At 33.1% G+C, this 60,948-nt stretch overlaps 2 protein-coding genes across 3 annotated transcripts; both read left to right on the forward strand.

The window, feature by feature from the left end:
* Nucleotides 1-8,114: 8,114 nt before the first annotated feature.
* LOC137396893 (uncharacterized) lies at nucleotides 8,115-20,001 on the forward strand. Its single transcript, XM_068083196.1, has 4 exons — nucleotides 8,115-8,206; nucleotides 14,144-14,326; nucleotides 15,134-15,205; nucleotides 19,568-20,001. The coding sequence occupies exons 2-4, from the start codon at nucleotides 14,156-14,158 to the stop codon at nucleotides 19,634-19,636; spliced, it is 312 nt and encodes a 103-aa protein (XP_067939297.1). The 5' UTR covers nucleotides 8,115-8,206; nucleotides 14,144-14,155; the 3' UTR covers nucleotides 19,637-20,001.
* A 10,385-nt stretch (nucleotides 20,002-30,386) lies between these two features.
* On the forward strand, nucleotides 30,387-58,798 carry LOC137396768 (uncharacterized). Of its 2 annotated transcripts, none has more exons than XM_068083079.1 (4): nucleotides 30,387-30,482; nucleotides 49,697-49,879; nucleotides 51,412-51,483; nucleotides 58,423-58,798. In XM_068083079.1, the coding sequence occupies exons 2-4, from the start codon at nucleotides 49,709-49,711 to the stop codon at nucleotides 58,507-58,509; spliced, it is 330 nt and encodes a 109-aa protein (XP_067939180.1). In that variant the 5' UTR covers nucleotides 30,387-30,482; nucleotides 49,697-49,708; the 3' UTR covers nucleotides 58,510-58,798. The 2 variants fall into 2 exon arrangements, with proteins under 2 accessions (XP_067939180.1, XP_067939181.1); XM_068083080.1 differs by lacking the exon at nucleotides 58,423-58,798 and adding an exon at nucleotides 54,834-55,290.
* Nucleotides 58,799-60,948: the final 2,150 nt, after the last annotated feature.

Consider the following 60,948-nt stretch of genomic DNA (forward strand, 5'->3'; position numbering starts at 1 on the left):
GCTGAAATGATGATCCATGTCGGATAAAGTCTCAGATCCAAAGCATATCGCTTATCCCTGTAAGCCAGAAGGTTGTTGTGCGCAGAGATGTTGTTTTTGATGGACCAAAACTGGGCCTTCCACAGAAATACATTGATTGTGTGAGAGCACTCAACTCCAGTAATCAAGTCAAGATCAAACCAGCAGATAACTAAAGTCACGATCACCGACCTGATTTAGCATCGCGTTAAAGTGCTCTCAATTCTACCAAGCCCAGGAGGTATGGTATAGATGATTACACAGGTAAGGGACATGCCGCCAACTATGTAACTGATCTGATTGAACCAAAATCCTTCAAGGAAGCCCAGTCTAGCCCTCAGTCTGGTGAGTGGTTGAAATCAGCCCAGAGAGGGTACGAGATTCAAGTGGAGAATAAAATGTGGACTCTGGTAGAGTTACCACCAAATCGACAAGCCATTGATTGCAAGTGGGTCTTTAAAGCAAAGTGCGAGACTGATGGCAATGCTTCAAAATACAAAGCTAGACTTGTTGCAAAGGGCTTCGCTCAACAGCACGGAGTAGATTACAATGAGAATTTTGCTGGAGTCGTTCAGGGATCATCTCTTCGTTCCCTGCTCTCATATGGAGTAAGCCGTGGCATGATTGTTCACCAAATGAACGTTGTTATGGCCTTTCTCAACGGTGATCGATCAGAGAAAATTTATATGGGACAACCTGAAGGATTTGTTCTTGCTGATAAAGAAAACCTTGTGTGTAAGTTGCAACGGTTTCTATACGGACTCAAACAAGCTTCCCACTGCTGGAACCAAGTGTTGGACCAGTTTCTTAAATCCACAGGCTTCACCCAGTCAAGCGCAGATCAATTTGTGCATATACGCCACTATGATAATATCCAGGCCATTATAGCAGTGTGTGTAGATGACTTAGTTTTAACCTGTGACAATCAGTTAGCCTTAGATGAGATTAAATTGGCCCACAGCACTCAATTTCAAATGAAAGACTTGGGAAAGCTTAAGTTCTGTTTGGGCATTCAAGCAGAATTTACTCTGAGTTCTCTGAAATTGCGCCAAAGGCAATACATTCAACAAATTCTGCTAAAATACAATATGGCGGACTGCAAAACTGTCGCTACCCCCATGGCTGCAGACTTCAAGCTAGTGAGGAATGATGGAAGTAAATTTGTAGACTAAGCTTTGTATCAATCCATAATCGGTAGTCTCCTTTATGCTGCTACTGTCAACGGGCTAGACATACGCAGTGGGAGTGTTGTCTAAACTTAACACTGCTCCAACTGAAATGCACTTTACAGCAGTGAAAAGAGTTCTACGCTACCTCAAGGCAATGCCAGATTTTGGCATCTGTTACAAGAAAGCAGATCAGCAGCCAATCACCTACTCTGATACTAGTTAGGGAGAAAATGAGGGTCGGCACTCTACTTCAGGTGTACTGTTTATGCATTGGGGTGGCCCCATTAGCTGGATCAGCAAACAGCAAAGTTTTGTTGCTTTATCAACAGCAGAGACCGAGTACATTGTGGCTCATGAAGCAGCAAAAGAAGCTGCCTGGCTATGCCATCTTTACCTGTGCATCGACAGCACACCAATGCAACCAATCGAGCTCAACATCAACAATCTGTCTGCTATAAACATTGCAAACAAAACCGAATTAAGCAAACGCTCCAAACACATAGACATTAAGTATCATTACATACGCCAGAAAATCATGAACAACCACATTCGAACCAAGCACTGTTACACCAATCATATGGTGGATGACATTTTCACATAACCACTTTGTCGTGATCGGTTTTGAGAAACTCAGAGACATGCTAGGTGTAGCGTAGGTCGTTAGACGTTTGGCCGGTTAGCTAGGTTAGTTAGCAGTATCTTACATTGTTGTTAATTTGTATTCCCTGATTAAAATTCTACAACTAATAATAATAGTTTTTTAAATTTTGTTTATACATGGCTTTGTTTGTTTTGTTTTGGAATTGCCTTACCTTATTTTGTCATCGATATTTTCCCATAATTCCCTTATAATGTTCGCTTCCCTTCACCGTGCTAACGGCTTTTGTGTAATAAAAGTATTGTCGCTTTCAATTCAGTATTACAATACAACCGATTTAAACCATCAGGCAGGCTAATTTTATAAACTAAAGTCACAGAGACAGTATTTGATAAGTAAAGCCATTAAGGGAATTGAGTAAAAGCTTGCATGGCACAGAAATCGAATAATAACTTCCAGCATATCAGTGCAGCAAAGTTCCATCTGCACGAATTTAGCCATAGCTTCGGTAGAATGATTGTAAATATAGATCGAACAGCTATGGTACTAATTATATTATCCATATGATATAATGTATAATAGTAATATTATATATATACATATACTAGTTATATTATCCATATAATGTATAACAGTAATATCATTTAAATACATGTAGGCCCCTGTTAGTTATATTATATACATGGATATATATAGGTTCTTACCAATATTTTTACAAATACTACCACAGCATACAATGAGCAACCTTTCTAATTTAGATCTCTTATCTAAAAAAAGTTAAAAAAGTAACAACAAAACTTCCAACTAATTTAGTCACATGTTTGTTACAGTAGCGCGAGATGTTGCAAGTCTTATCAACCGATTTAAACCATCAGACGTGCTGATTTTATAAAGTAAAGTCACAGAGACATCAAGGAAGTGACAAAAAATCAGGAAAGTGAGTCGAAGCAATAATGACAATTTTATGCCAAAAAAGTGTTATTAATGTTTCATGACAATCATATATTGATTAGTAAAAAATAGGTTCCCATGTCTATTTGATAGAGAACTTATTACCATTCATTAATAATGTCAAAATAAACTCTTTTTTAGACGCAAAACAATAATATATTTATAGTTGTTTGAAAACATAAAAAATGTGGCATGTGAGTGTTTTATGTTTGCATTGAAGCAGAATGCTAAGCTGTATGCTAAATATGTGAATATGGTATGGAAATCCTGCATGCATAAACATAGGGGGCCAAAAATCTGTGTTGCTATAACTAAATTTAAGAAAAATGTTGTATGTTAATCGTAAAAAAACAGCCAAGCACAAAAACAATTCAAGTTAAAGGCATATGTATATATATATATATATATATATATATATATATATATATATATATATATATATATATATATATATATATATATATGTATATATATATATATATATATATATATATATATACATGTACATATATATAAGTATATATATATATTAATTAGTTATATTCCCACGACCAAACACGAGTGATAAATGCATATGTGCACATAACTCCCAAAATTAATCATCAACGGGCGTACCCAAACCCTTGTACCAAATTCCCATAAAAAATTTAACCATTTTTGTGTAGAGTCGTTTAAGTATAATAATGATACAAAACACATATAAACCTATTTAAATATGTTACCAAGTCTGTGAAAAGTGTCGATAATATCCTAAAACTTACCCATCTGATCGGATTATACATAACTAGAAAAAGTAATTTGGCCTAAAATCGCCATTAAAACCTGAAAAGTCATTTTTAATCAAAATTAATACCGGCCAACAAAACACCGATAAAGCCGTGTGACAGATACTCAAACTATTAAGCAGTGCGCATTTCCCGAGAAAAACGTGCACATTTCACCAGTCTATGGCATTGTCCAATTGCCGAAGGTTTCTGTAATTAACGTAGAAGTGCTAAAAAGTAATTGTTTCTTTTTTGCCAATTTTAAAGATAACTCTGACATTTTGGACACTTATAATGAGTACTTTGGTATTCAAACTGATGCCCAAAGCAGTAAAAGTAAAAAAAATGACAATGAAATTTTTCTATTGATTCTTATAAGATTATTACAATATTTAATTACAAGAATAATTATTTGATGTTATAAGATTTAATTATAAGAATAATCATTTGAATTTACAAGATCGAAGTATATAGTGACCGATGGTATGCAATATGTTACTGTTATTATTTTTCTAAAGATTTTGTTGATGATACTACGGCTGTGTGCAATATCGCGGTACTACCAAGCCGTTTTTAGTATTTGCAAAATTAAGTATTAGGCCTACATTTTCTTATAGATATACAGCTATTTCTATGACAACCAACTAAAATCTGTTTAGATTTTTAAATTCAGCATAATATTTTAGATTTAAATACAAAAATCTAATAAATATCACATCACAACTTTTTGATATTGGTTGCTATGACGTTTTGAAATGTAAACAAAATTGTGCATTGGTTTTCGTTTCTCAAACTTTAACACCAGTTTTTTCAGAACTATGTTTTTGCACTAATCGTAAACATGCATTCAGTTTATTGACCATAAAATCGGCTGTAATTAAGCTGGAATCAAATCTTTTTTTTGCAAAATAACTGAGAGTTTTCTCCTTTGGCTAGTGTAGATAACTCTAAATCTCACCCACCCGACTTAACCATGGTTTCTGTGATCATGACCCTTTTTTTAATTTTGCTCTAGTTTGCAAAATTCCAGACACACGTGAGTGCTAATGCTTGCTTTTCTGTTACAGATCGCTGTTAAAACCATTCTACATTCAACACAACCAACTTTCAAACTGTGCATATTACACAGCAGCTTGCCATTTTACTTCAAATATTGCATTTTTCTTATTGAAGGGGAGAGATATAATTATAACATTTTTCTTTCATTATTGCTGTTTGTAGTACATAATAACACCCAGTACATTACAGCTACCATTGCAGCTACTATTGCAGCTACTATTGCAGTTCTCCTATTGCAGTTCTCCTATTGCACTGCAGTGCCATTTGACCGCTAATATTGCATTTCTCAACCAGCAGTACCCTTTCTTTTTCCATTATCACTTTGGTCATAGGCTGTATGACAGAGAAATTTCTTGCTTTGTCTGAAAACTGTTGCAAACATATCAATGAGTGGGATGAGCTTTTATGCAACATTGTTAAATATAGTCGTACAATGAAAATATACCCTCAAGTTTAGAAGGAAATAAAAAATTGAAAGCACCAACAAATTGCAACAAATTGCAAAATATAGGTGACATCATTTCGTTCGCAGAAGGGCCAAATTTATCTTCTCAAAATTCTGACAAGCTATTTGAAACTTACCATTCTAGCTTCTATTTGAACCCTACTTCTATTTGACTGGCACTATAGGGAAAGGGTTAAAAACAAAGTGCCATGACATTGGATGATGATTTTATGGAATTGTTGTTTTACTGCACTTTATTTTTTGTTCTTTTCTGTTCTATGGTCTAATTAGTTTCAAACAGTAATAATAAAGTTAATATCTAATTACGGGTCAGATATAGGTCAAACTCTTAGGTTTCTAGTGCAACTTTTTTATGCATAACTAGAGATGCCTATAGATCTCTTTACAACATACATAATGCGTTCCGAGAGCGTTGACATAAAATGGATTTAACGTTATAAAGAAACAGTAAAATACATGCAATTTGCTTAACCCGTTCCAATACCTTTCTAAACTGACCATTTTGGTCCTCCAAAAAGGAAAACTGAACTTAACTTTATAATTTAATGAGTGTACAGCTACTGTGGTATTATTGGTTTGTGTTGGCAAGTTTTCTCTTTTTTATTATTTTTCATTGCAAACTGTTGGAAACATATCACTGATATGTTTCCAACAGTTTTCAGACAAAGCTAGAAATTACCCTGTCATACAGCCCTCGACCAAAGTGATATTGGAAAAAAGAAAGGGTACTGCTGGTTGAGAAATGCAATATTAGCAGTCAAATGGCACTACAGTGCAATAGGAGAACTGTAATGGTAGCTGCAATGGTAGCCGTAATGTACTGGGTGTGGGTGTTATTATATACAACAAACAGCAATAATAAAAGGAAAAGTTTATATGTTTATATCTCTCCCCTGCAATAGGAGAAATGCAATATTAGAAGTAAAATGGCAAGCTGTTGTGTAATATACACAGTTTGAAAGTTGGTTGTGTTGAATGCAGAATGGTTTTGACAGCGATGCGTAACAGAATGCAAGCATTAGCATTCACGTGTGTCTGGAAGTTTTTTGCAAACTGGAGCAAAGTGAAGAAATGGGTCATGATCACAGAAACCATGGTTAAGTTGGGTGTGTGAGATTTAGAGTTATTTACATTAGCAAATGGAGAAAATTCTCAGTTATTTTGCAAAAAAATTTGATTCCAACTTAATTACAGCAGATTTTATGGTCAATAAACTGAATGCGTGTTTACCATTAGATTTTTATAATGTAAAATCCACTTAACGTAAAAGTTCTCAGAACGAATTATGTATGTTGTAAAGAGATCTATAGGCATCTCTAGTTATGCATGGAAAAGTTGCACTAGAAATCTAAGAGTTTGACCTTTATTTGACCTGTAAATAGATATGAAGTTTATTATTACTGTTTGAAACTAATTAGACCATAAAACAAAAAAGAACAAAATAGTAAAAAGCAGTAAAACAACAATTCCATAAAATCATCATCTAATGTCATGGCACTTTGTTTTTAACACTTTCCCTATAGTGGCAGTCAAATAGAAGTAGCGTTCAAATAGAGGCTGGAATGGTAATTTTCAAATAGCTTGTCAGAATTTTGAGGAGATAAATTTAGCCCTTCTGCGAACGAAATGATGTCACCTATATTTTGCAATTTGTTGGTGCTTTCAATTTTTTTATTTCCTTCTAAACTTGAGGGTATGTTTTCATTGTATAACTATATTTAACAATGTTGCATAAAATTTAGTTGTATTCATTAACTCCTCTTCTATCGCATATAAAAAGCTGGCTTTTTATATGCAATAGAGAAGTTATGAGCATCAATCCAATTTAAGTCATGTAAAAGTAACCGCAATGATGCTATCAAATAACATGCTATAAAACTGCAAATTTATAAGTTATAAGATCAAATGCTAAAAATTTATAAAAAATCCACTTTTGTAAAAAAAATTTAGTATTCATCCTATGCTACAAAGTTTTAACAAAAGAAAAAAAAGCTTCGAAGCTGGAAAACAAACTTTGATACAAACAGAAAAACAAAAGAATTTATTGTTATTGATGTAACCGAGTCATTATTAGTACAATTGTGAAGACACTTTTCTACTGATTACTTGCTACTTGGGTTCATTAAAATCAAAGAAGGCCAAAGTGGCAATCAAATGAAGGGGGTGTTTAAATAGGGGTGACAGTCAATTAGAGGTTTTTGCGGTAATCAATATTATTGATTACTTCCTTGTTTTTATTAAATTTCTAACAGCTAGCAACTAAAGCATTGAAATGATAGTCTCTGTCAGACATCCAATGCATAAAGCAATAAGCTTTTTAACCAAACCTTGACAACCTTGACACGTAGCAGCCAAGTCTTGGTCAGCCAAGTCAACCTTTTTCCTTTTTATCATTTTAAATCATTGCAGCTCAAACAACTGTAGGTCTTTTTTTAACAAGAGTAATCTTCTCGTGGAGCAGTTTAAAATTGGTCAGCGCACTCTTGCATTAGGTAAATCTATAATTGAAAAGCATTCAAGCGTAAACCCAAGCATGAAGAAGTTAATACTTTACACCAGTGTTAAAATTCTCAAGTTACATCTTTCACAATCAGCTCCAATAATAGGTTTTGACAAAAAGCTTGGAAAAAAGTCTCCTGCTGAAGAAATTGACTCGTGCATATTTTTTATTTAAGCTATTATTGACTTTCAGATACTGTTATTCATTCAATAGATACTGTCTCTATTTATACCTGGCTAGCAGTCTGAATCCAGCATGTTGTCAGCGGTGAGTAGGAAAGAGCAAACAAATATCAATGTATCTGTAATAATTTAATGGTTGATGGCTATGATAAATTAACACTATCCTTGTCACAAACAATTTTGATGTTCGGTAAAAATTTTGCATCGGACTTTCTCGCCAGCCATTGATAGAGAAATACTACCGCAGACACCATGTAGAACAGCCAACGACAAAAGGATGGTGACAAGCGTTTACATACTTAAGGTTAAATGAAAAACATGCCAGTCTGAGCGATGACTCAATATACCAATGCCTTCGCATGATTGCATTAGCGATTTAAATAACTGGGTGTTGCGAGTACAGCTATCACAAACAGTTCACTGGTAGTCGGAAAACAAGCACCACCGTTAGTTTCTAGTCATAACAGACTACTGACAGCAGGCAGCACATTAACTGTTGGTAAGGTCTTAATTGATAGCTGTTTACAGTAGTTTGTATACAAACCATGTATGAGTTGATTTTTCTGAAGACGGGGCTGTTTATATTTCTATTTTTCATCTGGTTGGAGCTTATTAGTAAATATGGTGGAGAATATTGTTTATTATTGGTATTATAGGATATTGGTTACAAGGTTTGATCCGAAACTTTCAACAACTTTGTACAGTAATGACTTCATGCTTGGGTTTATCGTTGTTAATTATAGATTGGCCTCCCACGGCAGCGCTTATGTATATATAAAGAAGCTGTTAGAAATTCATAATAAAACACAAAAGTAGTGAATTATATTAATTAAATTAATTTTTACTATATCTATTGTAAGTTGATTTTGCATGTCTATCACTCAGTCACTGAACTTACGTATTGCCTAGCATACAGTTTTGTAAACGTTTTTTTAGGGTGAATTAACAATAAAAAAGTCTATATAATTTACTAATTTTAACTTCAACGACTCTGTTTTTGTACAAAAAGTAAGGTTTTAGTATTCAACTTGTTATGCAGTTTTTTATCACAAACTATTTTTCATTGTTATTTTGGCTTTGAAATGAATTAAACAGACAAAAATGCTTTCTTATGAAAAAATTTTTTTGGAATGTTGTTGACGCATGAAGTAAATATCAGGATATGCTAGCTTTCTAGGGTATTCTAGATTTTACCATGTAAATGATGGCTACATAGGATGAAAAATATTTCTTTTGCATTGCTAACAAGTTTTAGGCTTTGTTGATGTATTAGTTCAAAACGAGCTTATTGGTCTATATTGGTGGAGAGGGAACTACTGCATCTGTGATTGGCTAAAATAGCCAATTATAACAATCTACATTCAGTTTTTTATTGATTTCTAAGCTAAAACAAATCCACAAATGGCTTTTGAAAGATGATAAAAACATGGCTTCACACAAATGATTACAGTAGACACTCCTAAAACATAAATAATTCAATCCGGGGGCATTTACAATTAATGGACTTTACATTGTGCAAACAGTAAAACTCTTGTGGTTTGCCTAATCCCTTCTATAATCTTCTCAAACTTACCCCTTTGGTCCTTCAAAATGGAAAAAGACCAGACTTGACTTTTTTAATTTCATGACTGTACAGAAACTGGTATTATTGGTTTGAATCGACAACTCTTCCTTTCTTTCGTATAATTTTTTTCTCGGCTTAGGATCTATGACTCTAGTAATTTTACGTTTAGTTCACGGAGGTTAAGTTTAGTTAACATCCTTCGATGTCATATTAGCTCAATTTTTTTACTCTTTTCTTTACAGTAAGGTCTATGCTGCAATAAAGAAAATTGAATATGTCTAAAATAAAGTGAAACAAGTATATATATTTACTATGATAAGATCTGTGTCTGTCCATTGGTCAGCCTGAAGCTAAGATTAAAGTTATGATAAAACATCGCTTTCAATGAGACTCCAACTCAGGGTATTCAGCTAGGTAGACAGACACTATAACACCTGCACCAATCAACCGCCTTTTGGGATTTATGAATAATTGTGCTGCTATTTGTTATCTGTGATTGATCGACATGCCTGATAATTTCTCACAGCACACATAAACCACCAGGATAGTCGTATGTATTAAAGAAAAAAGATGGCTGAGATTCTCATTATTCAAATTGAGTGTGGGAACTTGTACCGACTTTACGTTGTACATTATATGGGTTTTTATACATGATACAAAGTAAATACTTTACAGAAACTGTTTAGTTTAAATGGAATTCATGTTGAAGGAGATATATGTTATAGGGCCGTGTAAGTAAATAACTATATTTGAACAAAAATTTCTCATTAATACCATGTAAATAAAAGCTAATACCGGTAGTATAAATTGGAATAAAAATAAAATGGGAATGATGGAACATTTCAGATATTTCTTCCGGTACTATCTCTTTCTAGTTTAATATATACATTAATTAATATAATATTTTAATATAATCAATTAATATATATTTATGCCGTTAACTTAAATTTTTTGCATTATTCTGTTTTCCCTGTTAACATAAAACATTTCTCTTGAAATAAAATATAGCAATACAGATTTTTTGACACCATATGTTTATGCTTGCAAGATTTCTATACGATGTTCACACATTTAGCATACAGCTTAGCATTCTAATTCAATACAAGTATAAAAACGAGTAAATGTCACAATTTTTATGTTTTCATAAAACTCTAAATATATTATTGTGTTCCCATCGAAATAAAGACTTTATTTTGGCAAAAATAATAAATAACTATTTTTTACTTATCAATATATAGTTGCCATGAGACATTAATAACACTTTTCTGACATAAAACTGTTGTTATTGCTCCGGCACTTCCTTGACATCTCTGTGACTTTAGTTAATAAAATTAGCATGTCTGATGATTTAAGTAGATCGGTAAAGCTTTAAGACCTCCTGCAACATCTTGCGCTACTGTAACAAACATCTGGCTAAATTATTTGAAAGTACTGACATTATCTTTTCAACTTTTGTTTAGATAAGAGATCTAAATCAGAAAGGCTGCTAATTTTATACCATGGCAGTATTAGTACAAATACTGGCAATAGCCTATATATATATCCATGTATATAATATAACTAGTACATGTATATATATATATATATATATATATATATATATATATTATAGTACTATTATACATTATATTATATGGATAATATATCACTAGTACATGTATATATATATATATATATTATAGTACTATTATACATTATATTATTATACGTATAATATAACTAGCACCATGGCAGTTGGATCTATAATTACAATCAGTCTACTGGCTAAATTCGTGCAGATGGAAGTTTGAAGTTTAAGTTTTTAAGTTATAATTTGAATTCCGTGCCATGCAAGCTTTTACTCAACCCTCAATGGCATCATACGGAGGAATGGATGAACACGTCTCTTATTATAGTAAAGACTAGCAGATGAAAAAGTTGGCTGACTAGCGACATGACTCTGACACCTGACACGTCATTTGCATTATTGCTACAGTTATTATTTAGATGTTGTTTAATAAACCAGCTAAAGATGTCGGATTAGACTAAAAAAGGCCACTGACATTGCACAGTGTCGTAGACTTACATTTTACCAAGATCAATCTAATAGATGATTGGTTAAATTTTAGTCATGGACAGCGGTGAAACGTGTTCAATGTTATTATTCTCATCAGGTAGTTTTTATTCATAAGCCACACTTTCTTTTAAACAGGATAGCTGGGCAGACGGAGAGACAAAACAATATAAATATTGGTGATTTTACCTTGGAAATGTTTCCTTTTATTACACATTTTACATTGCTTGTAAAATACAAGGCTTTTGTTGGTTGACCATACAGACTTGTGCAAGTTCTGTCATGCTGCAGCTATGAAACATGGTTTTGGTTTCAGATGTCTTTAAATGACTTGTATAACATGATCCTTTCTCACTTGAATAAAATCTGTTTCATTTTAGCGCCACAAAGAGTACGAGTTAATTATTTCTATATTCGCTCTTTTGCGTGGAACATCACAGTTTACAGAATATATTTTGAAGCTGTTTTCTGTTAATAATAATTTCAGCCAAAGTTGAACCATTTTTCAATTCTGCAATGTGGTCAACAAATTTGCAAATTTATGTAGTTTTTTTAAACTTCAACCAATTTCCGGTTTGTGATAGATAAAAAACTTATTTCGGATATGATATTATTGTGAAATATTTAAGGTGTAGCACTTATAGCAGAAAACTAATTATGTATTCTATACAAAGACATTATATATAAATTTATTATATGTAAATTTATTATATATATTGTATATTCTATAAATGTATATGTATATATACATGTATATATATATTGTACATATTATATTTTTGTATATTATATATATATTTATGTGTATATAGATATGTGGTTTATGTTTAGATAGATGTATAGATATGTTTATATATATAAACATATACATATATGTTTATATATATAAGCATATATGTATAGTTATATGTATGTATATGTATACATATATTTATATGTATGTCTATATGTTTCTTTTACATATATATATATATCTATATATATATATATATATATATATATATATATATATATATATATACATATGTATATATATATATATACATATGTATATATATGTTTCATTAACTTGAATTATTTTGTTGCTTGATGGTTTTAATCGTTAACATGTATTGTTTTTTCATGAACTAAAATATAGCAACACAGTTTTTTCGGCACCCTCTGTTTATGCATGCAAGATTTTTATACCATATTCACATATTTAGCATACAGCTTAGCATTTCGCTTCAATGCAAATATAAAACACTCAAATGTCACATTCTTTATGTTTCCACACAACTAAAAATACATTGTTTTTTTGCATCTAGAATAAGACTTTATTTTGACATCCTTAATAAATGGTAATTAATTCTCTTTCAAATACTCATGGGAAACTATTTTTACATATCAATACATAATTTGCATGAAACATTAATAACACTTTTCTGACATAAAATTGTCATTATTGCACCAAATCGTTTTCCTGATTTTTGTCACTTCCTTGACTTCTCTGTGACTTTAGGTTATAAAATTAGCATGTCTGATAGTTTAAATAGGTTGGTACAGCTTTAAGACTTGCAAAATTTTGCACTATGGTAACCAAATGTTTGGCTAAATTATCTAGAAGTTATGATGTTACATTTTTTAACCTTAATATAAATAAGAGATCGAAAATAGAAAGATTGCTAATTTTTTGCTGCAGTAGTGAGATGAGGAGTAATTAAAAACGAGTAGGTTCACTGATCTTGTCGCTGACCTTGACACCCCATTTACATCATTACCACAATTATTACTTACATGTAGATGCTGATCAATGCACAGGTGAAAGTCATTATATTGGACTTAAAGAAGTTGATATTGTGAAGTTTCATAGGCTTCCAGACAAACATTACATCTTTAAATTTTACCTAGATCAATCTATTAGGTGATTGAACAAAAATTTGGGTCATGGACGGCGCTGAAATGTGTCCATGATTTACACTCTCATCAAGCAGTTTCTATTCATAAGCATTACTCTTTCTTAAACAGAATGGCTGCGCAGGCAAAAGAACTAAATAATATAAATAAGGGTGATTTTCAACTTTTCAAAAGTTTTCCTATAATGCACATTGTACGTTGCTTGCTCTACAAAGGTGTTTTGGTTCAACATACAAACTTTTGCAATTTCTATCACGTTGTAGCTGCTAAACATGGTTTAACTGTTGTTTAACATGGTTTAAAAGCTGTTAAACATTGTTTAACAATTTTTTGCCAGCTGTTAAACATTGTTTAACAGCTGTTAAACGTGGTTTAATAGCTGTTAAACATGGTTTACACATGGTTAAGCATGGTTTAACAGCTGTTTAACATGGTTTAACAGCTGTTTAACATGGTTTAACAGCTGTTTAACATGGTTTAACAGCTGTTAAACATGGTTTAACAGCTGTTAAACATGGTTTAACAGCTGTTAAACATGGATTAAACATGGTTAAGCATGGTTTAACAGCAATCACCACAACAGCCATCTATTAATGACTATCCATTATATTTAACAGCCATATTTAAATGACTCGTATAACCTGGTCCTTTTTCATTTAAAAAATTCTGCGTCAGTTTAGAGCCAGAAAAAGTACGAGTTGATTATTACTATATTCCATAATTGCTCTTTTTAATAGAACACCACAGTTCTTTTGCGTAATTCAAAGATGTATGCAGTCAGGGTTAATGATATTTTCAGCCAAAGCTAAATTATTTCCAAGCTTGCGATGCAATCAACAAATCTGTCATTCTTTTTGGGAACTTGTACCAGTTTCTGATTTCTGATAAATAAAAAGCTTATTTCAGATATGATATTATTGTAGAATCGGTAAACCATGATGAAGTCAGCTGATAACTTCGTAAATGTTAAACCACGTGGCAAGTCACCATTTATGTGGATTTGTTTAGCTCTGGCTGTCCTGCTTATTCTTCAAACAGGTTTTCTCACATGGTTGTGGTGCACCAACAGAATCCATCTGAATGCAGAAAACCCCTGCCAGCTCAAGGTTTGAATCATTTTTTATTGTAGAAAATAGCGTTCAACTTTAAATTTTGTAAAATGATATAGTTTTTTTAGCATTTTAATAAAAAACTTTAAAAATAAAATGCAAATTAAATGCTCTCATAAACGTGAAATAGTTTAAATGTTTCTGTGACCAACTGTTAAATTCTGGTGTAGTCAGTGTTTTAATTTAAACCTAGAAAAACATTATTATAATATCTCAAAGCTTTGTGTAAAGCTTGAGCTTTTTAAGATGCTCTTCTGTGTATCGTATTTATTAAATACTAAATGAATGCCCCGCATTGCACAAATAAAAAAATTTGCAAATTTTTTTTTTTATCAATATATGAAACATTTACCATTCTGAATTTTAAATCAAAGTGTTTGTTTATTTCTGTGTGTCGGTCCAATGCATAATTCAAATATTTGAAAGCTCGAAACATAGCTAAAGCAGATTGTTGAAAAACATTTTTTGCTTCTTTTGGTTCACATTTGTTTAAGATTTTAAACAGCATATAAACAGTGGCTGGTGTAATGTAGCTGCCAGTGGCTAAGTTTCATTCCCAATGAATTTGAGCAAGTTCAAGATGGATTTACACAAAATCTTTAGTGGATTCTAACAGAAAGTATCAGTATTTTTCTACCATTTTCAATTATGTTTAATGATTGAGGTGATCTGATTGTCGATAAAACTTAATTGCCGCTAAAAAAGTTAAAAAAAAACATGTCAAAGACGAGGGACTTGTTGATTATTTTATAAAAGCGTGACAATAATTGTGTTTTGCATATGGTGTTTTGCTTCATTTTATAGGCAGGAGATCTGAGTGCAAGCTATGATGACTTGTCTGATGGTTTTGAAATGGCTATAAAAAAGAGGGCAGTGGTGAGCATATTTTCTTTGCTTGGTCAAGTTTGATATCAGCTTATTGTTAAATTTTCTGTTAAGTTTTTGAGTTTATTGTTGCCAGTTTTAATTTCGATGCTGACTAACACGACATTAGATTATAAACTGGTTGAAGTCGTTTGCATTGTGACTGAGTAGAGCTGAACCTTCAAGACTTTCAAACAGTTTATATATGCTTCCCTTTCTGCGTTTTACTTCTAGCTCTGCTTAAACAACAAATTGAGGCTAATTTATGAAAATTTGGAAAATTTCTATTGTTTATTTTAATGGAATTTTACAATCATCATTGATTTTAAAAAAAACCTCCAATTCAAATAGTAGCAGCACAGAATGCACAATAATTAATTTTTTTTGCTGCCAGACCATCAGTCATACCTCTTGTAACGCTGCCACTCAATATTTAGTTCATATTTTTAGAAAGCATATGTTAATTTTAATGAACAGCAAACAGATTACTGCTGCAAAATTTATTTTGTAACTTTTTAACACGTTTATAAATCATCTAAAATTATAACTTATATACAATGATATATACAAATTATATACAATATCGCCTTGTCACGTGATTTTCTCACGTGAAGTGAAAGGCCAATAAAAAGCTCACTATAAAACATATCGTAGCACTAGTTTATGACAAACACTTCGAGTTTTACCGAAGACCCCGTATCAAATATAGATGTTCGCTACTTTACAGTTTCGTTTCGGCATTATTCAATCGTCAATCGTAATCTGATCACGTGACCCAATACTTCGAAAATCATTTTTGCAGCACTTTTCGATTATCACAGGTAACCAACAGACTCGTCATGATTGTCAGACAGTGATATGTACTCCTTCGAGCGAAGGTTAAAAAGTTTAACAACTTTTTACAGTAAGTTATAAGATATCAGTGCTAAAAGTGACAGCATTACAATGACAATAAAATAGATCCCTAAGAACAATAAACATCGTTTTATTGAATGCGTGAAGTATATTTGTGAAAATATTTCGACGAATGAGGTTGCATGAAAGTGTAAACAGAAACCATCCTGTAACAACCCTGTCTCATTTGAACCGTTTTGGAAAGCGAATCCAAACTACGGCGGTCTCGTGTGGCTGCGAATAATTGTTCATTTTTTAGCTTTTAAGAGCTTGTAATCACATTCCCATATATCTTGCACCTACAACACAAGCGAGTAAGACATGGTGAATCTTATGATACCAAATAACTGTAATGTGAATTTTGTTCCAAGTCAACCTTTAAACTAGCTAGCATGACCTATATTCTATTTTATGGTAGTTTCTCTTCACCTGTTTCCTCTATCAGCACATTGGTTGGTATTAATTGTCATGGCATATTGTAATGATAGAACAAAGCTGTAGTTGTTTATTGCTTTGCAGTATTTGGTAAAACAATGCAAGCAGAAGTTTACGGGTATCATAGACTTTTTAGACCGATGACATCGGTATTTATCATGTTACAATAAATGAATAAATAATAACTTAACATGAATTGCTGAGAAGAACTCCAACAGTAGTTTATATTCTGAGTAAAACAGTCTAAGATAATCAACAGGGCCTTCAGTAAAAATATAGTTAACTTATTAAGGTTGCACAGCCTTGAGGAGTGTTGGTAATATCTTTTAGAAATAAAAGCCTGATAGCTTCAGTTCTTTTTAAAGTAGGAAGTCTTGTTTAAAGACAGCACTATTTATCATGTGAAAACAAATTTAAACTTTAATTTCGTTTATCTGTTATGTATCTTTTTTAGCAAAAACTAAGTCATTTAGTCATTAAGTCATAAATTTCACTTGGAAACTTTCTCGTTTTTTTTTTAGAAAGTTATATAATATACTAAAAATTGATAACAAATTGTGTGCAATACTTTGGTAATTTTTGAAACCAGCAAGCTTATTTATAAAAAGTCAGAATATTTACTATAATAAGAGCTGTGACCGTCCATCTGTCTGTCTGTCCAAAGCCACAATAAGAACTTTAGGAAAAGGATCCTATTACTGTGGGTTCCTATATCCCTATAAGGAAAAAGGATTCATATCACGCGAAAATCAGACTATGATATTTATATACTCAGACAGGCACACCACCAACTGCATCACCTTGCTACATGGCAGAATAATTATGCACATAGTTATTACTCATGACGATCTCTCACGGCGCACAGGACTGCCAGATTACTAGTGTAATATAGACCTGAGATTACAGTTTAAATAGAGTTTCAGAGTGTATTGATTAGAGTATTGAAATTGATATATTGTATTCATACAATAAAGTGCGCCCTCGAGTTACAATGTACCTGTTATACAATATTTATGCCTTTCTGATGTGGAACACAATGTTTTTTGTCTCCGCCATACAACTTTTTTTGCCATATGACATCAACAAAAATTTTTCTCAAAATTCAAATTTGATTGTCGGTGTGCCGATTACGTCAGAATAACAAAAATGTCTATATGCTATTTGCCAGAGTCTCTCCCTCAACGCATGAAAGAGAGATGATACTTGCTTTTTAAATATCTTCCAGTTCAGCGTTATGTGTTATAAGCTATAGTGAAAACGAAATCAGAAACAGATAGGAAATAAAGTTTTAGACGATGACAAAGTCGAAATTTAGTTTAGTAAAATACATATTGAAACTCAGCTTCAACTATGTTTTTAGTAAGCTAAATTCGATTAAGTTAAATTAGAAGTTTGTGTCATATGTCTGCCTGGAAGGTAAGAACTCTTTATGATAGTACTGAGCATAGTACGTTGTAATATTACCTTTTATTGCAGGTCATAGCCACTAAATACACTAAAGTTACTGTAGGTAACTATAGTTAGTAAGGTTAACATACTATTTTATTACTAATTGTTAATACATTCAGTATGTATATAAAATTTTGATGGCTTTTACCTAAATAATTACTGTGAGTTTTTATGTACCTTTTTATGACACTTTCACCTTAGAATGCAAACGCTGAAATGAATTAATATCGGATTTCAAAGGTCTCTGTATACCATTTTTATTATAATATACAATACATCAATACAATATACTGTATAATACAATATAAATTTATTGTATTGTACAATATATTTATACAATATCAATGCAATATATAATATAAATATATTGTATTGATATTCGGACTGCCTGCTGAAATATGGTATTTCAGCAAGTGAATCACTCCTTTTTTGGTCCCCTTTCTATCTACCAAGTAATACAAGCACCCATTGACTAGATCTTCTATGAAATCTTGTAATGATAACGGAGACCAATCCTAATAAAAAATAAAAATCTTTTTTTAAGTAAAAACAACAAAAAACCAATTTTAAGCATCAGTTTTGTGTTGTAAAGCTGTTGGAGAATATGTGAGCAATTTATTTTGCAACAAGTTGGCTTTTCATTTGGATTCATTTTTCTCACACTTCTCAATATTAACTGAGTTATGCAGTAGGGCTGCCACCTTTATGATTAAACTATATGAACAACTAGAAAGGCTGCTAATTTTTTGCTGCAGCAGTGAGATGAGGAGTAATTAAAAACGAGTAGGTTCGCTGATCTTGTTGCTGACCTTGACACCCCATTTACATCATTACCACAATTTTTACTTAGATGCTGATCAATGCACAGGTGAAAGTCATTATATTGAACTTAAAGAAGCTGATATTGTACAGTTTCATAGACTTCCAGACAAACATTACATCTTTAAATTTTACCAAGATCAATCTAATAGATGATTGGAAAAAATTTGAAACTACAAAGAAAACTAAAAAGGATATTTTACATTATTTTGTTGTTTGTTTCACTGCGTTTACTAATTAGTTCAGTTTCTAAAAGAGTTTCTAAGAGCAAAAATATGAATACTTGTGGTTATTGTGCTATTTACAGGTATGTGGTACTTACATGTATCTGGTACTTACATGTATGTGCTACTTAAATGTATGTGCTACTTACATGTATCTGGTACTTACATGTATGTGCTACTTACACGTATGTGGTACTTACATGTATGTGGTACTTACACGTATGTGCTACTTACACGTATGTGGTACTTATATGTATCTGGTACGCACATTTATGTGCTACTTACATGTATGTGGTACTTACTTGTATGTGCTACTTACATGTATGTGCTACTTACATGTATGTGCTACTTACATGTATGTGCTACTTACATGTATGTGCTACTTACACGTATGTGCTACTTACATGTATGTGCTACTTACATGTATGTGCTACTTACACGTATGTGCTACTTACATGTATGTGCTACTTACATGTTTGTGGTATACTTAAATTGAGCTTTAGAACTCTGTGGTTGCTCATTGGTAACATAGATATTAATTGTTTGGTTGTAGGTAGGTCCGCCAGGTGGAGATAACTGCCGAAGGATTGTGACAATTGATTGCACTGGACTCTATGATTAGTAGATCGCTGTTTCTTCAGTTTTTAAATTCCATAAATAATCTACGGATATGCATGGTTTTAACTGAACTTCTTGGAAAAATCTCTTTTTTATCATATAATTATACATTTGCCAATTTTTTCAATAAAAATTCACCCAAAATCTTTTCTGAGCTGGTACAAGTTTTGATCGAGTTAACAGATTTTCAGTTTAAAACACATTTATTTTCTGGAAACACTCTGTATGCACTGGTACTGTGGTAAGTTCTGAGTTTGCTGTGCAAGGTTAAAAGCATTCCATACACTACATATTGAAGTTTTGTTCTATAATATTTATAATAAAAACATGCCTGAAATTTTCTTCCTGATTAACAGAAATATAATTACTCTCATCATTGTTATTGTCGGGTGTTGAGCCACTGTTTGGTTGGTTTAAGCAGCTGTTTTGCTCGCCACACTAAATAAAGCTAAAAATATTTTTAAGTGAAGCAGAAATGAGTGATGAGGTGACAGCTAATAAAAACATCAGTTACAAGAAATAGTTAGGGATCAGAACTTCCAGATTAGAAGTGTGAGCCCCCTGAAGAGGTGCTTAACCAATCATAAGCTATAAGATCAGTCAGTCAATTAGAGGTGTATGCATGTTCTAGACTAATGTGTGCGCACCCTTAGGTTTTCCTGAGTCTTTCTTATATGAAATCATACCAGTTTACACCAGAGACTCGGCTGTGTAGACTCCCACTATTTCTTAAGGTCACAGTATTCAAACAGAATAGCGCCTCAAATCAACTAGATAGAATGATGTACTAGTAATGGTTGTCAAGTTTCATCTGTTTAAAAAGTAAATTACTAGGGGAAGTTTCCTGGAGCAATCTTTGCTCCGATCTAACTTATTCTCGTTGAATAAGTTTCATTTCTTCATCAAGTATGGCAATTGCAAGAAATTACCATAAAGCTCATTGATGAAGGCTCCATGTAGTTAGCAGGGTGTGGATCTCTCATAAAAAGTATAAAGTTTAGTATCTTAGTTTTGTAACCCAGTAGCAATCTATTCTAACACAAATGACATTCAGTTCTTATTTCTATATCACCCCCTTACACTCTCAGAAGACTAAGGCTAGTTTTTATGCTGACTTTAACGCATAATGGTGCAGAATAACTGAGTTGTGAAGACGTTATTATCATATTGCCAGCTTAAGCGGTATGGATATATAAATCCATATAAGACAAATAAGCTGATATCTTTGTGATAATTACGCTTGCAAGCTAAGGTAACCAACCGATTGCTATATAACACGTAATAGAAAACACCATTACCATCAAGTATATCTTGTCTTGTTTTGGTGGTTTGCTAGGCGACTTCCTTTCTTCCCAAACATCACATACCCTTTCATCTACTCAAATAAAACAATCCAAACAAAACGGCTCTCTGACAAATTTTTGTGAATTATGAAAAATAGAATATGAACCATTAGCTTTAAAACAAACAATTGGATCAGCTTATTACATGGAAGGTTTCAAAGAATCAGAAAAAAGATAAATTAAATATATATACACATGTATATATATAGGTATATATATATAAATGTATATATAGGTATATATATACATGTATATATATACCTATATATACATGTGTATATATAGGCATATATATACACATGTATATAGGTATATATACACATGTATATATAGGTATATATATACATGTATATATATGTATACACCGTATATATATGTATATATATATGTATATATATATATGTATATATATATATATATACATTGTATAGATATGTATATATGTATATATATGTATATATATATATACACTGTTTAGATATGTATATATGTATATATACACATATAAAGTGAATGCTGCACAATTCGTTATAGAGCGATCAATGATAAATCAGAGCTAAATTATACAGTAAAATATGTAAAAGTGGAACTTCACTCTGTAAGTTAAACATTTTATTACTAATAGTTTCATGTGGTACAATAAGTATGACACTCTTCAGATGAAATGTCTAAAATGAATCTCATACACCAGTAGTATGCTGTTATACAGAGTTAGATAAGCTGATAATTGGGTGGGGGTATAGAAGCCAATAGCCAAATAGTTAAGTGATACAATTGCGTAGCAAGAACTTAGATGAATGTCTGCATGATGACAATAGATTGTTACGTTTATTAAGAGTACCTTTTGATAGTTTGCAAATAATACAGAATTTCTCCCATAAGCATAAGTTGCACTTGTCGGAGATAGTGTTGTATGCTTTAGCATGTCGCGGAGTTTTCCATGATACTGTGTAGTTGGTATTATTGTCCTTTAGTGACCATATGTATTTGCTTAATTCAGGAGCGTTTCTCTTAGTTGGGTGGTTAAAAGACGCTTTATGGTTTGTGAATCGCGGCTTGAAAGTATTCTCTGTTAGTCCAATGTATGTTTGGTCTGGTGAATTGGTGCTGGTTGTAACAGTAGCCTGGTATATCAATGGTGTTTTCTGGCATTCTCTATTCATCGGAAACTCTTCTCTTTTTCTACAGTTGCATGTTCTATCTTCATTTATGGTGTTAGTGGTCGTTATAGTTTTGTTGTGAGCATTGATGAAGTCTCTTACATTGTTCATACAGCTATAGCTAATGTTGATAGTGTTGCTGTTGAATATTTCATGTAGCGGGTGCCTTGTAGTAAATTCTTCTTTGACTAGTTTGACGAGAAGTTTACCTATGTTAGTAGAGACATTATTGCTGTAAGATGGGTTGTACCATGTAATTGTTCTGCTTTGTTCGCGTTGTCTGTTATTCAGGCGTTGATTTCTGTTGTTGAGATGTTAGTTAGTGGTCATATCCACTCTTAGTTAGTGCTTCTTGGTAGATATTTGCCGTTTTATTGAACAACTCATCATCAGATGAAATTTCAGAGAGAATCTTGCTGATAATTGCTGGAATGTTTTTAATTATGCCAGGTGGGTGGTTGGATTCTTTGTGGACATACACTGGCCTCTCATTGGGTTTTACAATGGCATGTGTTAACCATCGTTTAGGTTGAGGGTAACATCAAAGAAGTTTACAACTATTTTATTAGCATTGATTGTAATCTTTAGTTCATATGAGCTGAATACAGCACAGAGATCTTTTTTCATAGATTCTGCATTACGTGCTGAACCTTCTACTATGCCTAGCCCATCATCTCTGTACAATCCAAAGTTGTTACCATACTTTGTTGTGATCTGGTGAAGTAGAAATATACCGACCAGTTCACAAGTTTCGGCATCATCGAAACTTCCCACTGTTACATCAAATAGTTCATCAGCTGATGTTTTCCCCAGCATTTTCCTTCACTACATAGGATTGATCTTTTGGAGTGTGTGATGATGTTTCTCTTTTCCTCGGTGATGTTAGTAGTATAGTATGTAATGAACTGCTGCTTTCAAAACCTAGTTTACATAACCACTAGCTATGGCTATTTAATAAATAGCTAAAAAAGGCATAAAATTCATTTATTAGATATATAGCGCAAAGTTAGCTTGATCTAAGCTTTTTTATTATAGCAATATATCACCTCCTCGCCAGTCTGGAGATAAAATAAATAGATGAAATATTACAGATAAAATTGTGTTTGCTATCTCCTTCTGGATGATCTTCATGGACTGACCGCTCTATAACCACTGTCCACAATATGTCAAGAATTTGATCTCCTTAGTTGATCCACTGGTTCTTCAGAAGGTACAGGTATAAGTAGTCGGTCAATATCTTTATCTTAAATGTGAGATATATCTCCAGGATCTAGATTGTTTTCCATGCTAAATCTAGGTTGTAGTTGTTCTAGATGTCTTCTCCATTTAGGTTCACTTGGTCATACTCTAACACTGACACTTCATTGACCATAGACTTTAGTCACCAATGCTGGAACCCATCGAGGCTGATCAGATCTTCTAGGGCCACAGTATAGCACATAGCATACCCTAGGACACTTATGTATTCGCGGCATCTAACTTTCGCGTTTTCGCGGTGTAATCCTTTCGCGAAAATTTAATGAGCGAAACTAAACTATCATAACGAACGAGCGAAAACGCGAAGTTAAATAGCTTTGTTCATTGATATCCACAATAAAATCATAATATTAGAAATGCAGGCAACTTTCGTCTGGGGTTAGGATAAATGGGAAATTTCTGGTAAACTCATTATAGCTAATACACCAACTGAGCAGCATGGCAAAGCAATATCAGTTTAGTCACCGAATTTGTAACTGATGAGAATGAAAGTCTGGTAGGTGAAGTCGTAAAATTGAAGAATAATTATTGCAGTGATGAATTTTATTACCATCCAAAAACAATATCAACCCTCATCAGGTCCAACCACATTATCTCTTTCACTGCCAATCGTGTACAAATTCGTTACCGGCCTAGTGCCAGCCATTTTACCGAAATTGCCGATATTGCTTCATGATATGTATACAGTATTTTTCAAGTTCTACTTTAATTATCTGTATAATCACGAAAATCTAAACTGGCTATTATGTCATCAACAACTAATTACCTGTTTTATGACTCGCGCGGGGTAGTTAATGAACTCACAGAAAAATGTTGGTTTTTAGATTAGAAATTCTCAAACAAAAGTTTAAAATTGCTTCGTTGTTTTAGGCTGATTTTATAGAGAAATCTTCGGACAACACAGTCAATTTCATAAAACACGTAAAGACCGTGGGTTATGTGGTCAACAAATAATAAAATCAGGTTAACAGACAATTGCTGAGAAAGTCAGAAAATGCGTTTATGTCAGTGACCCCTAGAAAACGCATAAATGCGTTTATGGCAACGTAAGGGTTATACAGTTTTGGTTGTGAAGTTGGTTGTTACCTATCTATTTTCTTCTTCTTGGGATTAGAGTGTGAAAGTCACGGCAGGAGGGACCTAGACGTCATTGATAGTCTAAGAAACAAATGGCAGCAAGTGATCAAATTGAATTGTCGATCTCACCCACACATTTCAACCTGTGGTTTACAAATACGAACTATTCCCAAATTGAATTTTTTTCTTATTAGTGAACTGGACCTGAGGAATGTAATGTTTTTTCCACTGCATTTATTTTCACACCACTATATTTTCGCAATCATCAGAGCCACGAAATTAAGTTGCAGCGAAATTTTACTCTGTGTGCTACTCACGAAACTAAATACTAGCGAAATATAAGTGTCCTAGGGTAGATCCGCAACTTGATAGGTGTGAATCTTGTTTACTGTGTCAGTCAGAAGCTGTGCACTTCTAGATTGTTTCTATCCTTCGTTTTTTGGGACGTCATTCTATCGTTGTCCACAATCTTTATGGACACATTTTATCGTTAAAAACACAAAGCTTCTGCATTTAATTATTGCAAACAATGCTTTTGTTTGCAAATTTTTTATTTTAGTGTCAAAACAACAATGAAAAATACTATTAATTAAGAGAATGACGATCGTTTCTACAAAGATGGCGACTTTTTCGTGAACGAGCGCATGTGCAAACAGGGTGATGACATCCAAAAAAACGATGGATTGAGCTGAATGGGCTGGTTACGGGATAATTGTATCAATTTTGCATCAGATTTGCCTTCCATGTAGCAGTTGGCTTAGTGAATATCCTGTATCTAAAGATGTTTTTTTATAATGCATTAGGAAATCTCATAATGCTGCATTAGGCAGTAAGCTAGACTTTCGCAAAGCTTACATAAGTGATTGCACCATTTTCTCAACAGCTCCATGAGTTGCCGGATGATAAGGAGCTCCTGATAAATGTTTAATTCCTCTTTCTCTGCACCAATGTTGAAACTCGTCTGATTTGAAGCTAGTAGCATTATCTGTAACTAACGCGTGTGGATAGCCAAAGTGCGAAAAATCTTTTTCTAAGAAATCAGTAGTTGATTTGGTCGAGGTAGAACTGGTCCTGTGAATGCAGGAATATTTAGTGTAAGCATCTGTGAGAATTAGCCAGTTACTCCCATAAATTTGATAGCTTGATCTAAGTGAAGACGACTCCATGGTTTCTCAGGTAGCATCCTGTGATATACAGAGTACTTTGAAGGTAGTCTCTAATTTTCAACACATGATGTACACAACTTGCTCGTCTCCGCAATGTCAGCATTCATTCTAGACCAGTATACTGCTGTGCGTGCTAGCTACTTCATCCTTTGTATCCTAAAATGTCCGAGATGCAATATCTTCAGTACTTCTTTTTGTAGGCTGGTAGGAATTACTACTCCATTTCTATAGAGTAGACAACCATTACACACAGGTAGTGGGTTTTCTAACTTCTTAAATTTTTTGATTTCAGAAATAGCTGGAGTTGCTTACTCTCGATGTGGCCATCCTTCTGTTGTATATCTCATTACTGTAGAGATAACAATGTCTTTAGAAGACTCTTTGACTATTACTCCTGGATCTGTAGGGTTTAGTTGAGATCCAATAGTTTTAATGGTGCGAATGATGTCTACGTCAGCATTGTCTTCCTCTCTGTCAAACTCAACATCTGGTCCAGCAGGTTGCCAATGAAGAGCATCTGCATTCCCATGTTTGTTAGTCTTTCTATATTCTATTTCACATTCATATTAACTGGGTAAGAGAGCCCATCTAGCTAATCGGTTAGCCGCAAGTGCAAGAGTTCCTTTATTAGATGCAAACATTGATGTCAATGCTCTACGATCAGTAAAAATAGTGAACTTTTTTGCCGTAGATAAATTGGTGAAACTTCTTTAACAACACACATATGATAGCTAGCGTCTCTTTTTGAATCTGACCATATTTCCTTTAGGTTTTTCACTACTATTCTCATATCTGTAAAATAAGACAGCTCCAATTCCTGTTTCAGAAGCATCAAATGTTATTCCTATAGGCAGCTTTGAGTTCAAATGTGTGAGAACTGTGTCAGCAGTCAGCAGTTGCTTTAGCTGAAGAAAACTGTTTTTATGTTCTGCAGTCAACTTTCATTGCATAATTTTTCTAGTTAGCTGATGCAATGGTTCTGTGATAGTTGATAGGTTAGGTAAGAATTCGCTGTAGAACTGTAATGATCCAAGGAATGAGCGTAAACTGTTTAGGTTAGTAGGTGCAGGCATCTGTTTAACAGCATCTGCTTTCAGTTCTTTAGAAATTCTATTTGATGAAAGATGATGACTAAGATATTCTACTGAAGGTTGAACAAAATGGAACTTCTCTTTACAACATCGTAAACCTTTCTCATTCAGTCTTTTGAGTAGTTGTCGCAGATTCTGTTAATGACTTGTAGCATCAGTACCACTAACCAGTATATTGTCTAAATATACAGCTACCCCTGATAAATCAGCTGCTAATTGTTTCATTAATTCCAAACAGAAGTTTCATCTGTAGTAGTACTCAATTTTGAGTATTAAGAGCAAGCTTTTTCTGGCTGCTTGGTCCTAGTGGAGTTTAGTTTTATGCATCAGCTAGATCAGTTTTAGTGTGTCCGTACCCTTCTCCTAACTGGTTCATCAGGTCTTTGGGTAAAAATATAGGCTGTTGGTGAGTCTCTAATTGTGGATTGACCGTTTGTGAGTAGTCTCCACATACTCTGATTGGTCTTTGCCGACTGTTAGAGAGTTGTGCTTTACTGACCGGAACTACAGGCATACTATATTGATTAAACTGTACTGGCTTCCAAAATCCTCTTTGAATTCTTGTCTCGCAGGCTAGATTTAATTCATCTTGAATAGCAAATGGAACAAGTCGAGGTTTGTGAAACACTGGTGTTGCATCTGCTTTAAATCCTATTTCTAGCTCGTAATCTTTTAGACAGTATAAATCGTTGTTGAACAGATCAGGAAACTCCTTGCAGAGTTGCTCGCAAGATTGTTGTAGACTTTTGTCAGCTGTTTCTTGGTCTACTACTTTACAAGTTGTAGTAGTTTGTTGTTTGAGCAGGTTGTCTATTGATATCCCGAACAGTTTGATTGCTAATCTTCCTATCAGATTGACGTTTTTAACCCAGGTAACTACAAAGTTCAAAACAATATTGATTCCTTTTATTGTTTTAGTATTCAGCTGGCACTGTCCAACTACTCCAATAAGATGTTTTAAACAGATACGTATTTTAGCTACTGTCAGTTTCGTGCTTGCGCAGTGATCACATTGTAGATCTCAATTGAAACAAGATGGTAGCTTTCAAATATCCCTCTATGTCACGTGATTAGTGGATTCCAGCGCGTTTTGATTGGCTTATTACTAAAATTACAGAGAAGATAATTCTTAGAATGAGGACAAGATGAGGCAATTTCTGTTCTTTTATTAAGTGTTGATATGTCAGGTCTTTTAGTGTAATATTTTTCTGAAAGCCACAAGTTGCACTTTTCACGTAAGCTATAGTAGGATTTAGCATGTGATAGATTAGTCCAGTTTGAAGTCAATGTCTCTGTCTTTCAATGCATTAATGCATTGAGATGATAGTTTTTGTTAGACACCTGAGGCATTAAACATTAAACTTTCTAACCAAGCTTTAACAGCTTTAACACGCAGCAGAAAAGTCTATACATTTTATAATTTTAAATGATTGTAGCTCAAACAACTGTAGGTCTTTTTTAAACGAGAGAAAGCTCCTTGTTGAACAGTTTAAACTCGGTCAGCACACTCTTGCATTAGGTGAATCTATAATTGACAAGCATCCAAGCGTAAACTCAGAGAAGAAGTTAATACTGAAAAGGATCTGACTCCAGTAGCTGAGTCAGCTTTACTTCACTAACAAGGGAGACGCAACCTGAGCTACTGGTCTGCCTTATCCGAGGCCTGATTGACCCGCCAAGAGCGGTCAAGTCAGTCCAAGACAAGAACCTGGTAGTCAGGCTTGCTCCGAAACCAAACCCCGGCCTGCCCTCTAGGTCCCTATCTCAGGCTAGTCTAGATCCACTAGCGGCTTGCCCTAGGACTTGATTTCTTATGGCATGGCACACCCGATCAAGTCTAGACAAAGCTGTGGATCAATCCCTAGCCTTATAGAGCCACCCTGGCAGTTCCGTCAATGAGCCTGCAGAAAACCATCTACTACAACTACATCACATTTTAGCCATTTTGGAAAGAGAATCCAAACTATGGGGGTCTCGTGTGGCTGCGATTACCTGTTCGTTTTTGAGCTTTTAAGAGCTTGTAATTACATTTCCACATATTTGGCACCTACAGCACAACAGAATAAGACATGGTGAATCTTATGATACCAAATAACTGTAATGTGAATTTTGTTGCAAATCAACGTTTAAAAACTTGGAGTCAAAATTCTGTATCAAAGAATTTTCGAACTCGAACCCTGCCATTCACCAGTCTGACGCCTTACCCACTAGACTACAGAAATCGAATCGCTATCTCGCCAATATAAGTCATTGTATGAGAGCAAATACTTAACTGCTTTGCGTATGACGCGGGTCATAGCATAACGTCCCAAGAAGCTGTTTGCTCACATTATTAAACTGGCTAATAGCAAGCAATTCTCACTACTTCTCATTGTTTATAAGACAAAACACTTTTCTCATGATATGTAAATTGAAAGTTAGCATGGCAAATGCTATTATATGTTAAATACAAATCAATTTTCTGTCCAAAAACTTTTCTATTACCCGGGCAACGCCGGGTGGCACAGCTAGGATTTACATAGTTTAAAGGTTGACTTGCAACAAAATTCACATTACAACTATTTGGTATCAAAAGATTCGCCATGTCTCACTCTGCTGTGTTGTAGGTGCAAAATATGTGGAAATGTGATTACAAGCTCTTAAAAGTTCAAAAGTGAACATTTATCCACAGCAATCACGAAACGGCCGTAGATTGGAATCCATTTTTTCTCTGATGTACTCATGAAATTTGGTTATTGTTTTGACCTGTGATGTTATCACGTGAATTAAAAGAAACTTCTAAGAAACTTAAAATGAAACTTCTCGTAGCACTAGTTTATGACAAACACTTTGGGTTTTACTAAAAAGCTTGTATCAAATATAAATGCTCACTCTTTTACAGGTTGATTTCGGGTTGGTCTAATCATCTAGCCGTAATCCGATCATGTGACCCATACTTCCTGCCAAACAGTGAGAATAATCATCAAAGGATGATATGTACTCCTTCGAGCTAAGGTTAAAAAATTAAACAAATTTTTACGGTAGGTTATAAGGTTTTTGGTAGAACCCGAAGTGTTTGTCATTAACAAGTGCTACGAGAAGTTTTATATTGACCCTTTTATTGGCCTTTCAATTCATGTGATAACATCACGTGTCAAAACAATAACCAGATTTCTTGAGTAAGTCAGAGAAATAAATTTATTCCAATCTATGAAATTTTCGTGATGGCGGCGATTAACTGTTCGTTTTGAGCTTTTAAGAGCTTGTAATCACATTTCCACATATTTTGCACCTACAACACAGCCGAGTAAAACATGGAGAATCTTTTGATACCAAATAACTGTAATGTGAATTGTGTTGCAAGTCAACCTTTAAGAACATTTGACATTTTCACAGGTCATCCATGAATCATAGCAGCATTTTGCAATAAAAATGAAAACAGTAGCACTTTGACTTGTCTGTTTACGTAAAGAATATTTAGCAGCCAGGTTGTCTAGCATGTAATTAATGAAGTTAAGATTACTTTCTAGAGAAATAAACAATCATCCGTATCTGCCGGGTGACAAGCGCTTACATACTTGAGGTTAAATGAAAAGCATGCCAGTCTGCTCGGTGATTCAATATCAATGCCATTGGCTGTTTCTTGCATCATCATTTTAACTAACTGGTTGTTGCACTTACTCCAGCTGTCACAAACAGTTCGCTGGTAGTCACACAACAAACACGGTTGTTAGTTTCTACTCATAGGCCACTCGCAGCAGGCAGCACTGATTTTTGGTAAAGTACCAACGGATATTATGAGTTGATTTCTCTGAAGAGGGTGGTTGTATTTATACTTTCATCTGGTTAGAGTTTACAGTAACACTGGTTGAAGCTGGTTTTGAAAGATGTGACATGAGAGTTTTAGCAATTTGCATTTTGTACAGAATATCTGTAGCTATTACAGTAGTTTGTATACAATCCATGCATGAGTTGATTTCTCTGAAGAGGGTGGTTGTTTTTTATACTTTCATCTGGTTAGAGTTTACAGTAACACTGGTTGAAGCTGGTTTTGAAAGATGTGACATGAGAGTTTTAGCAAGTTGCATTTTGTACAAAATAACTGTAGCTATTACAGTAGTTTGTATACAAACCATGCATGAGTTGATTTATCTGAAAACGGGGCTGTTTATATTTCTATGTTTTCATCTGGTTTGAGCTTATTAGTAAAGATGGTGGAGGATACAAGGTTACAAGGTTTGACCTGAAACTTTTAACAGCTTTGTACAGTAATGACTTCATGTTTGGATATATCTTTGTCAATTATAGATTAGCTTCCTATGGCAGCGCTCATGTATATAAAAACGTTGTTAGAACTTTAAAATAAAGCACAGAAGTAGTGAATTACATCAATTTATTTATACTATATCTATCACAGGTTATGCTGTGTATTTCTATCACTCTGACTTCAAACCTTTGTATTGCCTACACTTTTGCTAATATTTTTATGGTGAATTCCCAATGAAAACCTCTATTTACTAATTATAACTTCAATGACCTAAGTTTTGTGTCAAATTTAAGTTTATGCATTTAATTTTTTACATAGTTTTATATCAAGTTTTTAGTGCCAAGTATACTTATCTGCAATATTTTTCAATGTTTTTGGCTCTAGAATAGATTAAACAAAAAATGTATTTGTATGAAAATATTTTTCCATTAACATTATGTAAGTGTGTAAATGAATAATACTGTGCAAGTAGGTAAGCAGATTAGATTATGTAAGTGCGTAAGTATATAATTTTGTGTATGTATACAGTGCCAAGTAAGCACATAAACAGATGTGAATATCTCAGGCCAAATAACATTGCCTGTCCAAGATTATCATCTTTGTACTTCAGTGGCTACATGGTTATTACAAAGCCAAAGTTTTTCGCGGTAATTTATGTAAACTCATGATTTGTATAAAACATCCTCATTATTTTATACAGCTCAATGACGTTATTACTTTGGTCTGTTTGCAATGATACACTTCTATATTTAATATTTATTTAATATATTGTATTATATATGATTTATCTATATTATTATACATCATATATGAAGTCTATTTAAGTATTTAATCCAATTACAGCTTTAATGTTCAGAGAAATATTTTTAACAAAGTGCTTATCGCTGCCACAATATTGCTAAAATTCATTTTTTTTCATATTTAATATATGTGTATATTATTACATAAGATATATATATATGTATTATTAATTACCTATTACATATATTTAAATATTTGGTCTATTTGATGCCTACTGAAATAATTGTTTGCCACAGTTTTTGCTATCTGACAAGTTCTTTCTTTTCTAACAGATTATTCTACTATGTGAAAACTACAAACATTCTCTCAATTATCATGTTGACACTATTTAAAGCATAAGAATCCAGTGGTATGCCGTTGATAACCTTGATAGGTATAACCGTATAACCGTTGATAGCCTTTCGCTGATAATCTTTTACTGTAGAGCCTGTGTAGCCAGTTCTTTGGTGAAAGCTTATTCAACATCACCAAACTCTCGCTGAACAAAACTCGGTGATCAGCCCAGAACAAGTTTGAACGGTCTAAAATTATCAAAATTAGCTTGCTGCCTAATCATTAAATGTATGATGTCGGGTAACTGTTGACATTAATGTGATATTTTTTGTGTTTGGATTGACATACAAAACTCTTTAGTTGTCGGTGTAACTTTGTATTCTAACTCATTAGTAAAATAGTAAATTGACTACATCTAATAATACATATATATACTATTATTATATATATAATATTATTATATATAATATGTTATATATATTATATATATAATAATATATATATATATAATAGAAGGAAGGACTGCTAGCAGACAAATGTCTTTCTCTGCATGCGCAGGTGCAGTCACCCTTTCTCACGCGGAGTTCGCTTCCCCTGGATGCAGCTCTGCCTGTAATGGTTCAAACATACATGGGTCGATTGTACTAAGCTATTTGTCTCCTTTGCATTTGATTGATCAGTCTCGTATGGTGCCATCAGCCACCTGTCTTGTTAGTAAGGGTAGATATGAACTATGGGTTATAGAACAAAAAGTGCACATGACCTATGTGACAGCTGACATGTGCAAGACTGTAATCAACAGATGTTGAATCTTTTCTCTAGAATATCTGAGAACAAGAAGCATAGAGTGGTTATTGTAAAAATCACTGACTACTTAATTCTTAGTCAGAATTTCTCACTAAGAGTTTGCTTAAAAATTAAAAACTATTATAATATTATAATCGTAATCCTATAGCCCCACATGTTCTTTGTTATGCTACTGTATTATATTGCAAATTGTTAACAGCTTAGTAAATCCTTTTTGACATCACAAGTCGTCACTTGATGTCATGAACTTTTGCTTTTTTACCATGTTAGTATCTTTAGTTGTATGTGCAGTTAGACATCAGTTTATCATCATATTTATATGAAGGTTTTTGGCAAACAACATGAGTTTGAAGAAACTTTTGTCTCAGCTTCTAAAGTAGTTTTTATCGTAGTTATTAGCGAAATATTACAGCTTTCACGGATAAGAGCAAAATATCTAATAAAATTTGAAAATAAAACTGAAAGTTGATAAAATATACCAACTGATGTAATTCAAACTATATTTATTGTAAGCAGGCCTGTATTCACTGGTTGCAAGTCGGGGCGGCTAATTTTAGGCAATTAGTTATGAACACCCAGGGTGTGGAGGGGGCGGTGTAAGCCCCCAACAGGTTTCTCTCATGTAGGGCCTCAGCCGGGCCTCTTATGCGAAGTTTTAAAAAATTTTATCGGAAAGTATCAACATTTTTCTATTTTTTGAGATTTGTTTTGTTTTAGATGATGTGACTGCCGGGATGTTTTTAGATTAAAATAAGCAAAACTTGACTGCAGTTATAACGTTAAAAAAAAGACATATTTTTCTTTTAAGCGGTTTAATTAAGATCCATTTTGCCGATTTTATTTTAAGTTCATCCGAAGGTTTCTGCGCTTTCGATAGGACATGGCCAAGACTTGGTAAAACTTGACCTTTTGCAAACTTTTATAAAAGTCGTTAACATGAATATTTTGCCGCTGATGATGATAATAATGACGCCTAAAAACAACTAAAAGTTGATCTTTGTCTCTATGGCTTGGAATAGAGTGATATTCTACAGCGACAAAAACCGTCTCCATAGCCGTTGGGCAAATAACTGTTCGAGTTCATGATGTTGAGGTCGAGTTATCTGAAGCACTTTATCATTGCGTGGGAACGGACCAAACAAATCTGTTCGAGTTAACCTCGTGTTCGAGATGAAATGTTACATTTTATCCGAGGGCTAGTTATCCGAGTTTGACTGTACTTAGCTGCGAAAAGTTCCTGAAAAGTTGGGGCGGCTTAGCCGGCCAGCCGCCCTAGGGAATATGAGCCTGATTGTAAGTGACATTATGTATCTGTATTGCACGCTCTCTGGGGAACCTACACATTGTAGATTTTATAATTCTATTTCTGTTCAAATCAATTAAATCAATGTTTGCTATATCTATCATAAGTTATGCTGCGCATGTCTAACACTCAGTCACTCAACTAACGCATTGCCAAGCCTAAACTTCTGTTTATGTTTTTGTAAGGTAAACTAACGATGAAGGCTTCTATTTACTAATTATAACTTCAATGATCAGTTTTTGTGTTAAATTTGAGTTTTTATGTATAATCCACCAAGTTTTATAGCATGTCCTCAGTGGTATGCGTATGTATCAAAACTGTTTCTTATTGCTTTCTTGCTCTGGAATGAATTAAATAGAAAAAAACGTATTCTTATGAAAATATTTCTCCAGCATAAAATGAATTAAGTGAATTAACTTTAACAATTTTGTTTCTGTACACTTCTGAAGTAGCATTAAAGATCTTTTTTTTGCTAATTATAATTTTATCGATCTTAAATGTGAGCTTTTACACGATTAATAGATTAATATAATGCATTTCGTGGTGTGGGTATTTCCCTGAACTGTTTATCACTATATTTTCCTTTGAAATCAATTGAACAACCTAAAAAATATGCTTGTGAGAATATTTATTCCAGCATAAAATGATCTTGAAATATGAAGAAAATATCAGGGTGTATTAGTTTTACAGAGTATGTCGAGATTTTGCCCTATGATCATAAAAAGTGACAGCTTCCAGAATAAACCTCCAGATTAGTTTAGTCTGTTGTTTGCACTAATTAAACCACTTAATGGGCTGGTATATAATAATTCTGCGTATAGAAAAAACAATGATGGTAGATATATATTCAAAGTAAAGACAATGATGGTAGATATATATACAAAGTAAAGAGAATGATGGTAGATATATATACAAAGCAAAGTTAGGTTATTTTATTAACAACATTTGATTCTAATCAGTTATAAAGCTTGGCTTCTTTACTCAAATATTTATAACTGCCAAAATTCTATTTTTCATTTTCCTAAATTTTTTTTAGATGCTTGTACATATTTAGAATCTTATCATATTCTATTTTGTGTTATATTTTATCATATCATTCCATGATTTTAATGTATTTTAATATGATGGCATGTAGTGAAAAGTATAAGACACATAACTTTGAACACGTAAATCTAGATTTTACAGAGTATATAATGCATATTGAGGGCACCTTTTTAAGAAGTTTAAAAGTTAGAGTGATTTTAGTTGGTATAAACAAACCCTCTAGTTTGCTAATTTTCAAAGACAGCTAATACGCAAGTATATGCAATAGGTTAGTTTGTTAGAAATGTTAGCTGAACAGATCTGTACAGCTTGATCTGTATCATCAGTTTTCAAAAAAACCTGCAGAAAGTTCACATCATTAAATGGCTCTAAACTTCAAGTTTAGACTAATTTAACTAGTTTAGAGCTAGTTAAACTAATTCTAGATTCAAATTCACAATTTGCAACATTTTTAAAAGTAAGTTTTCAAATTAATTTACTTAATAATGACAATAGTTTTCAAAAAATATAACCTCATTGGTTTTTAGTCTTTAATTTTATTGTCAAGTTTAAAACAAAATCGCGTTTTAATCAGACGTTTGCTATAAAATCTATAGGCATCCTGTTTATGTCTGAAACATTGTCCGTATTAAGGTGAAATATTTAGTGTTCAACATTCAAATTTATGAAACATTTCAGATGCTCCTTTCAGTAATTTCTTTTTCTAGTTTAATATAAATGTCATTAGTTTTAATTATTTTTGTGCTGAGCTGTTTTCCTCATTAACACCCAGCGTTATTTTTTGAGCAACAATATAGCAAACAGAGATTTCTTGGCTTCCTATTTTTTGCTAGCAAGATTTCTGCATTTCTCAAATATTTAGCATACAGCTTTGAATTTGGCTTATATATGCAAACATTAAACACTCAAATTTCACATATTCTTGTTTTCACACAACTATAAATATATTATTGTTCGGTGTCTTAAAAACAGTTTATTTTGACATTAGTTATAAATGGTAATAATTTCTCTTTCAAATAGACATGGGAATCTATTTTTTACTAATCAATATATGATTATCATGAAACATTAATAACACTTTTTTGACATAAAACTGTCATTATTGTACCGACTAGCCTTCCTGATATTTCGTCACTTCTTTGCCGTCTCTGTGGCTTTAGTTTATAAAATTAGCATGTCTGTTGGTTTAAATAGGTTGGTACAGCTCCAAGATTTGCAACATCTCGCGCTACTGTAACAGACATCTTACTCAATTATTTGAAAGTTCTGACATTACTTTTTCAACCTCAGTTTAGATGAGAGATTAAAACTAGAAAGGTTGCTCATTTTTTGGTTGGATAGTATTAGTGAGATTACAGGTAATAAGCTGGATATATATTATACATAATATATATTATATATACATTATATAATATATTATATATATTATACATAATATATATTCTATATACATTATATAATATATATACATTATATATATGCATTATGTATAATAATTATACTATACATGATATATACAAAACACATGATATATATTATGTATATATATTATACATATTATATATAATATTATATTATACATGATATATATTATATAAATTATGCATAATCCTCATGCTACAGACAGTACTGTTTCGGCTATTGAAGCCTCATCAGTGCAGCTCAGAACAAGCAAGGAAGACAAATCCCAATAACAATGAGAATTGACTTCTTGCCAAGAAACAACTACGTTGTCTCACAGACTTTAGGAAATTCAATGCACTGACACCAGAGTGCTCAAATCACAAATGTGATGAGCTTTGCATTAAGGCTAATAGTTTCGCACCTCTCACAGACTGTTCATTATATATTATGTATAATATATATTATACATAATATATATTATATATTATACATAATATATATTATATATATTATACATAATATATATTATATATATTATACATCATATATATTATATATGCATTATACATAATATATTATATATGCATTATACATAATATATACATTATATATTTGCATTATGTGTAATAATTATACTATACATGATATATACAAAATACATGATATATATATTGTGTATATATATTATACATATTATATATACTAGAAATTCCACTGTCATAAAGCCCACGACCAAAGTGATATTGGAAAAAAGAAAGGGTACTGATGGTTGAGAAATGCAATATTAGCAGTCAAATAGGATAACTGCAATGGTAGCTGTAATGTACTGGGTGTTATTATATACAACAAATAGCAATAATGAAAGGAAAAGATTATATGTTTATATCTCTCCTCCTTGCAAAAAAAAGAAATGCAATATTGGACAATATTAGAAATAAAATGCACTGATATTATTAGAATAACCAATATTATTTACATAGTAATAATAAAAAACCAATGCACAATTTTGTTTACATTTCAAAACGACATAGCTAACAATATCACGAAGTTGTGATATTTATATAGATTTTTAGAAAATCTGTACTACGTAGTCATTGTCCTGTAGTCATCCAAACTTATAATTAATTATTGCAATAATCTCATTAGAACCGTTAGAAAAAATATCATCGTCATGCCTTTACTTACACTGTGTTAGATTTTTAGAAAGTCTGTACTACGTAGTCATTGTTTTGTAGTCATCCAAACTTATAATTAATTATTGTAATAATCTCATAAAAAACGTTAAAAAATATCATCGTCATTTGCTTTACTTATACTGCGTTGGACATCAGTTAGAATGGGAAAGTATTCAAATGTGTCGGCAAATGAAAATGAAAAAATTGAAATCGGCAAAAATGAAACAATTTCTGTACTCCTATGTTAATTACCAAAACCTTCGGCAATTCGACAATGTTATAGACTGGTAAAAAGTGCACGTTATTTTTTCGTGAAATGCGCAAGACTTCATCGTTCTATTATCTGTCCTTCGGCGTTTCAATTTTCGGTCTTAACTTTTATTAAACCAAGCTTTTCAAGTGTTTTGTGGCGATTTTCGTTGAAATTAATCTGTCTATTTGTGTATAATCCGATCAGATGGGTAAGTTTTAAGATAATACCGACGGTTTAAAAAGACTTGGTAACATATTTAAATAGGTTTAAATGTGTTTTGTATCGTTATTATACTTTAACGACTTTACATAACGATGCTTAAATTTGTTGATGAAATTTCTTGACGAGGGTTCGTCTCGTTGTTGATGAATAATTTTCGAAAGTTGTGTGCACATGCATTTATCATAAAAACTCCCACACTTCGCTCCATTCGTTTGGTCGTGGGATAATATTTATATTATACATAATATATATTATATATATTATATATAATATATATTATATATTTTATACGTAATAGTAGTATAGTGAGAGCAGATCTACACACCTATGCACTTAAAGTTGGATTTTGGGTACATTTTAGCCCGAGAACCTCGGAGAATGGTGTTGTCTGATGGAAAGTTTGGGGGGGTAGGTGTGTGAGTGTTGGGAGCTAAGGTTATGAAGTTTGAGAGGAATTGTGGGAAGGATGCGGTGCTGGTCGAGAGGAATTGTGGGAAGGATGAGGTGAAGAGGGCGATGGTTTCGGGTTTCGATGCGATGGGTTTGGGGTTCGGGTGTCGACGAGTTGAGCGATCGATCGTCGAATGGTTGGGGTCGGGTTGGCGACCGGTGGGGTGAACGGTGTTATGTCGTTTCGGTTGAATGAACGTTGATGCTGGACGAGTTCGGGCGTGTCTATTCGTGGAATCGGTTAAGTCTCCCTTCGTTATAAAACTCTTTAAAGATGAGTAATAAAAAAGGGGAAAGTCGAATGAATTATTCATTAGGAAAAATTTCTTTTGAGAAGACATGAAGAGTCTTTATAGAAAACTAGATGATATAATTCAAATTTCTCCAATACTATTTATTAGTTTTGGATTTTTTCCGGTTAACGGTGAATTTTTACGAAATTTAATTCAATTTGAACATAACCCCTCGGATTGTACTTATGGTATAGCTAGTTATGAAATTATTCAAAGGTTGGGAATTACTGAACGACTTGTTCAATGGGCTAATCCATCTTCACGATCAGCGAGATATTGTGTAGGCAACTCAGCTCGTTCAAACTTTTGTGGATGGAGATCAATGCCTATTAAGTTTGTTTGTTATCATCCACAATTCGAAGAAAATAATGGTAGATTTACAGCTCCAATTAATTCTTCCACTACTCGATCCACCATCAGAACTACACATACATACAGAATTCCTACCACCACCACAACTACACTCGCTAGTACAATTCCTACTACCACCACAACTACACTCGCTACCATCATTCTAGCAAGTGGAATCACAACTCTTCCATCATCTGAAAATCTTAAGGAAAATATAACTAATACCCCTCCAAGTAATAAAGAAAGAGGCTATGGAAATGAAAGTTTTTCTGTAGACAAATTACAGGATGTCGAAATTTTTTATCATAATCACATACTGCTGCTAAAGTTGTAATCTAATTTTCATGCTTTCCTAAATTTTTATTCCACAATGAAAATGATATGTGAATATTGTATTGATTTTATTTTAATAATAGTATCTTAAAATATACAATAAAATATAAATTCTCCATCTTTGGAGATGAAGATTTTATTTCTAAAGGTTCTATTGATTTGCATATATATTCATTCAAAAAAAAAAAAAAAATCTTTTTTTATAAATACTAATTGTCAGTTTTCTGTGGAGATGAAGAGCTTGTCACTTCAGAATATTGTAATTCTTTCTTATCGAGAAAGAAGTATGTGCTGCTTGACTCGCTTTTCTCATCATCTTCTTTTTGTTTTGCATCATCACTGTTTAAATATATAAAACATTGAGGAATGAGAAAGGATGAAATAAATGGATAACTATATATCTTTGGTTTTAAAATTCTCAAAATCTACTTACCAAAATATACATTGAGCTAAGCCATCGTATACATCTTGTCCACATGTGCAGGAAGGTAATCTGTCTATAGGATAATCCAATGGTAAATCCAATTGCAACTCCGTTTCACTATTTTGAGAGTTTGTTTCTTTCGAGATGTTTTTTTCATCACTTTCCTCACCATCTTCTTGATACCTGTTTAATTTTTTGAAAATCCATTGAAAATTGAGAAAAGATGATGTATATAAAATGAATAATTATATATTCATATAAAACTTTAGAATTTAAAATTTCAAAATGTACTTACCAATGTACACATTGTGCTAATCCATCATATACATGTCCACATGTACAGGAAAGTAGTCCGTGTGTACAATATTCCCATGGTGTAGCCCAAATTTGAACACAACTATCTGTACATTTCCCTTCTGACATTTTACCCTTCTCAGAATTCTGTTAGCTTATGAAGAGTGTTATGATAATAATGATTTGTTCTCGATTGCTTTTATAAAGTTGAGCATCTGTAAAACGCTTGAGTGAGTTTAATGAAAATTTATAAATAGATTACAAAACATTTCTCTATGCTTACAATTTCGCGAAAATGAATTTCGCGAAATTACACATATATATTATATAGTCAACTTTCGCGAAATTGGATTTCGCGAAATTTCACATCATATATATTATATAGTCAACTTTCGCGAAATTGAATTTCGCGAAAAGTGAATTTCGCGAAATTGGATTTCGCGAAATTTCACATCATATATTATATAGTCAACTTTCGCGAAATTGGATTTCGCGAAATTTCACATCATATATATTATATAGTCAACTTTCGCGAAATTCAATTTCGCGAAAATCTGTTTGCTATTTTCGCCTCATTAATTCCTTTGGACACACCCATCATTCTTCAATTCACTATATAAGCATTGCATGATCTGATGGAATATTCTGCTTCATTAACCATCTCTTGATGCCTACTTATATTTGAGAATTTGGGTCGATCGAGCGTTGATACCATAAGGCTTGTATGCTTCAGCTAGAATTCGGTTAGTCGGCTACTCGCGATTAAGTTCGTTGAGTGTCGCTGTTTTCAGGGGCTGTTGTGTGGACAAGCGCCTTGGCATTCGACCTGATTGTTTTCCTAGGTTTACCTATGGAATTCTCCTGTTTGGTTTGGCTTAACCATTCCATAACAGCCTCTCGACCAGTAAATAGATGAAGATGATGAACTAGTAAAGAGGCATACATGGATTAATATGTGGATTATTTTGAGGATAACTCCAACTCAGCGTGAGTATATCAATATATAAAACTTATATCAAAAATGTTACGTTATTGAATCATTGGCTTTGCCGTTTCCGGTTAGTGCATGCGCACGCAGTTCTGTTTTTATCCACGAGGATGCGTTACACGTTTTTCTAATGCTCTTGTATTGTATTCCTTATTCACATGTACTATTGTTCGTTATTCATAATATACGTTCTACAGCATTAACTACACACATATTCAACAAAAAAGGTAAATAACATTCGGTTGTATTTTTTACCAAGTTTATTTCGATATAAAGTATATATGTATATTCAATTGTAAAATATAGAAAAATTTTTTATGTCAGTTCTTCTAGTAATTTAACAATTTGGGAAGTTCCTTGAATATGTACATTGTCAATACCTTCATTTTCTTCGTTATTAAGACTTTTACTAATTTTTCCATTCCAATCATATCTATCTAGTATAGTTTTTCGAACTACATGATCTCGTGTATCTTTTTCAGAAATTTTTAGCATAACTGTTAGAAAATCTTCTATTGAACATCCTCTGCTCCAAAATATTGCAAAGAGAAGACAGTAATCTCCACATGTTGTTGAAAGAAAACCTTGGAGTAGAACATCATTCCATTTAATTAACTTTATTCCAGAAAGTTTTAAGATTTGAGCGACATCTGGATATGTTGAAGGATCTCGTCCTGTTGAATCGAAATAATTAATTTCGGATTTTGCTCGAATAACTCCTATCCAGTGTTCTCCTGGTTGATAAGAATAGTGTGTGTTAAAAATATATATTCCTTCATTCGATAAAAATTGTTCTATAAATTCATTTCTTGCACAGACAGCAAAAAAATGATTATTAGTCATGTGATCTTGGGAAAGAACATCGAAAATATTTGCTGTATTCATCCTTAGAATATGCTTCCACCACTGAGTCGAACGCTAAAGTCAGAAGCGATTTCCATCATTCCATCTTTTTGTATATATGTATTAAGATAGACATTTTCTGGTGTTGCAACCCGAAAACCGATATCGATTGTTAGTGAAACATGTCTCATTAAATGAAATCCTTCGGATGAGAGATCTCCTGTCAAATCGAAAGCGTATATTGCAAGTCCAGTTTCATATTCACTCAGTCCAATTCCACTTCCTTCAGAAGAAAGATCTTTTCCCATTGCATTTAGAAGTTGTACATATGGTCGAGTATACATTCTATTTACAAAATTTGGAGTATATCGTTTTCCAAAAGGTAGTCCATCAATTTGTAGTTCTACATGACTCACATCGTAATGACCAAATTTGAAAGGATTACGATTGTATGATCCATTTTCTCCATCGTGTGATGAAAGTGAAACAAGTATTAAATTTGGTCTAAGTGTGTTATCAGCAATTTTTATTTGAGTATGGGTTAATCCAGTATTCACATTATAAGATCTGGTGTATACCCGAGAAAGAGGATACTTTGCATTAACACCATTAAGTAGTTTTTCGTTATGTAAAAGCTGAATTGTTTGGTTGATTTTTAATTTTCGAAGATGAAGTACACATTTCGTCAACTTTACTTTTCCCCCTCCTCCAGGAGTAGCTGTTGCTGCCATCAAACAATAACTTGGTTTACTTCGGTCTAGTTCTAATTTACAATTCAATCCTGGAATGAGATATCTTTCCTGTTGAAAAATGCTAAGATGGAGTCGTCCAAAAAACTCAAATGAGTTTGAACCTCTAATAAGATTCTTTCTTGCTGTAGCCGCACTATTATCGAATTCCGCACCATCTTTTGCAAGATTATCATCTTGAAACCATCCTTCTGCTTTTAATTGGTATTGTTTTGCTTCTCTGCTATTATTGAGAAGGGTTTCTATGAACGATCTCATAGGATAATCACTTGAATGTTCAACAACAGATCCATTAATTTTGAACGTTGCTGTTTTGATTAGCGAATGAAAAAATGCATCCCCTGGTACAACATTTACATTAGCAGCAGTATTGTCTAAATTGGAACCATCGTCCTTGACTACTTTTCCTTCGATTTGCAAGTATGAATTACTTAAATCGATATAGTGATCTACATCTCCAGGTATTTCAATTTCAATTGGCCCATATTCACTGAGACGTGACGGAGCTAATTCACTATAATATCCGCGCTCCACCGAACTATGTGTGCCTGGAACATCAAATATACCCAAACTTTCGTTTATCGTAAAAGGAGAACCCGATATTTTTAAACCTGTTGAACCAATCTCTCCAGAACTCATCTTTCACTATTGATGTATGTCAATGAAATGAACTAAAAAATATTGAGATAATAATATATAAAGCATTTTCAAATTTTAAAAAATATTTGGAGTGGCTTTTCTCCGTCGCTTTGCAGGTTTGCTACGGTTATTTAATTTTCTTTTCCCAGGTTTTCTAACTCTTGGAATTACTACTTCATCTGTTTCTTCTTCTTCTTCTTTTGGTCTCTCTACCATGTTATTAAGATAATTGGATGCAGCATCTAACCCTTTTTTCCCTAATGAGATAGCCGTTTTTTTTGCTAGAGGCGCAACAGCTTTTGCTAATTTTTTAAATATTCCTGATAGTCGTCCATTTCCCATCACTCTCTTTCCTTTATATGGTGTCAATCCGCCATTTCCTGATTGATTAGACGTGTAATATTGAATGTAAAAGTTTTTTGAGTCTTCTGGAGTATATGGAATTAATATGGAATTCATTGTTTCTTTCTGAAATGAACCGTTAGTATAACCTTCCCTCCATCAAATGGTACTTTTTCTCCATCATCACTTGTTATAAGGGTCTCTATCACATCAGTAGAAATTTTATCCACTTCAACGTAATGCGCTTGACTGAATTCTGTATAAACTCGAGAGAACTTCTTTCCACTTACTGGGACAACTCGTAGCAATCGTACATTTGCATCTCCAACGAGTCTGTTACTTACAATTGATGAATATACGTATAATGATGTAAATCCATAGTTGATATCCGGAGATGTGATGTTTCCGTGTTTTCCCACATTATAAGTTATCTTCGGATCTAATCCTAAGATATTTGCGAAATCTTGTGAAAACGAAACCTGAACACTCGAATCTCTTACATACAACATAGATTTGTTGGATATTTTGTCGTATTCGAATTCTATAGTTGGATGGAGATTGAAGGGTTTTAGAACATCATGAGTTCGTTGAATTACTTCATCTATATCTTCGTATCTTCCATTTCCAATTTTTATGTCGAAACGACGAAATCTCCCATTAAGTTCCGCTTTTGTGATGCTTATTATTCCTTCTACTACATTTGGCCAATTATTTAAAAACGATATATCTTTTAGAGCAACTTCCCATTGTCCTTCTGTAAAATCTACATATCTGGCTAGTCTAACTGTAAAGTTTGAATTAGTATTTTTAGGAAAGTCACTAAAACTAGCATCAGAAGGAAGAGTTACGAACTCCGACATTTTCAATTCTTTCAATGAAGTTCAATTGCTTATCATCCTCTTTTATTTAACAAAATCTCTTTCATTGACCCAGCTATTGAATGAATCAGGATATCCCATCCATTTAACGAGTATTTCCTTTGTTCTTCCTCGTTTCCGAGATTTGAGAATTTTCTCAATTCGAAAAAATGCGGGTTTTTTTACTTTCTGTAGTTCATCTTCATAAAAAGTTCCATCAACCGGTTCGTTTGCTAAATCACGTAATTTATAGATAATCGGTCTTTCAAAATCAAGCACTTCTGTAATTTGAAAAACTTCAACTGTCCAATTTATTGTGAAACCTCTTTCGAAAACTGTTCTAGCTTTACTAATACGAACGTAATCATCAATATTGAATTTGGGAGTACTGTCAGAACTATATTCTCCATTTTCATAAATCCTATTCCAGATTCTTTCTTGATTTTCATAATTTACATCATTCGGTTTTATTCCTAATGTTGTGTGAATAGTATTGTTATATGCTTTTACCATTTGTGGTAAAACATCAATATATCTACGATCATCCGAATATGTCATGAATCTATACATCTTCACCCGTAATGTTTTGTTGAATCGTTCTATGATGGAAGCTTTAATTGTCTCATTCTCAGATGTAAACCATTTTACTTTATTTTCTTTCAAAACTTTTTTGACATCTCGATTATTAAACTCTTTTCCTTTGTCTGTTTGAAAAACTCTATAATTAGTTCCATCCAATACTTTTTTTAAGGCTTTTGCTACCAATATACCTGATTTGTTAACAAGAGGCTCTACCCATGCTTTTCTTGAAAAAACATCAATCATTGTAAGTAAAAATGTAATTCCATCATTTTCAGCTCGATGAGATCTAACATCCATTAAATCAGCCTGTAATTGTTCACCAACTCCTGCAACAATTGTAGGTCTTCTTCTAAATTTCGTTTTTATTTGTTTGTGTAACGTATAAGCATCTTCACCACTTAACCAATCTCTAACTTCTTGTTCGCTTTCTTTTCTCCGAAGTGCTTCATTCAGTTTTCGTGCTCCACCTAATGAAGATGGTAGATCCGGGGTATAATAGAATTCATTTAGTAAGTCGTCCATTTTCCTCTTGTTCCTACATAAGGTTTTCGTGAAGACGATCTATTCGAATTGGATTTTGATTTATTTGATAAATTCGAGTTCGACTCCTTGATAATTTTTTCAAATAAGTTATATTGTTTCTCAAATGAACTTGGAGAAAAGGGAGAAGATACAATTGAACTATCTTTAACTCGAATCTTTCTTTCAAGAAGATTTCGTAAGTTCTCAGGTTTAATCTCTCCTGTAGATCCTGTTATTTTCCCGGTTAAAGAATCATAATTTCCAGACTTTTTCAATTTTTCCAGAAGATTTTTCGCTTTAGTTCGATCCTGAATCGAACCGAAGTCTTCAACTATTGAAGAAATGGAATAAGATCTAGAAGACTTTGACGATGGTTCTTCTTCGTTTAACTTCGGTGGTAATAATGTGTCTTCTTTTTTTGGCGATTCTTTTAAAACTGTAGAGTCTTGAGATGAATTATCTTCGGGTAATTCAGGTGTATCTTTCTTTAGAGTTTCTTTTGAATTTTGTGGAGCTGAAGGTGTTTGTGACATCATTGAAATCGGATTTCGAATAGTCGGAGACTGTTGAATTGGATAACTCCGAATTGAATTCATTTCATCTAAAAATTTTTGAAGTTCAGCTGCATACAAATTAACTTTGTTATAGTCTGAAATAGTGTTATCGTTATTAATTTGACGCATCCTATCTCTGGTCTTCTTAACCTTACTTACTCTTGGATTTTCTAATGGATTGAAACGAAGTGACGAACTATAGCCATCATTGATAATTTTTGAATCCTGTTGACTTTTAATTTGGTTCCTTTTGTACTCGTCTTCAGAAACCAAAAAAAATTTTTTTGTATACTTAGGAAAGCTCATCTTCCTGCTGAATGATTAATACAAGTTGAGGGATGGCTTTATAATCCGTTTCAATAATCCTTTTCCGTTTTGCAAAATCTTTCGTTTATATTTAAGAGGTTTGTTTTCATCGATAATATTCATCAACTCCTTTTTATGTTGACTCAGAGAATGGTATTGATTTTTCGTTAAAGGTACATTCCCATATATAATATTTTTAACAATTTCAAGTAATGTTCTAATTACTTCTTCTTTCATATGAGGTAAAGCAGAACTTGCAAGTTCATCGGTAAGACTGTTCAGTATTTGCAGAATTACTCTGTTTTTTTTCATTCTCTTAGAAAGTGGAGAATTATCCATGATAACTTAATTATTTTCTTCTTCGTGTTTTAAACAATCCTCCGAGCAATGGTTCAACTAATCCTGGGAGTATAGCACCCGCGATCGGACCTAGTAAAGCCGATAAAAACCCTCCTTTTTGCAAAAGTTGTTTCTTTTCCAAATTCGATGTTCTAGGACTAATCAGTCGAGCGATGTTTTTACTTTGTCGACTCAAAGCTTTATACTGAGCATCAGTTAGTCGTTCTTTTCTTTTAATGAGTAATTTCACACAATCAATAATTGCTAAAATTAAATCCGTTTTAGCATTTTTAATAATCGATTGTTGAGAAGAAATAGAATCTCCAACTAGAGATAATAAAGTTAGTAAATTTCGTTGAATTCTTTTTGTTTCAGCCATATCTATGTGATAATTTTAGTGATGTTATAGTAATCACTCAGAGGAAGATACAGAAGTGGTATGGTGAATATTTAAAGAGAACTTGGAATATATACTTGTTTTATTTAATTATGGAATACAAATCAAAATCGTTTGCTTAATTAGGCTTATAAATAATCATAGGCGTAGAGTCAACAGGAGGGAAATTTCCCATAATTCTCATTGTATCATCGGTTTCTTGTCGGAGGTCCAGTCTCATGAAGGAATATGGTGAAGATGTTGCATCTCGGTAGGATTCCTGAAAATATTTAACTTGTCCAGGAAAAACTTGTTTTCCTAAAAATGTGATTGATGTAGAATCCCTGGGGTTTTTTCCTATAAAAAAATAGTGACTATTCAGCGAAATTGTTCTAAGTTTACCAAAGAATAAGTTTTGTGTAATAGTAAAAATACTAATATTTAGATGGTGACTTTCTCGAGTATACAAATTGTTAGCCATCTTGATATTTGATGATAATTCCTCCATTAGATCATCAATGATCATCCATCTATTTTCTCCATCTTTGGGAAAAGTACTCGGATCTTTCAATCCTTCATGAAATTCCACTCCTTTCATATCCTCAAAAGCTTCCTGCCATATTCCATAGCAATATATAATTTCGATTGGAGGAGGAGTAGATATTAATTGAGATTGTTCAATCAACCGTTTAACGAGTTGAGTTTTTCCTGATCCTGTTGGTCCTGTTATCATAGATGTGAAAGGAGAATGTAACCTCACATCAATTGATTGTAGTCCGTCTTTCTCCATGTTTTGATAATTACTAACATTTGAAGTTTTCATTTAAACTAATTATAATGATGAGGAGATGTTTCAAAAATCATACTTTCATTATTCACAAAATTTTGAAAAAATACTTCTACATAGTTCACAGTAGCATTCATCTTTTCTCCTGTAATCCGAATAAAAAAATATTCAATCAAAGATGAAGCTACAGTTATTGCAAGTAATATTAAAACCACTCCAAAAAATTGAAGCAAACTTTGTCGAAGCGGTTTTGATGTAGATTTAGTGATGTCATCAAAATGATTATGTAATAATACAGCCTCTTCAACTAATCCATCTGTTTCATCTTTTTCTTCTTCACAAGAATTGTAAACTTTAGAATTATCCTTATGAATAGTTTCCATAATTTTATATTCCTTCTAGTTGAACTTCTCAATGATATAATGTTCATATATATAAAACTCTTAACTTATAAATAGTGAATGGACAGTTAATCGATTCCACGAATAGACACGCCCGAACTCGTCCAACATCAGCGTTCATTCAACCGAAACGACATAACACCGTTCACCCCACCGGTCGCCAACCCGACCCCAACCATTCGACGATCGATCGCTCAACTCGTCGACACCCAAACCCATCGCATCGAAACCCGAAACCATCGCCCTCTTCACCTCATCCTTCCCACAATTCCTCTCGAGACCGGCACCGCATCCTTCCCACAATTCCTCTCAAACTTCATAACCTTAGCTCCCAACACTCACACACCTACCCCCCCAAACTTTCCATCAGACAACACCATTCTCCGAGGTTCTCGGGCTAAAATGTACCCAAAATCCAACTTTAAGTGCATAGGTGTGTAGATCTGCTCTCACTATACTACTCGTAATATATATTATATATGCATTATACATAATATAAATACATGTGTATATTATATAGTATTAGTGAGATTAAGATTAATTATCAAATGAATAGGTCAACTGATTTTGTTACTGACCTAGACAAACCATTTACGTCACTCGTTAAATAGCTGGTGATCAATTCGGGGGTTTTGGTTCAACATTGGGTTGGACTATAACAGGTTGACGTTGCAGTTTCATAAATTTAGAGACAGACATCAAATTTTTGCATTTCACCAAGGCCAATCGATTAGATGATTGGTCAAATTTCAATTATGGACAGCAGTGAAATTTGTCCAAGGTTTTCACTGTCACCTATCAGCTTTAATTATAAACAATACTCTCTCTTAAACCAAATAGATGTTCAGACAGAAAAACAAAAAAATACAAATAAGAGTGCTTTTGATTGCATTCTTTTTAGTACACATTTTAAATTGTTTGATTTTGCAAAGTTTCTGTTGATTATTAGAGAACTATCAATTTCTGATTTTTGGTAAATAAAAAGCCTATTTTAGATGTGATATTATTGTAGAATCAGTAAACTATGATGAAGTCAGCTGATCACTTCGTAGATATTAAACCACGTGGGAAGTCACCATTCATGTGGATTTGTTTAGCTCTGGCTATCCTGCTTATTCTTCAAACAGGTTTTCTCACCTGGTTGTGGTGCACCAACAGAATCCATCTGAATGCAGAGAATTCCTATCAGCTCGAGGTATCATTTGTTTTTTATTATAGACATTACAGTAGCAGTCAATTTTAAAGTTGGCAAAATGAGATACTTTATTTTGACATTCTGCTAGAACAATTCAAGTAAAATTCAAATTAAACCCTCTCATGATTTTTGTGAGCTTTTAATAGAACAATCTATATATATATATATATATATATATATATATATATATATATATATATATATATGTATATATATAGAAAGCTCAAAGTCTGTTGTTGGGTCTGTCCAGTTATTGCTATTAAAATCTAAGAATAAAAGATTAAATTGGCGATAGATTTGATCTCAGAACCACTCTTTTCTCAGGCAATAACCTAGCCAACTTAGCTGCGTGAGATACATTAGATTCATTAGGCAATATAAGTCGTTATCTCAGTTAAAGTAAGCATAGCACTTTGCATTACACAACGTCACTAAAGCTTGCTCTCACCGCTCTTCTTAGTAAGTTTAGCAATACGGATAGTGGCTTACTCAAATTAAGCATTGGCAATGCACTTGGCTAATGGCAAGTAGCAGGCAGCAACATTTCCTGCCCCTGCTTACAAGCTGTTTCTCCATATTTCTGCATTTTCTTTTTATTTAAATTTGCGGCATTCAACTAGTTTTAAAATAAAATGCAAGTTAAAAACGTTTTCATGATTGTAAGATTGTTAAAGTGTTTGAGCAACAAACTGCTAAATTCTGGTATGAAAAGCATTTTAATTAAATCTAGAAAAGCATCATTAAAACATCTCAAAGCTTTGTTTAAAACTTTACCTTTTTAAGATAGTTTAATTTATCAAATACTAGCTAAATTTCAGGCATTGCACAGATAATAAAAAACTTTTTGCATAAAAAAATTTTTCAATCAACTTATACAACAGTCTAACCTTTGCATCAAAATGTGTGTGTGAGCGTGCGTGCGTTCGTGTGTGCGTGTGCTTGTGTGCGTGTGTGCGTGCGTGCATGTGTGCGTGTGTGTGTGCGTGTGCGTGTGTGTGACCAATGCATAATTTAATTATTTAAAAGCTCGAAGCATAACTAAAACAGATTGTTAAAAAACATTTCTTACTTCTTATGCTACACATTCGTTTAAGATTTTAAACAGTTTATAAACAGCTGCAGGTAATATAGTTGCTATTTATAACAGTTTATAAACAGCTGCAGGTAATATAGTTGCTACTTATAACAGTTTATAAACAGCTGCAGGTAATATAGTTGCTATTTATAACAGTTTATAAACAGCTGCAGGTAATATAGTTGCTATTGGCTAAATTTCTTTACCTAATAAATTTAAGCAACTTAAAGATGAACCTACACAGAATTTTAGTAGATATTATAAGAAAGTATCAGTATTTTTCTATTATTTGTGATTGTTTTTGATGTTTGAGGTTATCTGATTGCCAAGTGTTTTGAGATTAAAATCGATAAAAGTTTATTCTGGTTAAAATGATCAAGTCAAAAATATGTCAAATGCGTCACTTGTTCATTATTTTATGAAAACAAGCCAACAGTTTGTTTTGGTTATTTTGTAGGAAAGAGATCTGAGTGCAAGCTATGACTATGGGTCTGGAAGTTTTGAAATGACCAGAACGAAGAGGGCGGAGGTGAGCATATTATTTTACTTGATCTAGTTTGGTAGCAGCTTTTTGTTATATTTTCTGTTGAATATTTGAGTTTCTTGTTGTTACAGTTTTGATTTCGATGCTGACTAACACTACATTGGCTGATAAACTGGTTGAAGTCGTTTGCATTGTGACTGAGTAGAGTTGGTAAGCCTTCAAGGCTTACCAACTGTTTATAGATGTTTAAATTTCTGTGTTTTACTTTTAGAACTGCTAAAATAACAAACTGGGGTTAATTAATGAGACGTTTCAAAATTCCAATTGTTTATTTTAATGGAATATTGCAATCATCATTTATTTAAAACAAACTTTTCATTCAAGTAATGGAAGCACAGAGTACTGACAATAATCAACTTTTTAGTTGCCAGACAGTCAGCCATACCTTTTGTAACGCTGTCACCGGATATTGAGTTTAAGTCTTCAAAAAACATCTGTTAGTTTAATTGAGCAGCAAACAAATTACTGCTGCAAACTACACTTACTTGAAATTTATTTTGTTACTTTTTAACATGTTCATAATTCATCTAAAACTATAACTTATTTTCATGCACACAAAATAGTACACTAAGAATCTGGTCAAAAAACGTATTTCTTCTCTGTGAGTATTTTATAAAACAGTTTTAATACAAACATACTGTTTTCATTAATAATTACTGAAAATGCAACTAAAGTTTATTGTGAACAATTTATTAGCTGTTTAAAAAAAACAGCATCGCATTTTCAGTTTCTCTAAATAAATTTGATGATCAGAGAGACAAGGGGCAGAAATGTTTAATTGGCTCGTGCTAAAGCTTTTTTTTCACAAGTTAATAAAGCTGCATAGAGATTGAACCTGTACCACATTAAACTAGCTGTTTATAGGAATGACCTACTTTCTATTTTATGGTAGTTTCTCTTTAGCTGTTTCCTTTCTATCAGCACATTGGTTGGTAGTGATTGTCATGGCATATATCAACTTTTTAGACCGACTGAATATTTAATAGGTTTTAAAGAAAGATAAATGATAACTTAACCTGAACTGCTGAGATCAATTCAACAATAGTTTACACTCAGAGTGAAATAATCTAAGATGATCAACAGGGCCTTCAGCAGAAATACAATTAATTTATTTAGGTTACACATCCTTGAGGAGTGGTGGTAATATCTTTTACAAATAGAAGCATGATAGCTTCAGTTCTTTTTAAAGTAGGATGTCTTCTTTAAAGACAGCACTATTTATCATGTGAAAATAATTTAAACTTCAATTTTTTTATCTGTTATGTATTTTTTAACAAATACTAAATCATTTAACTGAAGCCAAATTTAATTCTTTAGTTAAATATAAATTTCACCTGGAAACTTTTCAGTTTTTTTTTTTAAAGTTATACAATATAATAAAAATTGATAACAAATTTTGTGCAATATTTCGGTGATTTTTGAAACAGACAAGCTTACTTATAAGACATCAGAATATTTACTATAATAAGAGTCGTGACAGTCCATCAGTCTGTTTATCCAAAGCCACACTAAGAAAGAAGGAAAAAAGAATTCTCTTACGCGGAAATCAAACCATGATATTTATATTCTTAGCCACACACACCACCAACTGCACCACTCAACTACCTTGCTACAATATGGAATATTTGTGCAAATACTTATTACGTCTGATGACCTCTCATGGCATGTTAGACTGCCAGATTACTAGTGTAATATAGACTGCCTGAGATCACAGTTTAAATAGAGTTTCAGAGTATATGGATACATTGTATTAATACAATGCAGTGCGCCCCTGGGTTACAATGTCTCTGTTTTACGAGTTTTTTGCTTTATGATGTGGAACACGATGCTTTTTTGTCCTCGCCATATTACATTGCTTTTGTCAAACTACACCAACTAAAAATTTTCTTGAAGTTCAAATGTGGCAGTCGGTATCCTGACTATTTCGGAATAACAAAGATGCCAATACGCTATTCGCCGAAATCCCTCTCATAACGCCTGAAAAAGATACAACGCTTGATCTCTCTCCGTTAAGCATTATTCATTATAAATTATAGTGAAAACAAAACCAGAAACAGGTGGGTGATAACATTTTAGACAATGACAATGTTGAAGTCTAGTTTATCAAAATACATACTAAGACTTAGCTTTAAGTATGTGTTTAGTAAGCTAAATTCATTCAAGTTAAACTCGAAGTTTGTGTCATATGTCTGTCTCAAAGATAAGAACTCTCTATGGTATGTACTGCACATAGTACATGGTGATGTTACATTTGATTGCAGATCTTAACCACTAAATACATTAAAGTTACTGTAGGTAACTATAGTTACTATATAAGGTTAACATATTATTGTGTTACTGATGTACAGTATGTATAAAAAGCTAGATGTTTTTTACCAAGGGTCATTTGCATTAGATAATTACTGTAAGTTTCTATAATCCTCTATATGACATTTTCGCCTTACGATGCCAACACTGCAACGAATTAACATCATATGGCAGGGGTCCTCTGTATTCCAACATCAATATACTATATATGTACAATATATCAAACAATACAATATAATACATTATAGATATATTGCATTGATACTCTGACAGCTCTATTATAATATGGTGTAACTAGTTTGTGGTTAGTCACTGCAAAGTATTTATACTGCCAGTAAAAGGCCAGTCAGTCACTTCCATTTGAATGTGTTACTAAACTGAAAAATTGAGGACCTGAGTCAGGTATTTCAGCAAGTGAATCACTCCTTTTTTGGTCCTCTTTCTATCTACCAAGTAATACAAGCACCCATTGGCTAGATCTTCTATGTAATCTCACGACAATGAAAAAGGACAAATCATAATAAAAAATAAAAATATTTTGCAAGTAAAAACAACAAAAAAGTCAATTTCAAGCACCAATTTTTTGCGGTAAAGCTGTTGGAGAATGTGTGAGTAACTTATTTGGCAACAACGTGGCTTTATATTTTGTTCCATTTTTCTGACACCTATCATTATTAACTGAGTTATGCAGCAGGGCTGCCACCTTTATGGTTAAACTACAAGAGCGACTTGACTACAAAGAAAACCAAAATGGATATTTTACATTACTTTGTTGTTCGTTATACTATGTTTACCGATTAATTCATTTTTTAAACGCTACCAAAAGTATGAATATTTGAGGTTGTGCTACTTACGTGTATGTGGTACTTACATGTATTTGGTACTTACACGTATGTGGTACTTACACGTATGTGGTACTTATATGTATGGGGCACATACATGTATGTGATGTACTTAAATTGAACTTTAAAACTCTCTGGCTACTCAATGGTAACATAGATAAATTGGAATTATCCGTTTGGTTGTAGAAAGATGTGCCGCTGGTTGTAGGGGGAGGTAACTGCCGAAGGATTGTGACAATTGATTGCTCTGGACTCTATGAATAGTAGCTCACTGTTTTGTTTAGTTTCCAGATTCCATCAATAATATAGGAATATGCATGGTTTTGGCTAAATTTCTTGGAAAAATCACTCCTTTATCTTTTACACATTTGCCAATTTTTTAATGGAAATTCAACCACAATCGCTTTTGAACTGATACATGTTTTGATTGATTTAACAGATTTTTAGCTTAATACTCATTTAACTTTTGGGAAACATTCTTTATGCACTGGTACCGGGTGTAAGTTCTGTTTGCTGTCAAAGGTTAAAAGCATGCCATACATTACATATTGAGGTTTTGTTCCATAACAAACGTTCATTATAAAAAACATGCCTGATATTTTCATTCTGGTTAACAGAAATATAGTTATTCTCATCATTGTTACTGTCACGTGTTAAGCCTCTATTTGATTGGTTCAGGCAGCTGGTTTGCTAGTCACACTAAATAACGCCCAAAATATTTAAAGCGATGAGTGGTGAGATGATAGCTAATAGAGACATCAATTACAAAAAATAGTAATAGATCAAGGTTTCCTGATTAGGGGTGTGAGCGCTCTTAACTCTTTTGTTACTGCGCTAAATTCACTTTTCTGACTAAATTAATTTGAATTGATTTTCGGAAATTTGATATACCGCTAGTATTTATACAATATCTCAAGAATAATTGCAGATATCATTTTACTGTAAATTGCAACTTATTCAGAAAAAACTTTCTACAAGATAAGTACAAAATCTTTAGTAAAGCCTATTTGCAAAATCTCTGATGCTTCCTTTGCATTGAGCAAACACGGTGAATTTCTTATTGCCATGATGATTGCGATCCGGCTTTCCGTTAAGAAAAATAAGTAGCAATAGAATTGCTTAGCAAAAAGATTTTTGATTGGTTGCACGTAATTGGCAACAAGGTTGTTTCATTGGAGACAAAATTTGATTAGTCTAGCTAATATGTAGGCTTCCTAATGAAAAGAAAAGTGAAACCCTATTGATTATCCGATTCATCGGCTTACGGTCTGTACTTCAATTACCGTGAAAGCCGATACATAGCGAAAAAGTTAAAAGGTCCTTAACCAATCATAAGCTATAAGATCAGTCAGTCAATTAGAGGTGTGTATGTTCTAGACTATTGTGCATGCAGCTTCAGGTTTTTCTGAGCGTTTCGTATATGAAGTCATACCAGTTTAAATCAGCCACTCAGGGTCACACTATTTCTCAGGGTCACAGTATTCAAACAGAGTAGTATCTCAAATCAACTAGATAGAATGATGTGCTAGTAATGGCTGTCAAGTTTCATCTGTTCGAAAAGTAAATTACTAGTGGAAGTTTTTTGGAGCAATCTCTGCTCTGATCCAACTTATTTTCATTTTTCATTAAATCGAGTTTTATTTTTTCATCAAGTGCGGCAATTGCAAGAAATTACTATAAAGCTCATTGATGAAGGCTCCACTTGCACAATAGCTTAGCCAATCAAAGGGAGGAGCCCAGCTGGCAGGCAGTTAGCAGGGTGTTGATCCTACATAAAGTGTATAATATTTAGTATTTTAGTTGTGTAACTCAGTAGCAATCTACCCTAACACATATGACATTCAGGATGCATTTCTATACCCCCAACAATCTCAGAATACTAAGATTAGTTTTTATGCTGACTGAAGCACATGATGGTGCAGAATAACTCAGCTGTAGAGACTTTATATAATCATTTCTTCAGCTTGGGCGATTTGGATACTGCATATAAAACCTAAAAGCTGATACCTTGGTAATAATTATGCTCGCAGACTAAGGTAACCAACCGCTTGCTATACAACATGTAAGAGAAAACAGCATTGGTCTTTGTAGCCTGTGTACCTTCGGTAGGCAATGTACAGTATGTCTAATTTCATTTTGGTGGTTTGCTAGATGAGTTTCTATAGGCTATTCCTTCAAAACATCACAAGACCTTTCATGACCTTTCATCTTTTAGAACAAAACAATCCAACCAAGACTGCGCTCAGACTACTCTCTGTGAATTATAAAAATAGAATATGAAACACTAGCTTTAAATGTAATAAAACATAAATAATTGAATAAACTTATTCCTTTGAAGATTTCAAAGAATCGAAAAAAGATTAAAAATTGGCTCACTCAAAAATCTGGTGGATAAAAAAAGATTTCTTTGCTTTTTCACTTGCTGGAAAATCTGCAGATTTAATATATATTAAATCTGCATATTAAATTTCCCTATATATAGAGGGATTTAGTATATATATATATATATATATATATATATATATATATATATATATATATATATATATATGTATATATATATATACATATATATATATATACAGGTATACATATATATATATATATATATATATATATATATATATATATATATATATATATATATATATATGTATATATATATATACATATATATATATACAGGTATACATATATATATATATATATATATATATATATATGTATATGTATACCTGTATATATATATATATACAGTCAAACATGGATAACTTGCCCACGGATAGCTCAAACACATGGTTAACTCGAACGGTTTCTTTGGTTCGTTCCCACGTAATGATAAATTGCTATAGATAACTCGACCGCAACTCTGTTAACTCGAACAGTTTTTTGCCCAACGGCTACCAAGACGGTTGTTATCGCTTTAGAAATTCACTTTATTCCAAGTCATAGAGGTAAACCTCAACTTTTCGTAAATCATAGGCGTCGTTATTACCACCGTCGGCAAAATATTTCTGTCAACGACTTTTCTAAAGGTTTGGTGAATTTTGATTTTTCACCAAACATTCGCTTAGCGATCGCCTTTCGGAAGCATGGAAAAGTGAGGTGACCTTCGCATAAACTTCAAGAAAAATCGGCAAAATTGATCTCAGTTAAAACGCTCAAAAGAAAATGATGTCTTTTCTTCTGAACATTTCAACAACGATCAAGTTTTGCCAGTTTTAATATAAAAAACGTCCTGGCAATAACATCACCTCAAACAACAAAACAATCTCAAGTGATAGAAAAATCTCCTATACTTTTTGATAAAAAAGTTTTAAACTTTACATTAGAAGCATTTAATTTGAAACAAGCCATTTATGCTTTTGATTTCTATTATAGTTTGTATATGTGCATGTATCTACTAATAATTAAATAAATACATGGACTTGTGACAGTGCTCTGATAACTTGAACGCTCTGATAACTTGAACACTTTCACTCGGTCCCGTGAAGTTCGAGTTATCTATGTTTGACTGTATATATATATATATATATATATATATATATATATATATATATATATATATATCCATAGATTTATATATATATACATGTATATCTATAGATTTATATAGCTATATATAGATATATACATATATATATCCATAGATATATATATATCCATAGATATCTGTATACATATATTTACAGATTATAATGTAGTATATACATGTATACTATAATATATACCATTAGTTTTTGTATCATAGATATACGGTGAGTCTTTTTTGTAGAACATACCAACAGTTGTTGGAGGAGGCAACTGTGTGAGAGTTGTGACACTCGACTGCAGTTCACTCTATGAGGATGACACTGCTTAAGACTGCAGTATTTTATTGACAGAATAATATAAACTTACTTTCATACTAAGTACACAGATAACTGTACAAGCTGCAATAGATAGTGTAATATAATATAATAATATATTCTGATAATGTAATTAAAATCCTAGCCTCAGTTCTTAGAATTAAATGCCTAGTGCTTGTTAATCTTATTTCCTCAACATCGGTATCACGTAGCAACTTATAACAACATATAATAAGGGCATAAATTACGTAAAAAAACAACAAAAATTATAGGCATGCACCAGCATGTGACTCGTAACACTGCAAAAATACCATTTTTTACAAATGTGGAAGTATCTGATGTAATATAAATATAATATAAAATATCTGATAGAAATCAATATGCTACTCGTGAACTTTGCACGCACACACCCTACACATACACCCTACACATACACTCTATACATACACCCTATACATACACCCTATACATACACCCTACACATACACCCTATACATACACCCTACGCATCACCCTACACATACACCCTACACATACACCCTACACATACACCCTACACATTCACCCTATACATACACCCTACACATACAACCTACACATACACCCTATACATACACCCTACACATACGCCCTACACATTCACCCTACACATACACCCTACACATACACCCTATACATACACCCGACACATACACCCTACACATACACCCTACACATTCACCCTATACATACACCTTACACATACAACCTACACATACACCCTATACATACACCCTACACATACACCGTACACATACACCCTACACATACACCCTACACATACACCCTATACATACACCCTATACATACACCCTATACATACACCCTACACATACACCCTACACATACACCCAACACATACAGCCTACGCATACGACTTACACATACACACTACACATACACCCTACACATATCACTATACATACACCCTACACATACACCTTAAGCATACACTTTACACACACACACCCAACACATATATACACCCTACACATACACCCTATACGTACACCCTACACATACACCCTACACATACACCCTACACCCTACACATACAGTCTACACATACACCTCACACATACACCCTACACATACAGTCTAAACATACACCCTACACATACACCCAACACATATAGCCTACGCATACGACTTACACATACACCCTACACATACACCCTACACATACACCCTACACATACACCCTACACATATCACTATACATACACCCTACACATACACCTTAAGCATACACTTTACACACACACCCAACACATATATACACCCTACATTTACACCCTACACATACACCCTACACATACACCTTAAGCATACACTTTACACACACACCCAACACATATATACACCCTACACATACACCCTACACATACACCCTACACATACAGTCAACACATACACCTCACACATACACCCAACACATACAGTCTAAACATACACCCTACACATACACCCAACACATACAGCTTACGCATACGACTTACACATACACCCTACACATACACCCTACACATACACCCTATACATACACTCTACACATACACCCTACACATACACCCTACACATACACCCTATACATACACCCTACACATACACCCTATACATACACCCTACACATATCACTATACATACACCCTACACATACACCTTAAGCATACACTTTACACACACACCAACACATATATACACCCTACATTTACACCCTACGCATACACCTTACGCATATACCCTATGCATACACCTTACGCAAAGGGTGTCAATAAGCAGCCTATCATTCATATCATGGACATAGTAAAACAAGTTTTGAGCTTGATTAAATACCGATAAGTGATTCTCGACGAAAAAAAGAAAACAACAGGATGTTTGTCTCATTTACTCAGTTCGGGTTCTCAATGAAATCAACTATAAAATTTGGCTTCAAAAACTTTCTAAAAATTTCTTTGAATAAAATCTCTAAAGAGAATTATATAGGTAACTACATCTATAGACAAAATACAACTCCTAGAATATGTGACACAAACGAAGTCTATACATAGAGTGCCACTTTACAAAGCTCCCATGTTTATCCATAGAGCTAAATCCGCAGACTGTGTGCAACTCTATAGAACTTTGATGAGTATTTATAGAACTAAATCTGTATTCACTGATAGTCACTTTGCAAAGCAAACAGAATGTAAACGTTCCATAGCAGCTACTCGGTTTGAATATTAACCATGATGATAATGACAAAGGCAGCGAAAGCTGATTAACAGATCCCAGAGTGGGCAACCACATTGCTTTTGCTAAGGTCAGAGAGTAGCAGCTGGGTATTATGCCAACCCAGATACATTTGACAGCGGTGGAAGTAATATGCATTTATAATGGCGTTCACATGATGGTGAAATCTTAGGAAAACATTT

Source organism: Watersipora subatra, chromosome 5 (genome assembly GCF_963576615.1).
Source record: "Watersipora subatra chromosome 5, tzWatSuba1.1, whole genome shotgun sequence".
Lineage (NCBI taxonomy): Eukaryota > Metazoa > Bryozoa > Gymnolaemata > Cheilostomatida > Watersiporidae > Watersipora > Watersipora subatra.

Coding starts and splice junctions, on each gene's coding strand:
- LOC137396893 (XM_068083196.1), top strand. CDS start 14,156: ATGATGAAGTCAGCTGATAACTTCGTAAATGTTAAACCACGTGGCAAG. Junction 14,327..15,133: donor AAAACCCCTGCCAGCTCAAG/GTTTGAATCATT, acceptor TTCATTTTATAG/GCAGGAGATCTGAGTGCAAG. Junction 15,206..19,567: donor CTATAAAAAAGAGGGCAGTG/GTGAGCATATTT, acceptor GTTTGGTTGTAG/GTAGGTCCGCCAGGTGGAGA.
- LOC137396768 (XM_068083079.1), top strand. CDS start 49,709: ATGATGAAGTCAGCTGATCACTTCGTAGATATTAAACCACGTGGGAAG. Junction 49,880..51,411: donor AGAATTCCTATCAGCTCGAG/GTATCATTTGTT, acceptor GTTATTTTGTAG/GAAAGAGATCTGAGTGCAAG. Junction 51,484..58,422: donor CCAGAACGAAGAGGGCGGAG/GTGAGCATATTA, acceptor TCTTTTTTGTAG/AACATACCAACAGTTGTTGG.